This window comes from Atractosteus spatula, chromosome 4, assembly GCF_055471065.1.
Source record: "Atractosteus spatula isolate fAtrSpa1 chromosome 4, fAtrSpa1.hap1, whole genome shotgun sequence".
Lineage (NCBI taxonomy): Eukaryota > Metazoa > Chordata > Actinopteri > Semionotiformes > Lepisosteidae > Atractosteus > Atractosteus spatula.
The window spans coordinates 53,687,594-53,759,682 of NC_142709.1; the positions used below are offsets into that span (position 1 = coordinate 53,687,594).

A 72,089-nucleotide genomic window follows, 5' to 3' on the forward strand; every position below is an offset into this window, starting at 1 on the left:
AGTCTGATCACCAAATAGGGGATTCAATCAATGCCCTTGTCTTGCAAAAATAATGTTGAGGGCCTCCATCTAGTGGCCCAGTTAGAAAGAACTTTATGTGAAGGAACTCCAAGTGAAATTAACTCTGTCTTGACATAGCTCTGATGACCAATGGAATGCCTAGGTCAGGCAGATGATTTGCAATAGATTGTATGTTTTCTTTTCATAATTTAATAACTATTTACCCCTGTATCACCCTGTCTAGTGGGCTTGTTTAACAGTACATGTCTTAATTGTGTTAGTATTTTATAATGAAACTAAACTATTAAGAAGGTTTCTTAGTATAACACACTTGGTACAGTGCATCTTGTAAGCACTCCTGAAGTATTAGAATTTAAACACAGATGAAATTCTCTGATTTTTATACTACAGTAGGAAACAGCCTATTGCTACTTTATGTAAAAATGTAGGTGAGTAGCTGCATCAGCATTTGTAGGTTGCAAAGGAACAAGTAATAGGTTTATTCCATGCAATAAACCTATTACTTGTTCCTTTTATGTAAAATTGCCCTCTCATAAAATAAGTTTATGCCTAACCTTATCGATAGTATCATATCCAGCTCATGTCCTTGAAAGTTTTCTAAAAATCTTAAATGGTGAACTATAAAAGAGATTAAGAGATGCGAAAAGGATACTGAGATAAAAACCAATAAGAAGACAGTAGAGTTCTCTTTTGGATGGCAGGACCTGTCACTCACCTCATTCAGGATCCACTCCTTCACTCCTCTTATCCCAGAGCTGACCAACTTTAGAACCTAGAATCTTGTATAGAGTTTTAGTTTTAAACAGATCTATGACTGAGACATGTCATGTTCAGAAAATGTTCTTGCCTACAGACTCCAAGGACCAGAGATGTGAAGCATTGACTTGCCCTACAGTATATTTTCTGCATTGTGTCACATTGCGAATTATTTGTAAGAGTCAAGACTGTTAAACAAATATATATACAGTATATAAAATCCTTGCTGCAGGATCCACATGTGGCTCAGCTTCAGCTGAAGAATGGGTGACCTCACATTCTGGATGAGGCATGAACAATAGCATTAGCCTCACTGTCTCAGTGGCCATACTGTATACTGCCACAACTGTTAGTACTGTAAGTTAGTTTTTTTCAGGAGCTTTGTGACAAGCTTTCAGAGATAAAAAAAATAATACATAAGATTTCATGAACTGAATTTCACAGAATGAAATAAAATGGGTTTTTTTAAATTTTCATTAGGTGTTTTTAATGCACATGAATGTCAAAGGATGCAGTTTTTCAGTTAAAAAGTGAAACTTATCAGTCTGGTCTTTGTATCAGGCTAACTGTAAAGAGTATGTACAGTAGTTTCTGACCTGCCTCCAGACACTTTCTGCTAGAAGCTCATGTGAGATACATTGTTTGTTTAATCAGTTAATTGTCTGTGGACTAAGAACTGCATTTTCCAGTGGGGTTATTTTAAACTGGTACTGTACATAGAGGGATGCATGGTGATAGTTGGTGTTGAGTTGTTTAGAACAGATTCTTGTTGGTGTGGGAACATATTTTTGGTGAATAAAGTCTCGCACTGTATTTGCCATGCATCATGGGTATTATGTGCTCAGTGCTCACAGTGTTAGTAACTACCAGGGCCTGTGGAAGCAGTTTGTCGAGCTGCACACTTGTAAATGTGTTCACACTCACATAGCGCTGGCTTAAATTCTTCACAATGTGATTCCAGCAATTCCCTCTCTCTCTCCATGTGCTCTTTCTTTTTCTCCTCTTCTTGAATTTTTCTGTGGATCCCATAGTGGAGGCTTTGCAACTCACAAAGGAACATTTTTAAAGTCATACTTTTAACAAGCTAATTAACCACATTCCATGATGGGAACAAACTTTCACCAAAGAAAGAGAAATCGTGGCTTTGGAAGATGGGTGAATGTTAATCGCTTCCCCTCTTTCAAAACACACATCTCAGAGGAAGATTTTTTCTTGTAATTGTATGAGGTCTGTGCTGCATACACTAGAACAAGAACAATGATATAAAGAGAAAAAAATAGGAAATAGATAATTAAGCGTAATAGATACCATATTGAAAAAAAAATCTGTGTGTTTTTTTTAAATGAAAAACCTGAGTTTCAGCCCAAGAACAAATGTAAGGCAAAATGTTATCTTCAGAGCCCCTTGATGTCTTTTACCTTAGCTGATGTAAATTATATCCATTCAAAGTGTTAGTAGATTGCTAATAAGAAAGACAACTGGTCTAGTTCTATTTTTCATGTCAATAGTCTTGGCTACTGCTGTAACTAAGGCATATGTCATTAACACAACCACATTTTCCAAGTGTATACCAGGTACTGTAGGTCCAGCATCTCTGGCTGCAAGAGAAATGGACAATTTGTGGCAGCCAACCAACCCATACTGCCTGTTTTCTGAGAAAACCCACATGGAAAGTACCACATGAAAGAGCTCATGTCTGGAATCTCATCTGGGACTGGAAAACTGCTATACCACTGTGCCACTGCAGTAGGCTGGGTTACTCACCAATGCAAAGGGTTCTTTTGATTACAAAGATAGATGAATGAGAATCCAACTGATGAATAAGCAATTCTCCATTTTCTAAGTCCATCGCTTAGACTTCATTAATTTAGTATTTTATCATCGTGCTACCTTCATATGAGTATAGTCATTACATCTGCTATGCTGTACAGTATATATACACAGTATGTAAAGGAAGGAAGACACTGGTCTTGTGAACCTAGAACCACCATTGTTTTCTTATTCTTCAGATTCAAATAGAAATTAAGTTTCTTCTTAAGGACGTCTGGATGCAAGTACCAAAATTTACAAAAAAAATCTTGTAGAATAGCAAGCTGACTGATAATTCTTCAGCTCTTCTTTGTCCTCTGTGCAGAAGCATTGTTCCAAAGTTATGCTTTTCTTAATAGACTCTATAAAATACTTTTCTCAGTTCTGCTCCTCCCTCTGTCCCTTTTCCATGTGGTTATGACCCCATTTCATTTTCCTCAATGGAGTGACTTTTTCTGTGCTCTAAAACGTTTAGTGATATTTACTGACATCTAGTGTTCAAATGTGTAAAGTGCTCTAAAATATCCCAACATTTTCCTAAATTGATGTTTCTAAATTATTTCATTTAACTGATGAAAATTGATGCTTTTATCCAAAGTACTTTCACTGCTACAGTGAAATGCCCAGATGAATAAACTGGAACAAATAAAGTTGCTTTGGATAAAAGCATCAGCCAAATAAAATCATAATTATAATGTTTTACCAACATCAATTCAGACAATTTCACTGAGATGCTAAAATATACACAGCCAGCTGCTGCCTCTTAGGTCCTGGAATAGATTCTAATCCTGGAGTGCTATCTCGGAGGAGTCTACTCTCCTGATGTGTGCGAGAGGCAACAGTTTTCTTCAGACACCCCCATTTTCTCCCAAAGATTGGTTTAATAAAGACCAGTGTGTTACTGGTGTGTGCCCAATGAATGAACTAGAATACCATGCCGGAAGCAATGCCATATTCATTAGCTGGAAATAAACACACTTTGAATACATCCCTGCAAAAAACTGAACAAGTTTGTAATTCATAGTAAAAACATGGAAGAGAAAATCTCTTAAAGAAAAAAAAATAAGTAAAAGAAGTGCTCTACACTATACAGTATGTGTATTAAAGAAAAACCTTTTTTTCAGCATGATAAAATGTGGTTATACTGTATAGTACAGTATGTAATGTCCATTGATTTTAAATATTTCAGCAATTTGCTATTTTTATGAAAATGTAAATACGCATCAAAACATGTGTTGAACTGGTATTAAGTCAATAATCAAAAAAACGTTTTGAAAAAAATACGGTCCACGGGCAGATGCTTGAGGGGTTATCTGAGAGTTGAATAGTCATTTAAAACTATAAACATATCCCCTGTTTTTCAAGAAAGTAAATTCACCAAAGTCATACAGTATGTAGATGTTTAAAACATAGAAATACTTTCCATTATGACTCATTTTCTTCAGTAAATTAATTGGAAGGCATTTTTATCCTGGTAAATGCCTTCTGCCTCTTGTATTTCAGTATGCTTACAAAAGGGAAAAGCACATCTGTATTGCTAATCAGATCCCAACCTTGAATTTGACAAATTGAATTTACCAAATAGCCTGCCTGCTCAGAACAGCACATCTGAAGGACCAGTGTTGTTCATAATTTATATCCATAATACCTAGTGTATTCTGCTATAGTCAGTCAACAAGTCAAAATATACAAAATATACCAAAATCCAGGTGGTGCAATCACTACCGATACCACCCATTTTCCCAGCTCATCCCACAGAGATGTTCAATGGGGTCCAACTCTAGTAATCAGGGCATTCACACTATCAACATACTGTAACTGTCACTCTCTCCTCTGGTATGAAAGTTCTTTTTACATGAGGACATGCACTGTCCTACTGTGCTGTTTTCTAGAACCCTGTATTCATAAACATACAGTAGTTACAAGTTTTATTAGATCCTCGGTATATAATCCATGAAAAGGTTATTTTTTAGAATTAACACAAACACCTCTCTGTACTGCCTGTCTTAAGTTAATTTAAGTATAATAATTAATAATTAATAAGAATTAATATATTTTGGTCAGTATTCGTATACTTCTACTGCTGTCTACTTACATCATGACTCATAATATAAAATAATGTGAATGTTTCTTAGATACGTTTTAACATTTAAAGCTCTTCTTGTCAGTCACACAAAACATTCACTCTATATTTACATCTAATGTAAATCTAAACTTCCCTAGTTTTCTTTTAAAAGTGATATTTATTTAAGGTCTTAAGTGATATTTGCAAACTAAAACCAAATTAAGAGTGAGATTTGTTTAATTTACAAGTTCTGCTGTTTATCACATTTACTCTTTTACAGTATTCTTTTTTCTAAGCAGATATGTATCATATCAGTGGTAATAAAGTATATTGCACTAAAACCCAGGCAAAGTTTTTTTTTTATTAATCTCACTCTTTAAAAAAATATACTGTAATTATTCCGGTGTCACCTTATTAAAATCATTTGCATACCTGAATTAAAATTCAGGTAACTTCAGTTATTAAGTTAAGATATTACATTCTTGTTAGAATTCTGTTTGACTTTCAAATTAAAGTTCAAGAATTGCTGTTGGTCTTAATAAAGAAATGCTGTGGAAATGCAGACAGACATCTTTATATACCTGCCAGTTTGTTCAGCTTAGCTGTAACTAAATGTGGATAGTTTGAGGAAGGAGTAGCACTGCTTTGTGGTCTGTCTTGCTGTCCATGTCCATTTTCAAAGCACTGATTTCCCAGAAGTACATCCTGTGTTTCTAAGGAAATTCCCAGTATAGATGAATCACCATAGATCGATATTTGAATTTACCATTTCTCTTGGAAATTAGTTGAATCACAAACAATTACAGGTTTGTATGTTGCATTAATTATGTCTCATCATCCTTGGTATTTTGCTTTGTAATCAAATCTTGTGAGTCCAAAATTTAACTTGGGCATTATTTTTGGGCATGGCATTTGTCAAGATTTTGAAATTAATCTGGACGTTGACAGTCTGTGTTCACTTACAGTCTCCCAGTGTTTGTTATTTGATGTACTGGTTTGGCATAATTATGGCATTAATTCATTTTGCATAATGCTTTCACCCATACAGTACATAAACTTCAACTCTCGGTTTAAAAGTAACATTTACCCAGCACGGTCACTAGAGGTCGATACATTTCCGTTTGTTTGCTACCACACAGTTTCTTGAAAGCTGTAATTACAGTAGCGGTTCCGTTTGCTTTTATAGAAAGCAAACCACGTTATGTTTATGTTATTGTTTCCGTGTTAATGCATCTGTACGTGTTAGAGTCATTGATATCTCAAATCAGTGATCGTAGAAGCCCGGTCCTCACCTGCTCGTTCTAACAACACAATGGTTTAACGAACAGATTTCTTAACGGCAAAGCGATAACACTATGAATCAGAGCTGGGGTTTCTTACTTTAAAAAAAACCGCATATACGTATTTTCACATACAGTATAAAGAACGGCAGGTACAGTACAACATAGGAAAAGTCTGCTTTCTATGATCTGTTCTGGAACTTGCTTTTTGAAAATCTTCGTACAGTGTACTTTATTTAACTGATTAAATTGAATCCACACCAGAATAAAATATTATTGTATTGTACCTCTTGTTTCATTTCTCTAGGTTGCAATATCAGTGTATAGAAAGTCTCTGTACCACTTGTCGAACTATTACCTCATATACTGTATGGTTGACTATGAAATTGTGTTAATATATTGTACATGTACAATATAATCAATATTATATTACACTGTGACTGTTTTACTGTGACATAAATGTCTGCTAAATAAAGGATAATAAAACAGATTTTGATGATGATTATGATTATTATGGAGAAAGCACTGTAAAATAGGATAGCAAGTGAAGAGATAACCTCTAAATCTATTGTCAGAACAATTTGAAATAAAGCAGCAGACCTCTACAAAGCGTGACATCGTTCTGAGAAGCGTGACGGCGGTAGCCCGAGGATGCTGAGATTGCCACAGGGTGACCGCAGAGGGTACCACACCAGTGTTGTTGAATGTAGTACCAGCAATATAGTAACAATTAAAAACCATGTCCCCTACATGTTTTAGAAGATTAAGTTATACATAAAACGGGATTACTGTACATGAACTGCATTACATTACAAACCTATTGCCTATGCAAAACCGAAAGGTTAATGTACGGTGTGAAGTTTTTTTAAAAATATACTATCCCTAGCAACCTCGATTGCAAACGAAAAATTACGCTAAATCAGCGGGAAATTGCAAATGAAATAATTTGATTTGCAGTGTATTTTAATCAGCGGCAGTCGCTAACTACTGACGATGTTGTTCAAAGACGAATACTGACTAGAAAGTGCGATCTTTTTCCGCGCAGCAGAAAGTGTTTTGTTTTGTTCCCTTTGTTCGTGTCCTGCAGTAAATTGCCGAAGGGTAAACACTGCTAGTATGACGTGAATTAGGAATGCTAGACCATGCTGGGGTCCTGGAGCACAAACACTCTCACACGCCGTTTTACAGTAGGAGACAAGAGTCGCTGGAGCAACAACTGCAGCAATAATGAGGTTAGTATTTTCAGCAGTAAAAAAAAAAGGCAGCGACGTGTTTGCATAAAGAAAGCAACAGGTTTCGAGGGGAAAAAAAGTTTTGGAATTTTGATTACGAGGCGTGCAGTGCGTGCCGTTATTGTTACTGACAAAAGGCAACTGCCTTGGTTTATGTAATGCATTCATGTTTGAAGGTTATTATTGATAGCAGTAGTATACGTCTTTATAAATTGAAATATTTGTGAAAATCATATATTTAGTATCTTAAAACCTGTATAATGTTTTCTTACCAATTAATCAATTAAGAATTGATTTCTTTTTTAACGTGTGCAATTTGCCATCCCCCTACTTCTTTATACCTCGAATCTTACAGTCCCGTTTTTGGAGTTTTTGAGGCAGATGGAATTTGATGAAAGAAAGGATAAAATAGAGTATTTAGTTGTTAGTGATAATTAAAAAAATATATCATGCCGTTTTAATGCATTGCAGGACTTAATTTGTGATCTTATTCCTTTGATTTTGTCTCGACGTCAAATAATACATTCCAAATTATAACGGTTGAAGTAACTGTGAAAATAAAACCTTGTTATGGGACGGACAGCTTTTTCATCTCCAAACCCAAAATTCTTGAATAATGCTTTTAAAGAGTTGTGTTAAAAAGGTTTAGAAAAAGTTTATTTTAATAGACTAATAGGAACTACTAATAGTAAATCAAATTTGGTATCATGCTTAACCAGAATATATTCATAGAAAATTCTGTAAGCCATTATTCACAGGGGCCTACAAAAGAGTTCTTGCTACAGTAACAGGTGTGAATTTGTACTGTAGCTACAACTTCTGTTCTGATTGAAATGTTCCTTCTTTCTTGCACATCTTCACAGAATCCTGATAAGATTTTTCATCCTGTGTCTTCTTGTGAATGGGGGAAGAGGTATTGAATTAACTGGGATGTATGGTATCATCCAGTCTCCCAATTTCCCGGAGTCCTATCCCAAAGATTCTGAGGTTGCATGGAATATATCTGTCCCAGACGGATTTAAAATAAAACTTTATTTTATGCACTTTGACCTGGAACCATCCTACCTCTGTGAATATGACTATGTTAAGGTAAGAAAACAATTAATCTATCTCTGGATGTTTACATCTCTGTCTGTTTTCACCACAATCTATTTTATAATACATTTTCCTCTATTGCAAAATCTTATTGTGAGAGAGCCACATTTATATTAATTAAACAAGCACATACTGTATAAAAATATATTGTACAGAAAACATAATGAATCCAAGCTGTGATAGGTAAATGCCAACTATGTGGCAGTTGAAGAACTATTAGTGTTATTATTTTTCATTCTGAATTTAACTTATCTTCTTAAAAACATGTTGCATACCTCAAGTGAATTATTATTTCATCTTTCATTTACCACCTGTCAGTAAGCAAAGGAAACAATGTTCAGTTGTGTTCTCAATTAAAGTCGGTGAAATCCAAAATGCTGTAAAATGCGATATCTGTCTAGTCATCCATTTTTGATTGAAGTCTCTTCAAGTCTCTGTATTACCTTATGTAATACAGGAAAAATAAAGTCCATCAGCCAGATGATGAAAAATGCTTGTTGGAATTGCTGGAAGTTTGTCTTTAATGGCTCAAAATTAACAACAGACCTCCATCAATGCTACAGATTGATTATATAACATTGCTAATTGTTTAACCATTTTACAAAATTATCTGAATTAAAAAAAAGCAGAGAAATTAGTACATAGCCATAATGGAAAATGTTAAATTTGTAAATCAGAAAGGTAAGCTGAGGTAAAACAAATGGTAATTGGATTGTATTGTGAATCATGACTATTTTAGTGCAGTTAAGTGTTACAAATTCATGAGTGTAATGATTTCAAGAACACCAATGATTCCTCATCTGTAACTTGTCAAGAAAGCCTTCAGCTGGTAGCTAGAGCACTCTGCATTCCTTCAGTTTCCAGATACATAAACACTGAGGTCAAAATCCCTAAATGGGGTTAACAGGGAGCCTCAGTTTGTGTACTTTCTGTAGATCATTTACTGAGGGAAGAGCAGGGACCGTAAATAGATAATGAAATTTGTTTTGATGTATCCCCTCCTGCTGTGCTCGCTTCCCACACCCTCCCAAGGTCAATGTGGTCAATCTTCTCACAAGCAAATACAGCACAGGGTGCAAGCTGTGTTGATTGGTGAACAACTGGTTTTCAACAGACTGCAGAAGTATCGCCCACACCAACCCTTATCAGAGTTGTTTAATGGTTGTTTAAAGGCAAAGGCTTTTGTAAATCCTGGACCTTCCAAATAATGATATGAAGACTGTGACCACCTCAAGATGGCCGGTCAAGGAAGAGTACTATAAATTCAGAGTTTTGGCTCACAGAAGTGGTGATTGTGCTGCACTCTTGAAGAGGTTTAAAAATATTATCCTATTCTGGCAGTTGCCTTCTGTTTACACCAGGATAGGGGAAATAAATACTACATTACCAATACTATAATACTATAAATACTAACCATGAGTTGTGCAGAATCAACAAGACAATGTCAAGAGGGTGGTTACTGGGGAATTATGTTACAGAAGAATAGGAAAAGGCCATGGCTTCTTGATTTCTTCTCTGTTTCAGTTTTGATTGTAAAATGAGGTGGGTACAGAGGGTAATAATCTGAAGTCTTCAATCTATTTAGAGCTCTTCCTTTATAAGTGTGATGCTGTAGTGAAAGCATAATAAAGTCTAAATGCATTAAATCAATATAAAACAATTACATATTTACTACTAGGAGCCTTGTATAAGGATTCATTTTGAAAAAGTAATTAAACCTACAAGGATTTGCATATTTCTTATCTTTGCGTTTGCGTATAGTGGCCATAAGCTGCTTGACCTTATGAATGTTTTGTTTTTAATTGTTTGAGACTTACTGCCCTCTGCTAATTTGCTACTTCAAGTGACAGGAAACATCCAGGAGGTTTAGTTCTCATCTGGTGCTTGCGTTTCAGATGGATACTTTTTTTTTCTTCAACTTAATTTTTAGTGTGGGTGAGACTCATTAAAAAAATCCAACCAAATTGATTTTGCTTACATTCCAAAAGGAAGGCAGATTTTCTCCATGACGTAATCGTTCCTCCGTGACTTTGCAGAGGAACTCTAGCCTCCTTCAGCCTTTGTCTTTGCCATCATCCCACTCTGCCACTCGCCATCTGTACTGTACATCTTTCAAAGCTGTTGATAATGCATGCTAACAAACAGGCTTGTAGAAATAATTTCAAGAAGTCAAGACATTCTGCTCCGGGTTTTCCTGCTACTAGTCTGGAATACAACCAAAGGCAATTTTTTGCCACCTCCTGGGAACATCTGACCGTGTTTGGCTTCTGGGACAGCCTGGACTTAGCCCAAACCACACAGTCCATCCTACGCTTCAAACAAAGGCTTCTACCAGATGGACCACTCAAGAGCACCTATGATTGTGTTTATTTTGCAAATCCGTGGCTGTGAATTTAAATGCATTTAAACCAAGGTCTATAGTGGACTGCAATCATAATTAACTCTGATCATATCCTAGCATCTGCAAAGGAATGGCATACACAGACACGTTACAAAAACAAGGAAAAAAATGTGTACCCAAAGATTACACATGTCCTGTCTAGTGAAAAACAAAATAACAGAATAAATTGGGTGCACACTCTCTCTACTCCAAAGTAATGTATTTATTCATTATTTATTCATTCACTTGTGAGTATCAGCAAACACATGCCTTCACACCTTTAGCTAGACAGAGATCTCATACTGTTAGGCAAGAGATCTTAATTGTTGGTATCCTTGCCAGAGGAAAATCCCTTTTTTTTAAAAGAAAAAAGACAACCATGGAATAAATACATCCATCAGGCCAGGAATACAATTAACAGTTATTTTAGGATGCATACATCATAAGCCACATACTGTATATGCATTGAAAGAACTTAATCTCTTCGGTCTCAAGCAGAGGAGATAAAGCCTTGAAAGACAATATTAGATTACTCCACCAGAGAACATCATGATCAACACTTAAACATAAAGACACAAATGGAAACAAAATCACATTTAGAGCTTAGCACAGGAGGCACTTTTACAAAGTAGGGTTGGCATCTGGAACAGCTACATTGTAGAATCCGATTCCTTGGATAAAATCCTCTCATTTGCAATCTTTCTTATACTTCTTATACTCTCATGAGTTTCTTTTTTCTCATTTGACTCTTGGGGTTATTGACACAACTAAATGTTGACTAAATGCTATTTCTGTAAAAATTTTCTTGACTGGTCTCATTTTACAAATCTGCTGACGGGGATGCCATTGTGTGTAATAATTATCCCTCACGACACTTTGATTAGAAATAAATTAGAATGCCTTGAAGTCTCTAGCATAATTCAATCCAGATCCAATCCCAGCATGAAATGCATATCTTTGAGTAACTGGTTGCAGGGTATGGTGTCAGAGCGAGAAAGGGAAGACTAGAGATTTAAAAATATACCTACTACTTTTAGAAGGCAGATATAGCCAAGGCCTTGGTCCAAGTTATTCATGTTCCTCTTGGGCTTGAGAAATATAGGAAATTTGTCTGAGAAGTGGCTGCAAACACCCTCATGCAGTAGTCCTAGGCCGCAAATGTTTTGTTTTATGAAACTAAAGCCAGTCAATCAAGATCATAATTCTTGTGAAAACAAATGCTGTGCATAGACTACAAGTATAGAAGGAAGTATACAATATACCTATGAAATACAAGCACAGAAAGTATACTGTACATGCAAATACCATACTGTATATATATCCATTATTAGAGAGCTGCTTACAGTTTGTCTGGTGAGGGTTGTAGCCACCCAGAGCCAATTGCAGAAACAAAGGTCAAAAGGAGGAAACCCTAGACAGGAGGCCAGTCCATCATAGGACACAGACACTGAAGAGGACAATTTAGAGATGCCAGTGCGCACAGTCAGTGTGCCTTTGTAAGGTGAGAGGAAACCAACACACAAAGATGGCTGTTTTGGAGGTAAAAGGGGTCCTACCCGGTACTAGATAGGTGTACCTAATAAAGTGGCCACTGGGTGTATATTTAAAAGCCTTAGAATTAAAAGCAAAGGTGGTGGTTATGTTAAAATTGTATAATACACTACTAAGGCCTCATTTAGAATATTGTACATGTTTGGGTCGCCACATTATAAAAAATATTGTGCTGCTCTGAAATCCGTCCAGTGAGGAGCAACCAGAACTTGCACAGCTGCACAAAATCAAACCCAGAATCAAACCCAGGGCACTAAAGGGCTGTGAGGCTACAAAGCTAACAGCCAGGCCACCCTACACCCCCTTTTTTATCTACAATATCAATGTTATCTTTAAAATGTATAAATTGTAGGATGTACAGGCTTGTAATACTTTTATTTCACTTGAGCAGGTACAGTAGCTGCCAAACTGAACTAATTATTACATGACTTTGACAAAGTAAAGACAAGTTTAACCAACAGTTGATGCTTTAAAGTGACTAATTGAAACTTGCTTGAACTTGTGTTCACAGGCACATCTTTCATTCACAGGGTCTTATTCTAACAGAGGCCTGGGTGATGCCTACTGTACGTCTACCCGAATAAGGGCTGTAAAAGAAGTATTTAGCCATAAAAAAGACTTAAATGAGGCAGTTCATAGTTTAGCAGTATCTTGTTAATTCCAGATTTTGGTAAGTGCTGTGACATTTACATGGGTTACATTTAGCCAACATTTCGAATGTGTATAGTCAATACAAACTTTTAAGACATAACTTATTAAATAGGACTAATTACACAATCACAATAACAATGATTTGAAGTCCTAGATTCTTGGCTATTCTGTACATGGACTTTGTCACAGGGACTTCACTTGAAACTATTCTAGATAAGATTAAAAGAGGTCAATAGTTTGAGAATTGCAAGAAACTCTTTTAGAGATTATGTAGAGGGGTATTAATTTTGTAGAGCTGAAATATTCATTTTTGTTTTCTCAAAATAAATCTGTTCTGGTTTAGTCCGAAGATATCTGTGGGTCAGGAGTGTAATTTCACAACAGTGTAAAACTGAATTTTAAATTAGGTTTGGCATGAAAAGATGGTTTGCGACAGGATTCCACAGTCTCATGCATCGTTAGTAATGCTGGTGAAAGAATAATTTGATTGCACTTGTTCAAAGTGTAGAGTTTTTCTGTGAATTCTTTTAAATGTGAGCTCCAATAGCCCTCTTTTAAACTGTAGTGTAACACTGAAAAGCAAAGAGATATATAGAGAACAAAGTTCTAGCTTGCTTAAAAAAACTAAAGTTTACATTTGTAGAAAAAGCTGCAACCTTTAATTTAAAGTTAAGTGGCTAACTGAAACATATGCTCTTTTACTGTATTTTCAGCAGTAAAGTTATTTTTAATTATTTGAGTTATGTACTATTTGTATACTGTATATGTTTTTATAGTTTCTGATTTTTGTGGCTGCAGCTCAACTCTAGTGTTAGTGGTACACTGCCCTGTAGTTTTTCTTTTTTCAACCGAGAAATGTAGGATACGTTTTTTAAATGCTTGAACAAATTGCTAATTCTACGTATTGTAGGAGATTTGCAATGTCATAGGTAATGTAATATCTCAATTCTGACAGGTTTCCTTTTGATTCATGCATACTTTTTCATGTAAATATAAAAAGAAGAAAAGTGATTTCTGAGGAGGCATCCTTTTACTTGTACAAAAGTAGGGCAAGCTTTCTTCTTTCATCAACTAACTAATGTCTTGTTGCTCTCAGAGGCATGGGGTCTATACAAGTGCTCCTACGGTAAAGTTAATAGCATTCATTCCACATGACGAACTGGAGCAGTGGCATATTAATACAAAGCATTCCATCTTATGTGGAGCATATTCATATTCTAATGCCCTTCTAGAGGAGTTGTGTGCACTAATCTAAAACTGCAGCTGTGAAAGACAAAAGAGCACTGACTCAGGCAGGCTGCCAATGTAAAGCTGGTTTGAGGGAGACATAGAAAGTGTCCAGACCCAGGATGCAAAAGGAGATTAGTTGATTTCAAAATGTGCCAGTTTAGCACCTTCACCTGCCCAAAGTGTATGCTGCTATTAATAGAGAAATTACAGACAAATGCAGCCCTCTTTCTTGTGTTATAGTGTGAGAATTTGCAATATTATGTGGAACTTGCAGCACATTAAAAGAACTGAGAATTGCAGTACTGTTGAGTCATTACTGTATCAACTGGCCCATAAAGCAAAAGTTTTTTACACGTATCCCAAAATGCTCCTGATGTTCATGCCTGAAAAAGTAAAATTGTGATACAAAAGATCATTTCAAAGTACCCTTAACAGTAAATGTTCAGCTCTGTTATGTGTTGTAGAGCAGTTACTACCATCCTTGCTCATTTTACAAGTCAGAATGGCTCATTCCCATGAGCAACAATGAAATAATACACAGTGACATAATAATTAAGTGATGAAGGCTGTGATTTAGGTCTTTAATTTTGTGAGAGTCCTAATACATGTACATGCATCTTTGGTTGATGTTGTTAATGTCAGGTACAAAGAGATCATTCTGGCTTTTGTGAAGTATTTTGCCTGCCCTTCATTATGACACATCTAATAATTTCATAGATTTATATGGAGATGTCATCTAAAAATGAATACCTGTTTTTTAATATTTTATTTTTTTCTTTTTAAACATTAAGTCAGTCCATTTAAGCAGTGATGTTAGAAAATGATATGCAGAATCAGTAAGTAATTAACAAAGCTGGAGTCTGTTCAATCTCCTTGACACCCAGGCTGAGGAATTGAATTGAACCATCTGACATTCAGGCACCAAATGGCAGGCAGAGTATTCAGATACAGCACACAATAGTCTGCTCTTTTCACAACAGACAACACTGTCTGAGACAGATAACCATTGTTCTAAGTAGCTCTTGCAAGCACCTCAATGAACCTGAATTAAACAAAAACATTTTGCATTGCTTTTCATGTAATTTCACAGAACCACCAGATGTTATTCAATAAGATTATATAGGAATGTATGCTAGATCACTTTCACATGTTGCCTTGCATTTGTTTTTGTTCAAATCAGTTTTATAACACCATTAACAATGTTTATTTTTCTTTTTAACTTACAATTAAATCCTACTCAATGCCCATAATCTTTTCATTTATTTTATAGTAATTGTCTAAGTTTCCTCTTAGATTAATCAAGCGGTTTGTTCTATTACTGTTGTTCTCATGGGCAAACACTATGAGATGACATTTCAATGTGTAAAAACTATAAGCAGGAGATTCACATTTAGTCACAGGCTCATGCAGAGTATAGGTGGATTAATATATATACAGTATAATATTGTAAGTGGAAGGATGAAGTCAGTTCCTAATCATCCTTTTAAACCATGTTTAGCAGTGATTGAGCTGTTTAACTTATCCTGCACATGCATACTGTATGCACTGGACCTGGTTCACATTACAGACATTTAAATCTCAGTCTTTTCATTTTATGAATTCCTTGGCCATGAAGAATTGATTTAGAATGCTTTCACATATCCTTACTGGATTATGTAAATAATTAAATGTAATAATACAATTAAAAGCATGTGCTACTCTTCATTGGATGCTCTGGCACTTCTCTTTTTATCTTTTTGCTTTGTGTTTGCTTGGAATGAGTGGTTTTTTTGCAAAAACATTAAAAATATATTGCATCAGAGCTTCTTAGCAATTGCATATCGCCATCAGACTGTGCTAAACATACCCAGGGGGTTAGTGACATTTACTGTGTAAACACGCAGCTTGGGAACAAGATAAAATAGTCATCTGCAGTGCATGTGTGAAATCAAACAGCACTTCAGTCAGTTTTTTTAGAGTTCAGCTGTATTAAAAGTGAATTAATCCTCTTTGAGAGCCTTACTACTGGGGAAAGCCAAAGCATATTGCTTGAAACACAGCACATTTAATGGCCACAGATCAGTCTCAGAATGTTTTGTAAGTTACCAATGAAACAGTGGTTTCCCTGTAATTTTTTTTCTGCAGTTTGTCAGTGGTGGAGCAGGAGAATTGCTTAACTGTTAAGCCCACCCAGGCGCATGATTAAAAAATGAATGGGAGCGTACATTTTAAAGCCATCAGCCTGCCAGCAGGCTAGTCAAACTGACTTTATGTTGTTGTTTAAACTTTTCTGTAGCTAATTCGAAATTGAGAAGCCGTATAAAAGATGCCATCCCTCAGGGTATTTGGAGTCCTGCAGCAGCTGAGAATGGCTCTCGTTTCAGGAATGTCTGTACTTATCACTTCAAGGATTTGTTTGTATGCTGAAGGCCTTCAGTTCTACTGGATATGATAAAAAAGTGACCTTAGCATGAGAAGCTCAAAGGTTTTCAAAAGTATTCACTTGCTGCCAATGATATCCCATTTTGCTGAATTTAAAATGACATTAAAGTTAATATTTTTAATCAACTAGCTCAGACTGAATGTTTTTATGGGTAAAAAAACATTAAATGTCAGCTAAAATTACAAGGAAGATCTAAAAGTTATCTAAAACTAAAATATTCTAGTTGCATAAGGGGGTATTCACCCCCTTTGATATACAGTAAGAAATCTAAATTCTGTCCAGTGTGCAAAACTTCTTTGACAAGTCATACTAGTAGTTGAGTGGCCCTCTGTATGCAAGAATGCTGGTTCACATGGTTTAAGAATAAATACATCTGTCTCTATAAGGTTACATTATTTTCTGAAGACCAAGGTGCTCACCAAATGCCTCAGGGATATGGTTGTAGAAAGCACTTTCCTGGAGAAGGTTACATAAAAATGTTAAAAGACATCGGATAGTCGGATAGGATAGTCCTTTGACCCTGGTGACATCAACTATAAAGAAGAGGAACAGATATTGCGTAGATCAGGCTGTTCCTCCTAATTGTACAGCCAGACAAGAAGAAAACTGGCCACCATGAGATAAAAAGTAGGACTGAAGGAGCCACAGCATTCAATGTTTGAAGTAGTAGAAAATGTCCACGAGTCAAAACTGGTCTATATGGGAGACTGGAACACCCATCTCTAGTTTATGGAGTTGGAGTTTACAAGAAAACATTTAAGTGAAACTCTAAAAATGTGGCAAAAAGTTCTGTGGTCAGACAAGACAAAATTCTATCTTTATAAACTAAATGCCAAGTGTTCATCTGTCATAAACCCAACAACACACCTCCTCACTGTGTCAGTACCATCCCTGCTGTCGGGCACAGTGGTGGCAGCATTGCATTATAGTTCTACTTCTCATCAGCAGAGACTAGATTATCAATATGAAGGCAAAAATAGCAAAGCAAAGTAGATGCAAATCTTTGAAGAAAGCATGCTTCAGACTGCTAAAGATCTAAAACTGATGAATTTACACAAGAATGCTGTACTAATGTACTAAAAGAAACCTGATATTCTTATGTGGTCAAGTTGAAGTCCTGACTTGAAACCGATCTGTTTCAGGACTTGAAAATTACTATCAATGATCTCCAACCTATTTAACTTTGCTGGAGCAGGTTTGCGACGATGAATGGGCATAATTTGTATCATTATAGGGAGCAAAGTTGGTAGAGACTTATCCAAAAAGTATCTAGACTGTAATCGTTGTCAAAAGTGCTTCCACCATTTACTGAATTACAGAGGTGAGTATTTATACATTCAACATATTTTTCTTGGCAGTTTTGCCAGACCATTTAACTTCTTTCCCAGAAAAGTGTTCATTTTGATGATTCAAGTTTTAATTAAAAATATTCACTTAGAAAAATTTGTATAATGTTCATAATTTGTAATTGACCAAAATGGGCCAGCAATGTTTGCTATTTAAATTGCATTGTATGTAGGATTAGATTGAAGTATGGGTGTGTCACTTCTGTGGATCGCCTTGATGTCAAAAGTACTGTAAATATAATTTCCTATATTTAAATTCCTCATCTGTCTGCAGTTTCTTTGCTCTCATTTGCTTTTTGACAATCTGGGACTAGAATGGCAACTTTAAAAGCATTTTTTCAATGTGCAACATTTTCTTCACTTTTTATGTCTCAGAATAAAATGCATCAAAAAGAAAAAAAACAGTGTTTATCTGAAATATAAATGTGTATTCTACATTCCCCACCTATTGCTTTGTTGTCATTTCCATAAATTTATATTATCTTCAAGCAAATCAGGAGCAAAGTCTGTTCTAGACCACAGACCTTTGAAAATGTCTTCTGTCAGGGTGGAACGATTTAGAAATAAGCAAATGTCCCTGTCTTTTGCAACACTTTCCAATATCATGGTGGGAGCAGGCACACCATATTACCACATGTGTAAATCATTAACAATTATACTCTAAGCTCACCCAAGAGCTTAACAGGTACAGATATTACTGTGGGGAGCAAGCTGGTCCCCATTCTCCAAACAACACTGATTCAAACCTTGGCTACACCATTAACTGGATATCTCTGATTGACTAATTCAGTTCACAGCTGAGAACTACCAGGTTTGGGTGGGCTTGGGTTAGATAGTGTATCTTCATTTTACTGTGCAACAGCAACCTCTGTGGCTTATCAGGCACAAAAAAAATAAACTTAAATTTTAGTTAAGTATATAAAATCACTAAAGTATAAGTATAAGAGAAATTTCAGCAGTGAAACAAGGACATGAAGCCACTCTTGGTGACTTAAGGGGAATTTATTTAGGACAGAGGAAACAGTTCTGTCTCCAAGGGGTAGAACATCTCTGGAACAGACTTCCCAGTCAGGTGGTTGAAACCCAAACTCTGAGCTTTTTCAAGATCTGGTGTTCAAAATTTAGATTTGTGTATTTACTTAAGTAACACAAAAGCAAGACGTTTGTTTTAAACCTGTTATGTTCTTACTGTATATTATTTAAAGTGCTCACTCAAAGCATGTGTTGACCTCTGTCAATAACTCTCTAGTTAGAGCCTGGGTCAGCTTGTCCAGGAACACCCAAGCATCAGCACACAAACTAGCCAACACCAGGGCAGGGGTTTGAGTAGTTAGCCAAAGTCCTCTTAGCATTCAGCAGCGAGAGATGGGCAAGTCTCCTGTAATGCATTCTGGAGCCTGCAGGGCATCAAATACCTGTAAGTGCAAGTGGGCATGTCAGAGGAGCATGTTTGTGTGCCTCATTCTCTCCTGCGTGCATGTAGAATCACTGTGTGATACCCTAGTCTCCATGTACTCCAGTTCTGTAATAAGATAAAAATGGTCAATTCCAGGTGTATATTAGAAACATGCACGACAGAAATGAAAATAGGTACATGATTAACAAAAATAGAATGTAAGTAATAATTTTAATTATCATGTGTGATAATTGGCCATCTGACCTTTCTTGTCTTCCGTCTCTTTCAGATTGAGGCAGACCAGGGGTTACAGGCTACATTCTGTGGCCGGGAGGACACAGATACAGAACAGACGCCCAGGGAGCAGATTATCATGTCTCACAGAAACAAGCTTAGTGTCACCTTCAGGTCTGACTTCTCCAACGAAGAGCGGTTCACTGGATTCGAGGCCCATTACACTGCAGTTGGTAAGATCTTTGCACCACTACTACAACTGAAACAAGCACTGCAAATTCATATTAGCCCCTCAAAAACACAGCATCCATTTCTACATGTTTTCATTTTCTACTTCTGAGTTTTCTGAATTAAAAACACAAGAAGAAGAAGGGTCAGTACAAATGACAGGAGGTCATTCGGTCCAAATTGCTCATTTGCTTTTAATAACTAATTGTTTGAGAATGTATAGTACGGTTATTTAATTTTAAATAGCAAGCCGTACAATTGTTCTGTGGAGATAGCAAAATAGTGAGTTCAAGCCATTTAATCAATTCCTCATTGCTTGGTATTTGACTTGAATTAAAATTGACAAGTAAAAGTGGAATAAGAGTCTGTGTGAAAATCCATTTAAAACAGGTTTTGAACTAACTCAAGAAACGGAAAGGATATGCCAGGCCCTGGTTGCGTGAGTGAAGGCTTGTCTCTGACAATCAGAAGAATTTTCAAAGGGTTTCCACTGTAGCCCAGTACTGTCTCATCTGTCTTATCATCTCATAAATCATAATCCACTGCAATGCTGTGGCTACAGCACAGAAGGAAATAACCTGAGCATCAGCAGAATCACTGTAGGTTCAAGTCGGCAGGAACATGATCATTTGGGGCCATTCAGGATTAACATTGACTGATGAGAGAAAGTATTGCCTTCCTCTGTGGACCGGGCAAGAATGTCTGAGAGAAAGGTGAATGTTTTATTTAGTATTTAATGCAGTTTTGCCCTTGACAGAGCTGAAAGAAGACACAATACTGTATGTGTGAAGACATCATAGTACGCAATGTAATAGTATCCTGTTCGAGCCAGCAGGATAGGGTGGAACCTTCTTCAACACTAAAACATCTTTGGTGCAGTTTGAGGGCAACCTCAAAGTTTTTCCATTCCTGTCTTCCCATCTGGAAGTATGTTTTCCATGAGGTCAACACAAGACCAGTGCAGGCATTACAAGATGGGGAAAACATTGCTGAGGTCTTGGCACGGCCAGGTTTGGTCCTGATCTGAGTCTCAACCAAACATCTGCAGGACCAAGTCATCAGTCCCATCAACAGGAGACAGCTGTGACCAGTCAGCCTTCTTCAGCTGCCTGCAGCTGTACCGGAAGAGTGGCAGAACATCCCACAGCTGAGCAGGCAATGTCAATACTGCCAAAATTGTCTTAGTGCTCAGGAAGTGTATACCCAGCACTGACTTTTCAGTGTTTTCATTTTGAAATGTGCATCCTGTTACTGAAAATGTATCATGATTGTTTGATTTAAAATATGTATATCTATGTTTAAAAAGTTTGATTAAAACCAGCAGACCTAAGAGTACATTTCTTGTACATCTGCATAGTTTGCATTGAGAACTTTCACTAAATTAGAGTCTATTTTTTCTGAAGATAGATAGTTTTTTTGTTCTACGTTTCCTCTTTTGAAAGTGTCTTACAGTATGACACTTTAATTTCAAAGTGGGGATCACTATGAAGAGGCATCACGCTAAGTAAAAGCTGATAAGCTTGATACACTTTTGTACATTGCCAGTGTGAATAATCCTTTGAGTTTCATAGTATGTGAACACTCAGCTGTCCTTCTTTCACATCTGTGATTTCTTTCTTGTAGATGTGGATGAATGTAAAGACAGAAATGATGAAGAACTGGTTTGTGACCACTACTGCCATAACTACATTGGTGGATACTATTGCTCTTGTAGGTTTGGTTACATTCTGCATTCAGACAACAGGACCTGTAGAGGTAATGCAATAAAATTATTAAATATTTCCAGTTTGATGACCATTTCTCTTATCCCTTCAACTCTAATTCAGGAGACATCTACATTTTGTGTGATATAATATTCCATGGTGCCCTAAGCCGGTGTGTTATAGTAATTCTCTTATCCCTGAACAACAGCATGATTCACAGTTTCAGAGGTAAAAGTCCAAGCACAAATTACCTAATTATATGTCCAGCTTTCTCCCTAGCAGTTGTATTTGCCAGCCTTCTTTCCTAATCATTGCATGCATTTAAACATCTATTTATTGCATAGGCCATGTGTAGGAAAATCCTCTAAGAAGGAAAGCTTTGAAAAGTGTTGATTATGTATGGTCAAACTATAAACCATTTACAATCACATTACGATTTTTAGGTTCTGTGTTATTTTCTAGTTTCCAGTAATGCCAACAGTTCCATTCAAAATTTCTATAGGGCCACTTGCCAGCAACTTGTTTTTTGTATGTTTTTCATAATGTGAGGCATTTTAGACCCCACGTAATTTCCAGTATGAGCTCCATTGTGCCAGTGTTGATTAAATAAAGACATGTAGTCTATTCAGAGGCACTTTCTAAAGAAAAATTGCTTTTGACTTTGGGCTGTACTGAAGGCAGCTTATGATTCAACACCCACAGAGAAATGGAATAATTCCCTCAACAGGAAGCCTGGAAAATGTGGAATTTACCATCTTGGAGGGAACTTGGAAACCCACTGAAAGTATAGTTTTGAATCAGTCTCCTTGAAATTTAAAACTTTTCCAAGCCTTGCTGTGGAGGGAATTATCCCAGGGTCTGATCAGAACTCGAGAAATGGCAGTCCACTCCGAAACTGCAAAACAGTGTCACATACTGTAGATCTTACAGCTGGCAATAATTCAATACTTTAAGAATGAAGAACATGCACACTATCACTGCAGCCTATATTATGAATAATATAATGTAGTAAAAGAGAGGAAGAGATTTGGACTGTCTTGCTTTTTTGGTAGTTTAGTAGCTAAGCAAATCTAAAATTGTTTCCAGCCCAGAGTTTAGGACTCATTACACCTGACTGGGAAACCTGATTCCAGATACTTGTAACCTTCTGTGTAAAGTAGGTTAATACCACAAATGAAAGGTGGATAAAGAGTATTCTGAGCTATCAATCCTGTTGAAATTGATTCCCCCAGAATCCCTTCAAGTAATGAATGACTGGATGGGATCCTAGGATCAATGAGCTACTAGTAAGCAAATAGTCATGATGGGTCAAAGAACCTTCTTTGATTTAACTTCTTAGATACAGTACATGTGTACTTATGATGTGGTCCCACATGCGCAGCAGATTTAAAATAGTTATCTGATATACAAACAGTATAAAATAAATAGCGTGGTGTTTTCACAAGCACAAAACCTCACCATATGACATAAGTGGGAACCCCCTATTTACCCCACTAACTGTAGACAATATGTTGAAATGAAAAGCAGTTAAGTAGCAGATGGATGAAGAAAAATTAAAACTGACTTTTTTTCCTGAGTTCAGGAGGCAAGACTGAAAAATAAATGGCAGAGCACTTTATTCTGCTCAAACAAAAAAAAACTCACAATCTTTACTGTATTTTACTCAAAATAAATTTGATATTTGCTACTAATATTTGATCTGAGAAGAATAAGACATCTACATTAAACAATAATAATGATTTATTCATTTGGCTGATGTTTTCTTCCAAAGTAACTTCCAGTCACATCTGATTGGGATAATAATGATTAATATTATTATTTAACATTTTTAAAATACTTCAAATTTATGTTTTCATTCCTTAGAAAATAAAGCAAAAAATATTAGGCATCTATATTCTCATTTGGTCGCTACAAACTACAAAAAATGATCCAGTAACTTACTGGAGTCCCTTCATTAAAATTTAGTTTAGTTGGCTGACTGCTCCAGGAGCAAAGATTGGATTAGTCATTTGTCTTCCCTGCTAAAGCACCTCCGGAGACTTGCTGGGCTCCTGCAGGTTTGCAGTAATGCCTAAAAGAAGCACTACACTTCCAGTCAGTGCTGCCTCTCCTGTAAGGTTCTGGCGATCTTGCAATCTTTCAAACAGGGTCTCTGGAGGTGGGTACATTGCAGGAACATGCCCATTTGTCTCAGTCTCTCTTGAAAGGGTACTGAAGGGGTTTTTCAAAATTATTTCAGAATGGGGGGTGGATTAATGATAAACATATTGATGCTCATAAGAAAAAAACAAACTTACTGTTGTGTTAATATCACAGCTGCCCAATAGATGGGATACTGCTGCCTGCTCCTTCTCTTCAACTCTTCTGAATGAGCAGGTTTTGATGAGACATGCATAACCCAATCCAGCAGGTTTTATAGGTCACCTCTAAGTCACAATTTCCATACAAATCAATCGGTTTATATGGAACAATTCCAAATCAGCTAAGCTGTCTTTGTTAAATTAAGTCATTGAGAAATCATGTATGACTAAAATCAGAGCCATGGATGTCATCCTTAAATCTGGAGGGCAATGGTATCTTCTGGCATTTGTGCCACCCAAACTCTCAGTTGCACAGCTGGTTTCATTAATTAACCTTAATTGTTAATACTTCTTATCAAGCTTGTAGGTGTTTTATAGGTAACTGTACCTTTTCTGACATTGGTTATCTTTCAATATTGAGCACGAAAAGGCATTTATATGTCAGTTTAATTAATTCATTATTTTAATTGTTTAATTGACTACTCAGTTTGGACCAAAATCCAAAAGACACAAGACCCTCCAAAAAGGAAATCCGACAACCCTGATGTAGGGTTGTCTTCAGCCCTCAAGAACTAGGGTTCTGTTAACTGAAGAGATTTCTTACTTGATTCATTAATAGTTTACAGGTGTTGTAAGTAAAAACAGACTAAGTGAGTTGGGGCTCTCAAGGACCAGGGCTGGAGACAGCTGTTATAACTAGTTGGGACTGACACTGCCCAGACACCATCTGGTCTCACTGATCATAAACTCAAAACAGAATTTGCTGTGACAAAGCACAGAAGTACATTTTCTTTTTTTCCAAGGATATAAAGGACAGTTGTGTTTGATCTTTGTTCATAATTGGAATTACTGTTTCCCTAAATTCTTTATATGAATCTGGTGCTGAAGGCCAGGTTATTTGGTGATGAACAAAGTTTTATTAAAAAAATGGTCTGGTCTTTGTTAGTATGGTTTGGGATTGCTCCATCTTAGTATAGTTTATTTTACTTTTAAAGGGGATTAATGTTTTTTTATTATTAATTCATCATCATTCTCTGTCCTTTCATTGCCACTCTGTCCCTCTTTATGTCATTTTATTCAAATTGTCAAGTAAAAATATAACAAATCCCAGCTATCACCTGGTTTTGATTTTTTAAGTTCATTGTTTGTCCTTTCATAACTTTTAATTGCTGTCTTTTGATGCAATTTAGGTTAATTAATTCCAGTATAGCAAATAACATTGGAGGTTGCTTCATAAGATATACTGTAGGAAAAAAACACCAGTGACACTGTCTGTTCTGCATTATTGAACAAAGACCCCAACTAGTTACTAGTTGGTTTTACTGATAATGAAAAGAAGAACTCATAAAGATTTTTGTTACCATGACTTAAATTGGAATATGCACACAACCACACAAGCTTGTTTTGTTTAGCAGATTGTGCAGCATCTGCAGGGTTTTCTGCCAGCTCAAGGGTTTGCATGTGTTTTCTTGACCAAATACTGGGTGGTACTCCAACAACAAAAATAAAACAAGGAACTAAACAGAATCACGTGGTAACAAGAGCAGCAATTGCAGAAATACAAAATGTAAAACAATGTAATCTCCAGCACTAGTCGGTTTAGAACCCTCAATCCAGAATCTCCAGTGCTGGTCAATCCAGACTCTCCAGTCTTTGTCAACCCCAAATCTTGAAATCCTCAATCCACACTCTCTATTGGTATTCAATCCAGAATTGCCAATCCTCAATCCAGAATCTCCAATCCTCCATCCAGAATTTCTAGTGTTAGTTAATGTAGCATCCCCAATCCCCAATTTTCAATCCAGAAACTCCAGTGCTAATCAGTCCATCTTCACATCTTCCCTTGTCGTCTGAGCCATCGGTCATTCTGGACACCTCTGGGCATTTTATTAAATCAGTGGGGTCTGATTACATTGTAAGCAAATTCCCTCCCACAGTAGGCTTTGACTACTGTGTCTTGGTTGCACTGGCACATTGGCAAGAAATCAAAACTGCAAGGTCCTGGGTTCAGTTCTAGCTTTGAGCACATGTCTTTGTGGAGTCTGCATGCTCCCTTCATGTTTGTGTGGGGTTTCACAGAGTACCCAAATTTTCTCCCTTCTCCCAACCGACCATTTACTGGTGGTATTTGTTCCCAGTTTAACCAGTATTGGTTATGTCAGGCCTGTCCTTACCCTGGAGACACTCGGACCTGCTGTTTTTTTTCATCTTTTAAAAATGTTGGAAGGTGCTCTTTAATTATTGTTACTATTAACTATTCCATATGAGTAGCATAAAATACACATAAAATACCATATAGCATACAGTACATGCAATATTCCAACATTTTGAAGTCAACAATAACTTGCAAATGTTCCAATCTTGCAACTTCATAATCCAATTAAGGCTTCAATTAAGTAATTAGGATCAGCTGGAAAGAAAACCAGAAAGTGTATGGGATTCTAAAACCTTTGATTTATGTTTATGTGACTGAAACAAAACTAAACCAAATGATTGTTGATATCACCCATATCCGATATCTGTTCTAAAACATTGTTAAATAAAATTTATTTTGGAGTACTGAGTGCATGTCCAGCTGATCTCATATTTTCATATTGCTTTTTTGTGTGCACAGTGAGTCGAAAAGCAGTCATTTCGTTTCATTGTGTGGTTTTCTTTTTTATAGCCCAAATCTAAATCAGCAATGCAGATTTGCAATTTCATAGAGTTTACATAATCTTTGTATCATGACTTCTTCGCTATACCTCAACAAACATTTATAAGGGTTGTAACCATACTAACATACACAGTGTATTATGTTATCCTCTGTTTTTCAAGACAAGGCTATGCTGTCTCACTGAAAGTTTTTATTTCTCTAGTGGAATGCAGTGACAATGTGTTCAATGAGAGGACAGGGATTGTTACCAGCTCCGATTTCCCTAACCCATACCCTAAAAGCTCTGACTGCTTGTACCGGATTGAGCTGGAGGAGGGATTTTTTATAAACCTAGAATTTGATGACAACTTTGATATTGAAGACCACCCCGAGGTCACGTGTCCATATGACTACTTAAAGGTAAGACAGAAAATAAATGCTTATGTTATAATACAGATCAGAAATGTGGATGTATGGTACTGAGATCTTGAACCACCACTTTCACAAGCCTTTTGGACAGTACATGTATTTAAGAAAGAATAAGTTTAAACCTGTATGCCTATTCTATGGAGGAAAGATTCCCTAAAAGGATTTTGGCTAAGGAAATGACTCTCAATCCTGGTCCTGGAGTACTCTTGTGCCTGCTGGTGTTTTATTCAAGTGAGCCATTAATCCCAAGTGCTCATTGCCTCCAGTAATTGATCTACTTGCTTGTTTAGGCTTTGTTTTCTTTACTGAGACCTTGGTTTAAAAAATAATGACTTCACTTAGTTCTGTTTGCTGAAGTTGTTGGAAGTAATGCACATTAACTAGGGAATTTTTTAAATGAAGGACTAAGTGCGGAGAAAAGACTGATCAGTCTACTGGCGCGAAATGGCATTGGTGATTAAGGGCACTGCACTAGCATTGTGAATCACTTGACTAAAGCTATTGATTAAATTTGTGATGTGTGCTGTATAGTAACCATTTGTTTGTAAGGGAGCGGTTTAGAGCACTGAAACCTCCTTATGCAATAGCCTAATTATAAATCAATTAAGAATGAAAATTCTGCTTTTCTCAGGCATTTGAGCTGTGAAAATTGAGCTGAAGTTGTACATTTAGTCAGCTGAGACTGAAAGGAACAATTCTAAACTGAAAAAAGAAAGACTGACTTCCTAAGAAGTAATATGTGTTTGTACTTGTGCTTATATGTTTCTGCTCAGCAATGCCTTAATTCATGTATGAAAATGAATGCCAATTAGAGTCAGTGTACATTCAGAAATGTTAAAAGAGAACTTTCCCTAAGGAAGAAGAGTACACGATCAAAAGGAAAATACAGGTGACATTTTCACAACTTCATGACTCTGCTGCTTGGATTGTTTTAAGAATAGCCCCTTCTATGCCTGTATCTAGAAGTGTTTGATGTGGTGTGAGAAGAACCCTAGGAACTGTTGGGGGGAATAAAACCTAAGCTAGCGTAATTAGCGTTATACAAGAGATTTCATTTAGAAAACATGGTATTCTAAAAACTGTGGAACTTGGACCAGTTCAAAGGAAACCAAAATAAAGTCTCTCGTGTGTCACATCAATAGAAACACCAGAGTACTCTCCTTATTATAAATAGCCCTTTTTCCTTTTACACTAGAGATTAAAACAAATAATTACTTTTTCACTCTGATTAAAGTAAAATAAAATAGCTAGCAAACTTATTCAACATTGGAGCAGTCGGGAGCATTCTTAATCCATTGTTTCAGTGTTGATTCTGTGTTAAATCTTGCTCACAAAATTGTGATTTGTGCCATCAATCAATGAAGAAATTTGGAAAAAGCTCAATAATCCATATTGAATTAGTGAAGACTTGAGTGTTTTCTTTCTGAGTGCAAAATTTTGTCCCACTCAGTATAATGGGCAACATTAAAAATGCCATTTTCTGAGGGTTTTTGAATGTCTCGACCAGCAATAGCTCTTGCTGAGAGCACGTTGGTGTCACGGATGTCAGAGGGGACGAACCGTGGAGCAGGAGAGCAGAAAAAGACCCATATGCGTAACGGCGGAATGGGAAAAAGGCCCGGGCTCAGCAGTTCAGGAGTCAGGTAGAAACCAAAGCCCTCAGGCAGCGGACGTGGGGGGACCTGGATGGTTAGGCAGGTTTCAGGACATCCGAACGTCAATGCTTAGCGAAGGCAGACTGAAAGACCCGGAAATATATAGCCCCAGAGAGAGAGAAACACCGGAAGGACAGCAAAGAACCGGAAAAGAGAGACAGGACAGAGAAGGAGCGCCCTCTGGCTGCAGAGGGCGTGACAGTTGGGCTCATAGGACTGGCTGTCAACATTTCAAGCCTGGGTCATGTCACTAAGTGGGTGTTGTCCTAAGGCAACGGCAGACAATTGTCAATTAAGGCTGACAGTCAGATAGTGGATTACCAGGGTCTTAGCGGTTTTCAGCAAAACTGCAACTCCTGTGACTTGCGGGGCACCTGCAAGATTGCAGGGATATCACAGACAATCTGCTCCCCCAATCAGCACTAACTCTGCTATATGACACCAAGATGAAAAGGTATCCTTGCTTCTGGAGCTGTTGTGAGGCTTTAGAATTGGATGTCTAACATTCAGTGAACCTGGAACTTTAGATGAAGAAGGGGCTTACATTCAGCACTGTAGAGTGAATTACAGGTAGCAGCTGTGTACTCAATTTACTGGCTTATCTAGATATACATGTGCATACTTTTCAAATGATGTTTGCATGTGTGTTGCATTTTGAGAACGGAAGGCTGCTATTAGCACAATAAAAAAAGGCATGTCTAAGTCCCGGAAGGGAAAAAGTCAGTCTTTAGTTGTTTTTTTTAGTAAAAGATGGAATTGCATGTTTTGCAGATCAAGGCTGGAAAACGCGAGTTTGGGCCACTGTGTGGTGATCGCTCTCCTGGACGTATTGAGACAGGAAGCAACAGCGTTCAGATTCTCTTCCACAGTGACAACTCAGGAGAGAATATTGGCTGGAGGCTGTCTTACGCTGCTGTTGGTAAGAGTTTGATGCCTGTGCAGAAAGCAGCTACTGTGCATGCACCCAACTTGCATGTGCAATTACACAGCACCCTGAGGATGCCTGCACAATCCAGAAAGGAGTACGGTGTTGGTTTAGATGTACTGTAGTCCATAAAAGGAAATAATAAACCCAAATGCATGCTATAAATATTAGGTGATAAGCATAAATATAAATAGAAAATATTTCACAAAGGATAATCCCTTAACAGCATTTAAAGGAAAACCTTCATTAGCACATGCCATTTCTGATAGGCTGAATATAAGGTTGTTGTCCTCAATACTTTAGTGTCACAGTCCTGCAAGTCACTTCAAGAAAAAAACGAATTACCAATTATTTTCTCTTAAACAGGGAACGTGCAAACTGCATGTTACAAGAAAACTGATTATTAACATGCGTCTTCTGTTTCTTTCAATAGGGAATCTGTGTCCTAACCCACAGCCCCCAGCTAATGGGAAGATTGAACCAGTTCTTGTCCAGTATTCCTTTAAAGATCAGATCCTGGTTACATGTGATACTGGATATAATGTGGTAAAGGTAAGACATTCAGTAAAAGTAGCTAAGACATTCTGCAGAACAAATTATAGCATTCTCTCTTAACTACAGTATGTGCAAGAGCAACTCAAAAACCTGTTTAAGTGTGGTTTTGAAGAACTACATCTTTTTTTTTTTTGCATTTCTTCAGGATGATATAGAAATTGAGCACTATCAAATGGAGTGTCTAAAAGTTGGTTCCTGGAGCAGCAGTGTTCCCTCTTGCAAAAGTAAGATGTTAATGGTTGTTTTCTCAGAGAAATATGTTTTTTTCCCCTTTTTTGGAATGTTACATGTTTTCAAGGCAGAAAACAAAGTGTCACATTTTTAAGTAATAGTGCTTCTGACAGTATACGACACTTGAAGTAAATATCGAATTCATCCAGATGCACACTGAAATCACAGCAAAGAAAAACAAAAAGCAAATTCTGCATTATTCAAATTAAAAAAAAACTTTCAATCCACAGTATTAATGTACTGTATCACTTAGATGTATTTATAAAATTCATGCAATTGACTCTGATGCACACTCCCTCCGGATTTACTGTATGATTAATCTCCACTTTTTTGCAGTTGCAGATTATAATCTTTCAGTTTATGTTGTCTTCCCCTCTCCCCCTCTCTTTGCTGCCTTCCAGAAAAGGAATTAAAGAAGAGTCGAAGATCACTACTCAATGCATCTTAACAAAGCAATTACTGGTCTAGACAGGGGAAAGGGATGAGAAGGAAGTAATAGAATTTATAGGTTTGCTTTGAGAACTAATCAGCTAAGCAAGTATGGGAGCTCTTAATCTTCACTACATAAAAGAGGAATCCAATTAAATCTTATGAAGTCTTCTTGACTGATTTCATTTGATGGATTCTAAATTATTTTTTTAGATGACAGAATGTAGTTGTTTGTTTCTAGCTTAGTTTATTCATTCTGAGCTCTGACCTATAGTGTTCCCCAGTCAGTGGGTCTTAACCTTTATTGCAGCCTGCACCCCTTTTGGTTCTCAAAACATGTTCTTTTCAACAGTAATTGAAGTAGGCCAGTTCTTTAAATCTGAGATACAGTATATCATTATATCATTTATTTGAATTTCACAGTAAATTTAAAAATACATGAAAAAATACACTCTTTTTATGTTTACCTTAAAATTAGGTGAAACAAAGAAGCTGTACTTACTGTATGTGCCTGTGGTAAATTTCTATTTTCAATGATATACTTTCTAAAAAAACCTGGCATGTCTCACACGCCCAGAAAGAGCATGTCACACCCCACTTTAAGTAATGACCTACCCTAAGTAATATGAAAATCTATTGTGAATTCAATGAATTCAGATTCAGACTTGAAAACAAATAAAATAACTAGATCCCCATGCAGTATTACTGTGTGTTGTATTGCACTTTGTCAGACATGCATATGTTTGAAATTGCAGTATTAGTCTTTACTCAAAAAGTACTGGGTGTCTGGAACTGCCTTCTCAGCCAGGTTGTTGAGGACCAAACTCTGGGCTGCTTTAAAAATCAGCTGGACAAAATTATAGATTCACACAGCTACTAAACTGAGTGAAATGAGTATTAAATGAGTACAATAGGCTAAATTGCCCCCTCTCACCTGCAGACCTTTCTCAGGTTTGGTCTGTGTTTTCTGCAGGATGTGAGCTGGAATTAGTATTTGCTTTTCTCCACCTCATGCTTTTCTTCTATACTGTAATTTTGGATTTTATTTTTCCCTTCTAAACCTTAAGATTACTATTTGATTATAAAAGGGGTGTGTCAAATCTAACTCCTCTAGAAGTCCACGTTAGTAATTTCATCAAATGAGCGACACTGTTAATAAGCTGACAGATGTTGCATAGCTGCAGCACTTGAGGTTCTTAGTGATCCGTCAGTAGCATGCATGCCGCGGAGAGGAAGGTGAAGTGTAAATCTTCTGTCTAACCCAGCGTGGTGTGTACACTGGGAGGGACAGGTATGCATAACCCTGTTCTGATTCACTCACTGTCACTTCACCCCGCTGGCATTGTCTGTTGTTGATTTATCTTCCTTCACTTAACTTCTATTTTCATAAACAACATATGACATTAGAACTATTCAGTCACTGTCCAAGGATATTATCATTATTAATTAGTATATTTAATATAGAGAAGTATATTGTGGGAATGTAAATATTTATCAAATATCATTCTTTTGCAACATGGAATGCAGAGACATAAATAGATTTCTAATTCTGCTTATTGTGTACCTAAAAATTAAAGATAATTCATCATCACGTTCCCATAATTCATAACAGCTTCCTGCGCTTAAAAAACACAACTTAAGGCTGAATATGTACTGTATATTGTGAAAGAAAAAAGAAGAGAAGGCTGTGTTTGATGTGTACGAGGCTTAAATTACTCAAAAATAATTTTTCAGGATGTTGATAGAGAGATACCTAGCATCCCTCTTTAGATCACTCCAATTAATGTAAACCTCTGCTTTTTGTAATAGAATATCAAACTGAAATGTCTCGGACAGAATAAAAACATCAATTAAACTCCTGATATCACATCAGTTGTTGTTTTGCGTTCGTTCATATCTGTCACATACAGTAAAATTGAATTCCGCAATGTTACTGCGATCAAGTCAAATTCTTTTAATGTTGCCAATACTTGCACAGTTCCTTTAAAATGATATTTAGTGGGTTTGACTGTATGATTTATATACTGTATCTACTCAGCAAAAAAAACAACAACATAACCCTTGCCTGGATAAGACAATAGAGTCCCATTTTCTGTACTGAGTAAATAATGCCCACCCCTTACAGAAGACAAGTCAGTATTTAGGGAACGGTCAGCTAGCATTCAGTCTTGGTTTTGGCTAGCCTTTGAAGAGCATAAAGCCTTTTTTTGCAATGATGTACTAAATATGTTCAGTGATACCTGATTCACCAGGGGAAAGCCAATTCTGATTCTAGAGGTTGTTGTTTAGGCTGTGAGAGCCAATTTTGGATTTATAGGGAGCAAGACATTATTATTGAAGAGATAGACCAGCACGGATTCCACACCCCAGAACAACACTTGCATTAATCCTACAGTGTCCAAGGTGATTCCAAGGTACAAAGAGCACTTTGGAAGCAATTAGAAAAATGTATTGTTCTGAAATCAAATCACCCGTGTTCTGAGCAGCGTGTTCTGAGATCATAGATAGCTACTCTACGAAAATCTTTGCAAAATGCAGAATTCAGGAGTCTGGCTGTGGTTGTTGTATGATTAGATTCCTCTTGGTGCCATTCTTTAATGTTTTTTTCAAGCCATCGCAACATATTTTTGCATTTAATTAAATCTGGTTTTTAACAATAGTAATGTTAACCCTGCATAACCTTTTCATTCTGACTGTTCATTTGTAGCTTATTGGATTTCTGCGTTTCATTCTTCAACCAGTCACTTAACCTTTAATGATGTACATAAGATTTGTGCCCACGTATGGGAATGTGGGAGAGGACATATATTTTGAGACGGACTCTTTCTCTGATATTGTTTCTTATCACATTTCAGTTGTGGATTGCAAGGCTCCAGTAGAAATTGAATATGGATATGTGATCTATGACAGCAGCAAAAACCTTACCACCTTTGGCTCCACCATTCAGTATTCCTGCAAAGAGCCACGCTATCAGATGTACCCCAAAATCAATGGTAAGATTCTTTCTGTTATTAAGAGTATAAAGTAAAATTTCCCGAATTGTGTAAAGTATGATTTGTGTTAGGGTGACACGGTGGCACAGTAGTTAACATTGCTGCTTTACAGTTCTGGGGCCCTGGGTTCAAATCTGGTCCTGGGATGCTACTGTATCTGTGCAGACTTTAGATGTTCTCCCTGTGTTCTCATGTATTTCCTCTGGGTGCTCAAGTTTCCACCCTCAGTCCAAAGACATGCGGGGAGGTTAATTAGCTTCTGGGAAAATTAGCCCGGGTGCGAGTGTGTGTTTGTGTCTGTGTGCTCTGTGATGGACCAGTGGTCCGTCGAAGGTGTATCCTTCTGTTGCTTGCCAGGATAGGCTCTGGTTTCCTTGTGACCCTGAATCAGATTAAGGTTAGAAAATGGATTGATGACTTGTTTTAATACACTGAAAAATATTTGTGTTAGTATTTCTAAGGTCACAATTTATCAGAGAAAAGAGAAAATGGTGAGTCAAGTACAGACCAATACTATCTCACCTTTTCTCCAATTATAGAATATTGGTAAAATCCAAACTTTACTATGGTGTTCTTATAGTATAGTTTTGCAGTTAAAGCGCTGTAAACTGAAAAAGAAACATAATGCAGGATATGGACAGCATGGTGGCGCAGTGGTTAGCGTTGCTGGCTCGCAGTGCTGGGGCCCCAGGATCACTTTCAGACCTGTAGTGGTTTCTGTGTGGGGTTTGTGTGTTCTCCTGTGTGTTTGTGTGAGTTTCCTCCAGGTGCTCAGGTTTCCTCCCACAGTCCAAAAACACACTGGTAGGTTAATTGGCTTTTGGGGAAAAGTGGCCCTGTAGTGAGTGTGTGTGTGTCTGTGTTTGCATCAGTCTGGCCTACAATGGACTGGCATCCAGGGTGTGTCCCGCCTTGTGCCCATTGCTAGCTGGGATTGGCTTTTGCTTCCCGATTTAAGCAGTTAGAAAATGGTCAACAGGGGTCTGGCTGGCTAAGCTAAATCTGACCTTCCTCAGTCCGGCACTCAGGGGCTTATTCGTTACACTCTCCCCCGTTAAATTCACCGTCCTCAGCGAAGGGCAATCCCATCCCACTCTGACACCAATGTAACGGATTCAGGTTCTCGGGCGTGTGCCCTCGCCGCCCCCCGCCCCAGTTTGTTCCTCCACCGCATGGGCGCGAACCCAGGTTTGCGGTGTAGCTCAAAAGGGTTTTTTGCTGGCTGAGCTAAAGAAGACCTTCCTCAGCCCGAGCGGTCAAGATCCCTGTTATGTGCAGGGGCGTCTTCGTTAGAGGTGGAAACCAATGGAAAGTGAGTAAAAAAATGTCAAATCTCTGATGATCATGAAAGATCCCAGTACATTTACTATTGTACACATACTGTAGCAAAGGACAGTATAATCAGTCAGTTCAGGATCAGATATCCCTTCCATTGAATATGTTTTAGTACTTCTAATACACTTTTTTTTCTTTCAGGTACATATACATGTGGGGAGAAAGGAGCATGGATAAATAAGGAATTAGGCACTAAACTGCCTTCCTGCATGCCAGGTAAGATTGTGGTTTAACTAATGTCACTTATCATTTCAGAAACAAACAACATACCTGCTATTATTTGCTAAACTGCTTATTTAATGGAATTTTTATTTTTGTGTGGTATGTCAAAAGAAATTTAAATTGTTAATTCTCAAATGCAAGTGTGTTAACTGTGACAGGTGACCAAATTAAAAAAAATAAAAATTGCTGCTGAAATGGAGAGCCATTACTCATAACAAGACTCACAGCTATGAGGTGCAGAATTCCCTCGTATTCCTCTCTGCTTCCTCAGGGCTGTGTCCTGGTTCCAGTACATTCCTGATTATAGTCTCGCATGTATTTAGGGTACTGTTCATCTTCACTTGATCATTTCATTTATTTTGTTGTAAAATTGCTGCACCTGAAACCTTGATTCTAAACATTAAAGCTGCATTCATTCAGCAGCTCTTATATACAGTACTAATGTAGTTAATTTCTTTTGTCCCATTTAAAGACACAGCAGCATAAAGCATAAAGTTATTCCAGAGTGTTTAACTTTCCTATTTAATGATTCTACAATGCCCACTTTCTTAACAAGCTCTTAAGTTCCTTTCAACAGCAATTGGAAGACAGTGAAGGCATGAAACCTAAAGGCTAAAATACCTCTCAAGATTGCACAAAAGGGGTAATAGGCTAAATGTTAAAAGAAGAATGAGGAACATTTTTGAACTTCTTAGAAGGTATTTCTATTTTTTATTGCAATGATGAAATGAGGGATATTCCTAAGCACTCATCCCATCATTGCTGGTAGATTAAGCCACAATGTAAAGGGTAATAGGGGAAGATTGTGTGATCTTAAATCCTTTAAAATCCTTTAAAATCTGGGAATATGTTGGTGATTTGTCTGAAATGTAAACTGCTTTTCTGTGAAACTCACATCATAAATCATTTCAATTTGAAATATACATACAGTAGAAGACCATTTCAAGCAGTTTGATGCCAAAACAAACCAGAAGCTTTAATTGCCAGGGGAATCATTTACCTCCATACAATGTAGAAATCCTTACATGGCATAATCTACCAATATAATGTCAGAAGACAAACATTCCCTTGTTTTTTAGAGCTCTCTTTTTACCTGAAATTTTTCCAACGTATTTTTTTTCAGTGTGTGGAGAGCCATTGCAGCCGTTACCCAGCTTGATGAAGAGGATTGTTGGCGGGCGAAGCGCGGATCCTGGCTTCTTCCCCTGGCAGGCCCTCATCATGGTGGAAGACATGTCACGGGTGCCCGAGGACAAGTGGTTTGGCAGCGGCGCTCTCCTCTCGGAGTACTGGGTCCTGACGGCCGCGCACGTCCTGCGATCCCAGCGGCGGGACAGCACCGTGACCCCCGTGTCCGAGGGCCACGTGGTTGTCTACCTCGGCCTCCATGACATCCGCAACAAGATGGACGCCGTGAACCGCAGCGTGGAGAAAATCGTCCTCCATGAGGACTTCGACCCCCAGAACTACAACAACGACATCGCCCTGGTCAAACTCAAAGAGAAGGTGACCATGAATCCTTTAGTGATGCCAATCTGTCTCCCGCCTGCGAATCAGGATTCCTCGAGCCCCCATCCCAACACCCTGGGCCTAGTGGCAGGATGGGGCATCTCCAAGCCCAATGTGTCCATGGACAACGCGGTGAGCTCCGACGTGGGGATGGTGTCCAATGTTCTGCAGTATGTCAAACTTCCAGTGGTCCCGGAAACGGAGTGCAAATCGAGCTACGCATCCAGGTCTGGGAAATATAACATCACCAAGAACATGTTCTGTGCAGGCTACTACGAGGGTGGGAAGGATACGTGCCTGGGAGATAGCGGAGGAGCCTTTGTGATGGAGGACGCCGAGACCAAGAGATGGGTTGTCCAAGGGTTAGTCTCCTGGGGAGGCCCTGAGGAATGTGGCAGCCGGCGCGTTTATGGAGTTTACACCAAGGTGTCTAATTATGGAGAGTGGCTCGAAAATCAGCTTGATACCAGAATGAGATGGTAGGAAGACAGACAGTTCAACATTTTTTCACGTCAAGCACAATCATACTTTACGCATCGGTGCTCTGGGCAAAACATTATTGGAGGAATTCGGTCTCATACCATACCACATGCTTGTTTTTCTCCCAAAATTGCTCCAGATTAACAGAAAAACACTCCAATTTCATTGCAGAGCTCTTTACTGCTGCCTTAAAGGACGTCAAGATCTCAGTCGGTATGCACTCTACTTTGGCAGTAAGACATTGTAGTAAAGTTATCTTCCAACTTTTTGTGTATTTCTTTTAAAAAACAAATTGTTATTTATAAGCTAAATTGATGATGTAGATGTGGGAACTTAAGGCAGGCTGTAGTAGCTTTTACCATAGCCTTAGCTAGGCTGAAACAGAATCTAAGTCTGCTTTTTCTAAATGTTACTTGTTTTTCTGTCTTGTTTCACCATCTGGTATTATTTTTTTTCTTGTCACAATGTTCCATAAATGATAAAGCACAGATTCTGTAATAGACAAATATCAGGAGGAAACAGAAATTCTGCTCAGGATTTTTGTGTGTGTTTTGATTGGCAGTTCAGGAGTTTATTAGATTATTACATTTGCTTCCAAGCTGCAAGTCAGTTGTCTTGGTTTTGTGTGCTTAGAAATGCAGATCTTCAAATGTAGTATTTTATATCATGATCAGTATTATGTTAACACACTGTATATATGTGTTTAACTTTGCTTTTTCAATTTTTGTTGGAAAAAAGTGTTTAGAAATGACTTAATGTTATACTTCTTTAATATCTCCAGTAATATTTTTTCATAGAATAGAACATGTTACAGTAGAAAGCTTAAGGCTTGTATTTATCTTTTTGTATTTGATGTTTTATACTATAAATGCACTTCCCTGACAGAAGTAGTTGTGAGTTGTAGTTGCAAGTTAACTATTTCATAACTTAATAAAATTAACAATTTATCTCAATTGTATTTTTTCTATGTGGATGTGCTATCTACAGTATATCTTTTTTAGTTTTAATTAAATGGCTTAAGATCTAGAAGCTTTTCAGTATTTTTTTACATACAAGTATTTTTGTATAATACATAGCAGGTATTTTTTAAATTTGCTTTTACTGTAAGTGTAAAGAATTTAAGGCTTAAACTGTTAGGCTATTGTTGCGGTTAACTTTTCTACTTAATTACAATGCATAGTAGTGTATGGCATCATAGACCAGTTTTCATGAAAAATAATACATTTGCTATAATGTTATGTTCTAACTTCTGTTGGTCATGTTATTTTTGGAGTTAGCCATGTGTTCCAAATATTGTCTTCTGTATAATGTAGTGTTGCCCTTTTTAATAGATCAGTAACACAGATCAGCCATTCCCATTGTCTAATCAGGGGAAATGTAGTAATGATCAGTGTTATGGATTGGCAAGAGGCTGTCAAATAGGCTGTTACTTTATATACTGCACTGTTGTCAAAGTTCATAAGTAGAGCAATTAAGGTTGCTAACTGGTTGGTTTCATACAGTCCTGGATATTTGTTTGACTGTTGCCTGTTGAACAGTTTAAGAAAGCAGCAGAATTGAGTAGTAGTTTGGGCTCCAGAAGTGACGGTCATGGATTCAAAGTCTGGCTAGATTTCTGCTGTAATAATATAGAATGCCTTGAGATATGATATGGCACTCAAAGTGTTGCCTTACTGTATGAAAATGGTTCCAGATCATGATTATTAATGCTAGTTTATTAGACTTTCCATGTGAAATAAAGTTAAAAAGAAGACTTTTTATCTGTGTTGGAGGAAACATACAGATAATTATGATGGTGTCTGGACTTTCGTAGTGACATGAAAAGCCATTGTCTGAAGTACCCAAATAGCTGTTTTTTTATGCTGTGGGTTTATTTTATATGAAGAAAGTATGTTTAATGTCTTAGAATCTGGCCCAATATTGAACTCCTTTGTCTGAGTCACATCATGATTTTCTCATCATATGTGTAGTTCTTCCCGTTTTTGTTGTGGTTTAGCCACGAAGGCCGCAGATCAGATGGCAGTCTTTGATGATGTTTCTCTGTTTATTATTATTATTGCTGCCACAGAAACGTTTTCTTATTTGGACACAGAAATGCCCATTCTGCTTTAGCCAAGTTGAGTGCATCATTTTACTCATTTTGTAATTATTGGGTACAAAAGAATATTGGGACTATGCGTAATTATATTGTATTGCACTATCAAAACAAATTATCTGATCTCTAGTCTTCAACTAAATTTCTATATGAAATAACTATGACTATTATTAAATTATGAGTTATGTAAAAGCTTGCTATACCTGCTGAAGATAAACAAAGCCATCATTAAGGTCTTCATTCTTAAAGCTCACTCAAAGAGAAGAAACCACATTTAAACATTTAATTTTTATATTAAATATTATAACATTTTTATATTTCATAATATTCAGTTCCATAATTGCCTTTGTACTGAATTCCAGATACTAGGTTTCATCAGTTTAGGCATTATTTTGGTATATAATATAATCTTAATATATAAAATTACTAACTTTGCATTTTAAAATTGGATTTCCATCGAAATGCACAATTTTTCTTGATCTGAAGACAGTGGACAGTGGAAAATAATATGCAAGAAGCAGCTGCAGAAGGCGTGCCAACAGACATGAAAATCGTTCACCAAGAAACTCTTTACTACATTACAGTCATGGACCAGTACATTCTTGGCAATACCATCAACTCTGTATGATCCGCACCACTATTCAATGTAAATCTTCACTGAGCTGGATTGGTTCAATGGTCCTGGATCTACTCTACAATGCCAGTGTCTCAACGCGAGAAACGGTTTTACACCTGTAATATCTGATGGAGAAACTTCAGACCTATAATAGGTTATATTATAGCGGCTCAAGATTATGCACAGAGGCTTCTGAAAAATACAAGAATTCAATGCCTTTTTGGTCATGATGCACTTGACACAGACCGCTGCAATCGCTGTTCGGCATTCTAGAGAGAACGATTGTCTAAAACTCAATGTCTTCAAAATGACTCTTGTGTGGGTCTCCTGAGTAGCACAACTGGAAAAGATGCTCATCTGAAAGCTATATGATTGCATGTTCAAGCCTCAATAAAGTTACTATCAAGTTATGACATAAGAGGCTGAGTGCTACGGAGGATAAGATGGGATTAGTGGGCCAGGGCTCTGTGAGCCACTGTGACTGTGGCCTCCCAGGCTCTTGCTGGCTTGTGGTGCTGTCAGTGAGGGTCGCACCTCTCTGCAATAAACCTTTGGTGTAATGGTGATGAATGAAGGTGAAGGTAGGACAGACATATTCATGTATGACAAACACTTGATGGGGAAGACCAAGTGTGATGGTGTTGGAAGCTGGACTGATTCCATGCACTGTAACTTGTCTGGAATGTTCATGGATGGCAGTTTCAAGACATTACAGCCAAACACAGTACACCAATAACAAGCCATCATCTGGGAGCTCAGTAGTCACATTATCCCGAATGTAAATGGCGAGGTCCACACATGATGGTATTGGCAGGAGTGTCTCGTCACTACAGGACTCCATTTGTAGTGATTGATGGCAGCCTGGCTGCACTGTGCTACACTCATCAAGTCCTGGGACCTCGTTTGCTGTCCTTACTGCAGGATCATCCTGACACAACACCATTCCAGCAGGACAGCACCCACATCCTCCTGCTGCCCATGTAGCAATGGCTTTCTTGCAAGAAGAAAATGCGACCGTCATGCTCTGGTTGCCCAGATCACCAGACTTAAGCCCTACTGAATATCTGTGAAACCTACTGAACCTCTGCTGAGGTGAAAAATCCTTTCAACATTTTCTAATCCAAGAGATTTTCAAATTTGTTGTGAAATTAACTTGTACCTTTCTAACCAGAGCACTTTGTTTTCTATCTTGTATTTTGAATCTGAAAGTTGCATGTAAAAGGGTTTGGAACTATGTGCCATAAGATGTGTTTAGCACTTGATAATTAAAAAACCTTATTTGAATTGCAGTCATGTGGGTGTGCTCTTTTTTTGTTATCATTTATTAATCAACATTACAGACAGTTTCCTTTCTGGTGGATTGCCCATCTTTTTCAAAATGTCTCCTCTAAATTTAACAAAATAAGCTCTATCCTGTTTACTTAGGATTGCTGAGCTACATTACTGAGGATTGCCGAGCTGTACTGTGTTCCCTGCATACCAAATAGCCTGTTACCAAAGTAAAGAAATCCTGGCTCTTCCTTATTGTTAAACCTCACTCAGTGTTAATTAGGCCATGAGGTCTCCCACACTGAATCAAATTTCGACTTTCAGTGTCCTGCATGTTTGTTTGAAGCCACTGCACATCTCTGATTTCCAAGCCTTTCTTTGGAAGTTTATCCTTTAATTTTCCTGTGTTATTCCTATACTTGCATGGCCCAACACAGCTGCCTTTTAGTACTTTGCCTTAACAAGATGCAATTCTGAGCTCTACAAATTATACAAAAATGAACTGTAATATAGTAACCTTGTCAGTTTATCTTGAGTATATAATTTTCTATTCTGCCTGATATTATCATAAACATATGACATTTGTGCTTATGAGTATAAGCTATTTCAATATAAGTAAACCCCAGATTCATCCATTAAAGGACCAAAAGGCTCATTATCAAAATGAGTGCTTAGAAGAAGAAATGGTTAAAGAGTCTGCGATGTTTGTATTGGCATCAGTGCTAGAGAAATGCATATTGTGTCATGTTGTCCCTCTGTGCATGGCATGCTTTGATGGCAATAACATATATTAGCTGAGCACTCTCAATGCACACCAGCACCGAGCAATTGAATATGTGTTTTGCCTGCAGATACCTGAAGTTGATCCCTCTCATTGCAGTGTGTGGGACACCCCAATTCAGCAGGACCAAACTGCAAAGAATCTCAAATGGAAACTATGCAACCAGAGGTGTTTCTCCATGGATTGCTATGCTATCAAGAAATGGGTTGCCCTTTTGTGGAGGCTCACTAATTGGTAAGTCACTACATTGGCTACTACAATGATCTTAGAGTCTTCCTGAGTACTCTTATATCGTTGAATGTTGATAATGGCTATATGAATATGGATTGTGAATTAGTCACTTTATAGTCATATAACAAGTAATATTTATCTAGAATTAGAGGTTGGAAAACACACAGATGGCTTGTTAAGGCTTTGTAATGTCTGTGGAGCTACAGTATGCAGCAGGAACATCCCAGGTCAAGTTGGAGATGCCTTATGGTATCTTCTTCAATTATCCACCAGTACTAGGTCTCTTGCTAGTACTCTGGGGCAGAGTGGCGGCTCTGTGGCTAAGGATCTGCACCTGTGGCTGGAAGGTTGCCAGTTCAAATCCCGCAGCCGGCAGAGGAATCCTACTCCGTTGGGCTCCTGAGCAAGGCCCTTAACCCCAACTGCTCCAGGGGCGCCGTACAATGGCAGACTCTGCGCTCTGACCCCAGGCTCTCTCCCTGTCTGTGTGTCTCATGGAGAGCAAGCTGGGGTATGCGAAAAGATAATTCCTAATGCAAGAAATTGTAAAGGTTTAATAAAGTGATGTTATTATTATTATTGCTATGGCAGATCTGGGCTTTGTCTGGCTTAGTAGCTGATTGATGTTATTATATAAGAAGTGGAATGAGACTGTTTGCTCTCTTAAACTCTCACCAACCCTCCTGAGTGAAAAATATCAGGGCACTGTGAGGGAGTGTCATCTTTCTACTGACCCAAAGTACCCGCAGTTTGGCCTACTCTTGGGAGACTGCAAGAGAGAAGGTAACTCTGATCACAGAAGAGTCTTGAAATAAATTGAGGGCAAAGGGCTGTGTTTTCTATATTTTAAGGTACTGTAGATTTATTGCCTTTTAATAGCAGTAAAACATAACTCGTATCTGTGAGATCCATTATCTGGTATGAGAAATGGTTCTCATTATTGTGTATCAGTTTAAGAAAGTAGACTGTTCAGTGAACGGTATTTAAAGGTGTCATGTTTCTTTCAGTCAGCAACGAGGTTGGTACGTAATTGAGGGGAGAAATGAGAAATGTGAGAGTGCTTTGCACTGCAACAAGCCTTGGTTTATGGACTCAATGTCCTTGTAAATTATATTTAGATAGTTGTTACAGTTAGTTTGAAGGTTGTAAGTAAATATTTGTTCATCGTTTAAGTTTGTGTCTCTTCATTGGGCCACCGTCTTACTGTGCCAGGGAACGGTGAAACCCCATGTTCTGTTTGCTAGGATTTTTCTCCTTATGACAGGCGACAACTTATCTGCTATTTTAAACTGGTCTCACAGGTTTATCATTCCATTTTTTACATTTAATAACACACTGCCTCCTTCTTGTAGCAACAAATATAACAAATTCCAGAGTACAACTCATCTAAAACATTTCCACATGGATTGTACTGGAAGTAACATGCATTTCATGTGAAATACTCATTTTCAAGTTAGACGTAAGAATCATAAGAAACGGAGAGAAGATTGCTGACCAAGCTCACAGCCATCATGAACAACGCCTCTCATCCGCTACATGGGGCTGTTAGTAGGCAGCGGAGGACTTTTAGTAACAGACTGCTTCATCAACAGTGTTCAAGGGAATGTTTACGCAGATCCTTCTTCCTGGCGGCTATCAGGGTGTATAACACTGCCCTAGATAAGGACTGTTAGCCCTTCATCTGCTCATCTAAGGACAGCATGTTGTACTATTGTACGTCTTGGACACTGCATTATACTGTGTATACTGTGGTACTTTCAATCTGTATATACCTATGAGCATTTTGCACATATTTTATTGTTTTACAGTGACTATTAGCATATTTTGCATATTTTAGTCTATTCTGATGTCTGTTTTTGCTTGTCTTGGGCTGGGCTGCTGTCACACCTCAATTTCCCTTCGGATCAATAAAGTTTTATCTATCTAATATCAAATGGTCTCAAAAATTGTTTCTTATTGCCAATACATGACATTGTTAGTTTCATTCACTGTAATCTGTTTTATCAACAGACAGCAATATGAGGTTTGCTTTGTTTTCACTATTGTTTCCTGTAACTACACCGTTCAGAATATTTATGAGGAATGCTTCTGGCTTCACGTTTTCATTGCAGAACTTTAATGTATGTGTTATATTAGGATATAGAGACATGCTTTATGCACATAGCAGTGAATTATACTGTAACGCTTACGGCCGTCAGGTACTGTGTAAGAGCCGGCGTACCAGAGCAGGTGACGTCACCGCCCTTCCCTATGATAGCAGGACTACAGCTACTGGGCTGGAAAGAGATCTCTCTTTAGCTCACGGGGCTAGGTCGCTGCAGAGAGACGCGGAAGTCCCGGGTTCGAGCCTCAGTCAGGATGGGGCCGACCAGATGCGGCAAGGGCGCCCGCCGGAGCCCCCGTTGCGTTACATTGGTGTCAGAAGCGGGGTGGGATAGCCCTTCGCCGGGGACGGCGATTTAAGCGGGGGAGAGTGTAACGCTTACGGCCGTCAGGTACTGTGTAAGAGCCGGCGTACCAGAGCAGGTGACGTCACCGCCCTTCCCTATGATAGCAGGACTACAGCTACTGGGCTGGAAGGAGATCTCTCTTTAGCTCACGGGGCTAGGTCGCTGCAGAGAGACGCGGAAGTCCCGGGTTCGAGCCCCGGACAGTGTGGGGCCGACCTGATGCGGCAAGGGCGCCCGCCTGAGCCCCCGTTGCGTTACAATACCATTAAAATACAAGCAAAAGACCAGAATTACTATGTATCAGATACATTGGGATATTTAATGAGACAAAGAGGCTTGACAAGACATCGAAATAAAACATTTTAGGAGTATTTCATGAGAAGTGAATGATCATGTGTTGAGTAATACAAGTCTATTAAATTATTTAATTGTTATTTATTAGGATTACGAATAGTGCCGAGTATGTAATTCTGCAGTGTGTTGAGTGATATTAATTTCTTTCTGCAGGTGACAGGTGGATAGTGACTGCTGCCCACTGCCTTCATGAGCCACTGGACTCTGAAGACCCAGTCTTGCGCAGCTCACACATTGTCGGTCACACTTCTTTCCATATTGTCCTGGGTAAGTGAACTATCCCATCATTTGAGAAGCAGTGTCAAAATTTTGAAATAACAATTTCCAGAAAAGTCATTTAACTTGTTCCTCACCCCTGCACCCCTTTACATACAGTACAGTATATCTTTGTTTACTTGTTTTTGTTTGCGTATCCCATTTTCCATCTGATCTTTCCTTCTTTGTGAAGTACAAATGCAGAGGTGTTTCTTTTGTAAAATATCCCTTGGAACATGCCTTGTGAAGAAGAGAACGTGAAGGCTTTCAAAATGTGCTCAAATCACAACATCGTATCTATTTGTATTGTGATTCTGGAAACATGGTTAATTGGGTTCCAAGAAAATTGGCACTGGTGTGAGTGGGCGTGGTTGTGTCTGTCTGTGCCTTGCAATGGACTAGTGTCCCATCCTGCATCCATCCTACCTTGTGCCTGGTACTTACCAGGACAGGTCCTGGGTAGGTTCTGTTACCTTGTATTGAATAAAGCGGTTAGAAAAGGGATGGATGGAGATGAATGCAAGAATTTTCAAGTATCATCTTTTGAGGGCAGAAGTGTGGAGGGCTGTTTAGGGCTGTGGTCCTATAAGTTTAAGTCTGTGGGGTCATATCCATGGGCAAAGTCAAGCAAAAGCTCATCTTAGTCCACTCAAATGGTATAAATAGATACAAAAGTAAGCTGCTTTGGATAGAAGTGTCAGACAAATAAATGAATAGTTAATAGTATTTAATAGTGTACTGTATATGACTAATATAGTTGTGTATATTTTAAATCAGTTGCAAAAATAATTAAATTGAACTAACAATCAATGTAGTCACTTAAGTGAGCAAATAATGTAATATTTTTTTCTGTTTTAATTTTGATTGCGTATTAGTAGTCTGAAATTGTTTTTTGTAACTGTGAGAATTGTAAAAGATTGTAGTATTATGCGATTGCAAAACCCTCAAAATATTTTTTCACAAGATTACATTCACTGCATAACATTGTATTACATTTGTCTAGTGATTCTGATAGTGTTACTTAAATCTTTACTCTTTATTTAATTAGAAATTGTCTGAATTGAAGTAAAAGTCTACTATAAATATAGCCCAAACGAAAGAATGTACACTACTTTTGCTGAATTTGATTTGGGTTATGCACTACGTCTAGTCTTTATCTTTGATTTTTTTAATGTTCTACACTTTGACATTTTGTAGACCCACTGAAACCTTGTGTTTACTGCTTTAAAGCACATGTGCTGGTTTTAGACCTCTGTCACATCACTTTTTGACAACGTCAGCTTCATTCTAAAACTGCCTTAGTGATCAGAACGATCACTGGTACTTACTGTATCGTTGTTGAGATTTTGTTTGAGAAACCTTGAAAATAATCCTACTTTGTTATTTGATGAACAAAAACAAAATCAGACAGCGTTTTTATTCTGCTACTGCAGTGTAATATTTGATATGCTTTTTTTACTAAAATAGCTTGTTCTTTAATTTTTAGGAAAACACAGCACAAGAAGAAAGGACAACACTGAGCAGCTGTTTGAGGCCAAGAGTATTATTCTGCATCCAGCTTATCAAGCAGCTACATTTGAATTTGATGTTGCTCTATTAGAGCTGAAGAAACCCGCTGCTCTGAATAACTATGTCATTCCAGTTTGTCTGCCGGATGCCAGTGAGCACTCTGCCCTGACAGAAGGTAAAACACAGTGATCTTCCAACAGTGCAGCTCTGAGCTTTCTCCTGTCTCCTGTCTGAGACGATCCAGCTCAGTGCTGTTTGTTTCACTGATAGAGGGGACATACTCAGCTTTCAAAGGCATTTTAGCTCTTGTAGTTCACTTAGTTTGCATTCATAGTACATGAGCGTAATGCAAAAACAATCACCACGAATGCAGAATGAAAACACCGAGACCTTCGTTCCTGTTAGACCTGCGCATGTAAAGCATTTCAAGTTTGTTTTTAAGCTTAGACGTTAATCATGTTTGGGCTTGCACAGGAAGAACCATATCAGAAGCTGTGATGAACTGCTGGAGCAGCAAAGCAAGCCAGACGTGTAGTGAAAGTCCATGATGATGAAATGGTGGTACAGCGCCTACCTAAGCTCTGCTTCTGTTTTGCCTAGGGGACATGGTGATTGTGAGTGGATGGGGAAAGCAGTTCTTGCGCAGACTTCCAGATTCACTTATGGAGGTTAGTGTGCTAGGTATGCTCTGGATAATTTACCTTTAAAAGTATGTAGGACATTTACAAGCCATTAAACCATTAGCCACTATTACAACCATTAGATTTGCTTCTTTTTGTTACTTAACACAGGCTGCCACCTGGTGGATTGAAATGGAATATATAGTGATGCTGACGTGTTTCCCTGTTTGTGATGGTTTCCTGCGTATACCTGTATTTTAAGAGCACTATGCTGGCAATTGCCTGATTAGGTTATCTTTTCTTTGCAGATTGAGATCCCTATTGTTGACCATACAATCTGTGAAAGTGGTTACGGACCCCTGGGTCGGAAGGTGACTGATGAAATGATCTGTGCTGGAGAAAAAGAAGGTAAGAGGGGAGCTGTTACAGTATGTCACCTTACTGAATATTTCCATAAATATAAGCCATATGTTGACTGATTACAGAATCCTATTGCATGTAAATTTGACCCGAGGGTCATCAAAATAATGAGTTTTGGATAATGAAATATGATAACAAACATATTTTTAGTGCTGGAAGCATGTCAGTGAATATAATATATACTTTATATACAGTATATACAGTGCCTTACAGAAGTATTCAGACATTACAAAATATTACATGCATGTATTTTACACTTTATTTCTTCTAACCTAAAAGCTTTAAGTGTAAAATAAGCTCAAATGCACGTCAGTAAAATCTGCAGAAAAAAATTAAATGTGTTGATTGCATAAGTATTCAGTCCCATGAACTCAATATAGTATGTGGTAGAAGCACAGTTGGGGGAGGTATGGGGCCGTGTGAGAGAGGCACCCAAAGGAAAGATCTGGGTGTGAGACTGGGTGTAAGTTGGCGAGTGGAAGTGTGTGAGATAAGGATCTAACCTGCATCTCGAACTTCTAGAATGAAGTTTATGATCCATAAATGGATTGTGTACTTACTGTATGATATGTTCTATTATGCTTATTTATTTTGTATGCATACAATTATCCAAAAATTACATATATAGTATACTTTAATTTTATCTCATCATCACAAATACAAATTCTTTGACTTTAAAGGAAAAGTAAGAGATTTTACAGCCCCAGTACTTTTGGAGGGAGCTGTATTTTGTGGGTAAAACTCCCCATTATCATTTTTTAATACACATTCTACTTTTCTGTCCAAGAACGTAAATTGGACAGAAAATGGAGACCAGTTTTATTTGCTTTCATTCCATTCAATGTTTTTCATTGTCTGAAGTACATTTTGCATTTTAAATAGTAGGTCTGTGAATAGATAGAATAGTCATTTACAGTAAGTGCACCTAGTTCTTGCCTCACTACATGACCTCATGGATATCCCTAAAAATGTACATTTTTTTTCCTGGAAGGCTTGTTTGGCAGGAAAAAAGGCAGTCACTGTAATCACAAGATGCAATTCAGCTTGCTGGCATTGATGGTATGCAATAAACATCTATAAGTGGGTGAACATTGTCATAGAACACAGTTCTATAAGCTCTGCCAACATTGTGTCATGTGTTGTATTTTGTTTTTAATTCAGGAGGAAAGGATGCCTGTCAAGGAGACTCGGGCGGGCCAATGGTGACTTTGAACCCACACAATCATCGCTGGTTTTTAGTAGGAGTTGTTTCTTGGGGAGATGGGTGTGGTACAAATGACCGATATGGTGTGTACTCCAGTGTCCTTAAAAGCCTAGCTTGGATTAGAAATATTACAGGAGTAGAGAACATTTGAGCTTTTTCAGTACCTCACAAACAATAAATCATTTTTTGTAACCTCAGTCGCTTTTATCTTAATTATTTTGACTGCTAAAGGAACACAATACTTGGACCTGGAAAAAATAATGTTATGGAGGCATATTCCTGTGTTTCCATAACATTAATATAATATTTCTAAATATTTTGTCTTGCACCTAATGGTAAGAAACAAAAGCTAGAATAATGCTTTCTGAATTAAATTAAATATTGTTACATTAAAATATATGTATAGTACTGTAATTATTTAAGGGAAAACTAAATTACTTGCTGGATATATACTAAAATGCAGCACATTCCAAATACAGTATCTCAGATATTCAACAAATATTTCATTGTATCCCCCAATGTGACGTGCAAGCCAGCAAGCGGCAGGTGTGAACTCCACACTGTACTGTATGTGTCCTTCCAAGTGCACACTTTCTGACCCCTGTGAAAGTGGCAGAGTGTGAACAGCAGAATTTAGGATTGGATGAAGGAATCATGCACCTCTCTCCCCTAACATCTCAATCCACATTGTTATATAGCAAACTAAGGAAATTGTAGCTGAATTGAGACCCACCCCACACTTTACCAGATGTGCAGTGCTGTTAGTGCAATTCTAGTTGTAGTCCACTAACAACCCAATTTTGAACCAGACTTCTCTGCGCTCCAGGGTGCTCTGAGTGGAAGGATGCCACTATCTTTGAGCCCTTCTGTATAGTTGAATGTTTGTAGTCTCTCTGATAAACACAATATCCCGCCACGCTGATTCATGGAAAACACTGCTCTAATAAAATAACTATCCACAAAAGCGATATGTGACATAGCGTCAGCTATTTCTCACCTGGGAGACCCACAGCTGCTGCCAGCTGTTGCCATGACGACAGTGACAGCTGTGATTCTCCCTATAGAAGCACAGCTGTTCTCTTGAGTAGGGGTGGAAGCTGAGCGAGAGGCACCACCAGTGCTCTGTCGGTGAGCCAGTAAAGAAGCCTGGAATAGCAGCTGGGGTGCTGATGGCTGCAACCCCTTATGGCCTATGGAGAAACCTGCCGAACACGAAAGAGTTTTTCTTTCTCTTTAGGATTCTTTGTTAAAATCCAAATGAAAGAGCTCCTGCACTGGTTTCATTTTAAAAAAAAAAAGACTTGCTCTTTTTTTAGTCCTGCCTTTCACTGTACATTAACTTTGTGAAACTGATAAAGACACCTGCGGCCCTGGTTTGTTGTTATGGAAGAGCTATAAGAATGCCCCATCATCACATGCTCTTAGCTACAGCAGTGTGTCCAGTTGGATGTCATGTGAGAGACTTATTAAGATTACTGACCTATTTAAACAAAATCATCAGGAACACTGAGCACAAGGAAGCTATGAAATGTGGTACATTTACAAAATGGACTACAGGGAAAATGTTCTTATTAACAGCAACAGTGCAGTACTGCCATAAAGACACCCCAGATGTTTCGCTGCAGAACTCCCTGACATGACTCAAAGACTTTGTACGCCACTCACTGAGTACAGGTTGATGTAATGCAGTCACTGATCTATAGTTTGTATTTTTGTTATGCTGCTTAAACATTGTTGTCACAAAGGGGGGGGGTTACAAAACTGGTGAACATCAGGAATTGACCAAGCGGTTTAGTCAGTCAGTGAAATAATTATTCATAACCCCAGACTTGTAAGTGATTTCTAGCAATATACCCGAGAGGCTGGTATAATTAAAGGCACATGAATTCTTTATTCTCTGATACAGCTTTGGTGAGAGGAGACACACTTAATCCAGAATCCAGGCACACTTGGTTAAAACAAATGTTTATTGCAATGACAAAACACACAAACTACACTACACACAACAAAACATGCAAAACACAAGTTACTCTATGTACAGTATTTACAAACAAGGCGTTTCAGGGGCCTAACGTTCAGTTCACCCCAGACGTCTACTAAGCATTAAACTCTTAAAATGCCTACAGAGGCCACACAAGAGATGAGCTGCCTTCTAACTAAATACAATGCAACCAGCAGTTAAATCTCTCTGTCTGCACCCTGGATGCCACAAAATAAATGGGAGCCTATATCCCTATCCGTAAAAATGCACTCTAAGCAGGAAAAACTGCTAACTTTCTAACTGAGGTAAACTGTACAATTGTTTCTGCTTAAGGGACCCCCCCCGAGACCTCAGCAAACATCCTCTCTCCTTTCACTCTTCCCATTGTCACAAACTGTATCTAAAATCTAAGAGACTGTCACGGACGTCCAAAGGGACTAACCATGGGGAGCAGGAGAGCGGAAAAGACCCATATGCGTAGCGGCGAGACGGGAAAAAGGCCCGGGCTCAATAGTGCAAAGAGTTCAGGAATGCCGTATAGAAACCTATGCCCTCAGGGAGCGGACGTGGGGCGCCCTGGTGCTAGGCGGGTCTCAGGACATCCGAACGTCAATGCTGAGCCAGGACAGAGTGCAAGACCCGGAAATATATAGCCCAAGGGAAAGAGAGGGACCGGAAGGACAGCAGACCGGAAACCAGGGACAGGACAGAGAAGGAGCGCCCTCTGGCGGCAGAGGGGGTGACGGAGACACTTCTAAGTCACCTAAAGCTGTAACAATTGTAAAGCCACATTTTAAGGAAAAATGCTCTTTGACAGTTCTCACCATGTGTCTTGGCTCTTGCACTTATTCACTGCATGTTCTCATCCTTTCTCACTTACTTACCTGTAAGCTGCTATATTCACAACATCTCTAATATGTCTGTACTGCTGTGTTAATCTGGGTACCAACCACACAGCGGAACTACAGGAAGTGGCACCTGCTCCTGGAGCAATAAAATGGCATCACTTTCTATAATGGTCACCTTCTGCTTCCTAAAGTCCTCCAACTTTTCACCACTGTCTCACCATCATTTAGGCTTAGTGTCTTTACAGAGGAATATATTTCATGAGCCCCCTGGCCCCACAGAATGTCTTGGTTCCCTTTGAAACATTTTGTGAACTGTATCCCATTTTTCATAGAGGTTCCACTTGGAGCCAAAATCTGCCTTCATCCAGGCATATTTCTTTAGTGTATTTTATAAATTTGAGTGCTTTTAATCTCAGTACAGTATATCATGAACCTTCCCAGATGTCTCACTTGGCTTTCTACCTGTACTGTATCTCATTATTTTTTAATAAATGCTGCTTGTTTTTCCTATTAGGCAATCCAGTTTGCTGTCTCCCTTTTAGAAATTCAGCACTTCCAGAGCCAGTTCTCTGCCTTTTCGAATTTTCTATTCCAGTATCTCTTCCTCTGTTTGCTTATTCAACATCTTTGATCACTCTTCTGCATGGATTCTCACCCCAAACTGTCCATTCTTTCGTTACCTCAAATCTGTTTCAAACCTCCCTATCCCCACTAGACCATACTCATCTCACACAGCTAGTCCATCTGACACCCTACTCATCGAAAATATCAGCAATGAATTGCTACTGGTTCTATTTCTGTCAAGAAATTCTGCTGCATTTTGAGGACTGAAGTTGCAGTGGTTTTAGCTTTGCATCAAAGTGATAATTTGCTGTCCATAAGTCAGCTGCATAAGTCAGCTGCACTCCAGCTGGGAACTTGTTTATTATCAAATTGGACCATGACACTCAGAAATACTGAAAATAGAGTTTGGTCGATGACACACTCTTGTTTTACCCCTGTCCAGACTTCATAGGAATTTGTAATAGGTTCATTAGAGAGAATTACTGCATGCATATCATCTTGAAGCAGGAAACAGATATTGACGTGTTTTGGAGAACATGCGTACTTCTAGAGATGAACACATTTGTCAAGTCAAAGAAAGCTTTGTAGAGACGTTGGCACCAGATATGTTTCCTGTAATATGATGAACTGTAATAATCATGTCAGCCATGCCTCTTGAAGGTCTTAACCTTGGAATTCTGGGAGATGGTCTTCAGCAAGAGGCATGAGACAATTCAGGAGAATTTTTGTAATTACTTTGTCCATGATGAACACCAGAGAGATCCAGCTCTAATTTCCACTTCTGGATTTGTCCTGAGTTTTGAAGAATGTCATAGTCGTAGTCCTTCACTCCAGATTGTATAATGAGAGTCAAAGCTATGTTTTCCTTCTGTTTTGTTGCGCTTCATTTGTGTGATGGCTTTTATCGCCTCCTGAGGTTCGATTGAGTTCTAAGCTCATGGGTGTTGTGAGATGGAATTGAATATATTGTTGGATTCTGTGTACTAGAGGTCAAAGTCACTCATTTCGAGTACAGCATGATCCTTATAGTTCAAACGTGGCTGGTTTGAATCTGCACTTTCATTAACTGTGGCCAGCATTCCCCATGAAGCTATGTGCAATTGGGTAAGTGCTGCCAGGACTGGGGGACTTGAGTCATAACAATAGCAGTTCCAGTGTCTTGCTGGAAGCATGGTCTGTCACCAAGAGCTGCACCACTCCTCTAATTTTTGCCAGCTGTAGATACTTTAGGCTCTCAGGCTGTAAAATGCGAAATACAGTAACTCTGAAAAGTGTACATTCCCTGGTAGTACAACCATTGTACTAAGAAATTCCATACATGGAGCATAGAACATACATTGTTTTCCAAACATGAATTTCAGATATTTTATATCTTTCATAATATACCATTATAATTTCAGATAAAAGTATATTTGTATCAAATATACTTTCATCTAAACATTATATTGCATTTCAAACTCTTGAGTTTATGGACACTTTAGGTAAGAACTTTTTAAAAAGTGAAAACTGTATTTTCATGATTGGCTAAACTTATTTCTAAACATTTTTAATATGTGATACTGTATGTAAATAAGCTTGTCAATTCTCTAGCAACATTATTCTCTAGCAACTGTGGCAGATTTCTTAATAAAATGTGTCAATAGAGGGAAGTCTAGCAATCCATATGTATCTCCTGACAAAATAAAGATTTTTTTATTTTTAAGAACAAATCCATCATGTTGCAGTTAGCTGAGAGACATTTTTCCTTATGTCTCTAAACAAGAAACCTTTGTCAGAAAAAAAAACAAGTCAGTGCACTAACTTATTGCATATGGAAATTTACCTAGGCAAATAAACAGCAATTGTGCAGAAATAAGATAGGGAAGGCTCTGGTGTCAAAAGGAGCGGATGACTGCTTCTTCATGCTATTTTAAGTTGCGCCTTAAGTCATAAATACTTTGGCTTTGTACAGGTTGTTGACAAGAGTAGTGTTATTGTGCATTCTGGTGCCAGTTACTAAAAGAATTCAGTATGAGGTGTAACGAAAAAAAGAGGGACAAATTGAACTAGAAATGTCTTTGGTAGCTTGCACGGAAGAGGGACTACCTTAGGACACCCTTGCAATGTTGTAGATTTTATCTCTGTTGCAGGGACATATTCCACTGAAGCCCACTGTAGCTTTCCGCTGTGATGAAATGAAATGCGTACAGTACATTGCAACAGTTTATAAAGAAAATACATTTAAAAGGTTACTGCTGAGGTTCGTCACATAGGCTTACGTACACTGGGAGCCCGGAATAATGTGTTTGGGTGTGTGAAGCCCTGCTTTTACTGCATACCTTTGCTTCGCAAAGTTCTCAATTCAAAATTAATTGCTTCCATCTGCTGTGAGCTGTCTGCCTTTAATTACATCTCCACACGTAAAGTAGCAACTTATGTATAGCAAAGATCACATATGTTGAGAGACTCATCCCTCCAACCCAAACTTTAGCTTCTTTTTCGAATCATGGGCATGTACTATTGTGGTACTCTTGCTCAATAAAAGATTGAAACTGATGATAAAAAAATGAAGAGTAATTAGAAAAGTGTAATATAGCATCACAGTTTGGGACCTACAGATAAAATTCTAAAGTTGTTCTTTTCTCAAGCATTCGAATATAAATAAATATGTCATTTTTGTAAAAAGTGTATAGCATTGCTTTAATTAATTCCCCAAGGCGAAGTCAGGAGATCTGTCTTACACTATCGTGACTCTGAACATATTAACATGTACAGATCAAAACAGGATGTTTTGTTATTTTTCGGCTGTGTGTTTCAGAACCATTAAAACATTCAAGACAAGCTGAAAGAAATTGGCATCCCCTTTTATTTACCAGGGCACTTGGAAATACCTCAGTAATCTGTGTATTTCCTTGGCATCACACAGTCTGTTTTCACAACAAGCGGCACTGAAAATCTAAACACCGCACCCAATTTCCAATATCAAGACAGTGGTAACCATGGGATCATGTGTTTGTGCTATCAAACAATGGCTAGGGCTTAGTTTCCACAGATTAATTATGTTTTAAATCATTGTATTTATTTATTTTTTTAAACACATATAAGGTATGCCGTGTGGATTTTAACAAAAAAAGATTGCAGAAGAAAGCTCTTTCATTCAATTTTTTTTTTACTTCTTATTTACTGCAGGATATAACCTGTGCTGCTCAAATAATAACTCACACTACCTCAGCTGAGCACAACACTGAGAGGACCCATCATCTTTGCTGAATGCACCATGCGTTCTCAGTTTGCAATTCTAAAAGATGTCTCACTTGTGCATCGTATAACAATTATTTATAAGACTAATTGCCTTCATTCAGAGATTGTGCTTTTTCACTAAATAACCCAATAGTTTCTGCATCCTTTTTTTCTTGTGAAAGTTACGATGTACTTTACAGAGCAATTCATAAGTTCTTATCCAAACTGGTTAGCCTCAGTTTACTTTGTTGAGCCATGTACTGTATAAGCTCTCCCAGTCAACCCTTTCATGTTCTTGTGTTGTTGAAATCATGTTTGAGGACAATTTCTGCTGTTAACTCAGGATGGTAACTTTGTATATACTCCCTCTTGATTTGGAGGGAGATATATTTGCAGACTGGGTGAACACAGAACTATGCAGCTACTTTCCAATTTCTCTTCAGTTTGTTTGGTAGTTCGGTCCCTGTGCTTTTAGCTGCAGTGTTCTGTGTTCAGTGCTTACACTGCATTACCTTACCCAGATTGGTCCAATCCACTCAACAATATAGTATAAATGGTAACCATTGTTCCTGAAGGTAACAAGCCTCCTGTTCCCCATTCAGGGAGCTGTCATGAACACTCAGTCTGTTTTCTGCTATAGAAACCAAAATTAGCTCTACTCTGAAGAGACACTAGGTTCAACTATGGATTTAATGTTTTCTAATAAGTACAAAGCACTATCCAGGATCTTCTTCCTGGATTCATAACACAAATACATAACGTCATCACATCACTTTCAACTGCTTATTTAGTTCATGGTCACGGTGGCCTGGAGCCTATCCCAGGAAGCATTAGGCGCAAGGCAGGATACACCCTGAACAGGATGACAGTCCACCGCAGGGCACATACATACATACAGACACTCACACCAGGGCAAGTTTTACAGAAGTCAATGATCCTACCAGGATGTCTTTAGTCTGAGGGGGGAAACTCATATGAACATGATGAGAGCATACAACCTCCAAGCAGATAGCACTCCAGGTCGGGAATTAAACCCAGGGCCCCAATGTTGCAAGGGAGAAATGCTAACCACTGTGCCACCATGTCACCCACAAATACATATTTTTAATAATCTTAAAATTGTCTTCATTAGAAATGTCCATACAATATGATTATAATCTTAACCAAATCTTTAAAGCTTTTCTCCCCTATATTGTTTTCCAGTAGGAAAATGACAAGCACACAATTTTTACACCTCAGGGTGTTGCTGTACAGAGAATTAGAACTGTTCATATGAAAAGAAAACAAAAAAACTTGCCAACAGTTACACACTTTATTTATATTAATGGATAATTTCACTGCTCATTCCATCCCCCAAATTAAATCACCCTCTGTACATCTAATACAGTTAGCAAAGAAAAACAAATGCCTTCACTTTGCAGAAAAGCCATGGTCAATGTGGTACGAGTTGAAAGACTTTGTGTTACAGTTCATCTTTAAAAAGGCAATGGGAAAACATTTAACAACTACAGATCACCTGCAACAGTGTACTACAAAAAGAAATTAAAAGTAATGCTGCTCAGTGTTATAAACATACTGCAAAATAATCCTTTATATAAACAGCATTTCAGTTCTCAGTACAAACTGGGTGGCCAGTAACAATAAAATTAGCCATTTAAGGATCCTACATACAGTAGTATTGTAGGAGTTCAATATAGGGTTTTTGAGAGCAAGGGCAGCAGTGATTTACAAGAACTCTACCATTCTGCTGTTGTACTTTGAGCAAGGAACTTCAGCCTGATCACTTCAGTCTGGGGAAGGCTCACTGTCTCATTCCCATCCAACCACTGGCCTGATGAGCCTCTAGGTTTGAGTATGGACTACTGCTACCTTTCATTCAGCCTTTTATTTCTGTTTAAAAGAATGCCTGTCTATTTATGGAGAATTAGTTTTTTTTAAAGTTACTTATTTAGAAAAAAGTGTTTACTTTTTCTACTGTTAGGGTATGACTTTTGGACTTTTTAAGCACAGCCTTTTGTTCATAGAGAGCTTGCTTTCCATGTTTTTTTCCCCGCATTTACAAATGATTAATATACAGTACATATTTTCAAATACACCAGGCCACAGTGATCTGTAGAATAAGTGCTTTGAAATGAAGTACAAATTCAATGTATACAGAATGTCTTATTGAAACCCTTGAATTTGAGGCTCCAAATATAAATTTTAGAATCTTAAAAGATTTTTATTTAGAACAAAGTGTACTTGTGTGTTTAAAATTAAGCATGCTGTCCATTATAGCAACTGTTGATACAATTTAGGAAGGCATATCAGCTAATATTAAACATCCAGATAGTTTTCTTAGAAAAACTAAATGAAATCAGTTTATTCTTTGTATTTTCTAGCTTACATCTCTAGACTTGTGCCTTGCCCAGTTTCACGATGCAATTCTAGTGGCTTGGTGCAACATTAAGTTGCAGAGCCAATAATAAAATGGCCGATTCTTTTGCCAGTCATTACCAGCAACTGTATCACTTAAATGGGTTGAAAATACTATAATATTTTAGAATAAAATACATGCATCTCTCTCTAGTCTTTAAATTTTGTCAGAACCAGATATTGTACTTTAAAAGGGGGATTTCGTACAAGTACATGCAAATGGTGTTAGCTTAAATACATAATACAGTGTGATAATGATATGTACATATGTGCAGACTTAGCTCAATAGTTTCCCTACTTTTACTAAATTCTTTGCTGTCTATACACCATACTGTATACTGCGGGTCCAGACTCCACCTGGTAAACTATAATATAAGACAGTGGCAAATGCTATGTCACATTGATAACTACAGTGGATTCAGGGTGAAAAACGTTGTCCATGCATCTTCAAATCATGTTTGAGTATTATCATCCTGTAAGCAAATATAAAAAGGAAGAATCAATGAGATACAGTGACATTGTTTTCTCATTGCTAGCCATTCACACACTTCAGTATCTGGCTGCTCTAGAGTAATACACCCTGCAACTAAAAATTCCCTTATAGTGATTGTGCTTATTCTGTGTGCAGTACAAAGACGTCAGCAGGCAAACTGTGTATTACTTAATTGTAACAAGATGGTTGAATGGTGTCCAGCTAAGGGAAAATTTAGTTACCCATCTTTAGCCTTCACAGGACCTTGTGTCTTCTGATTTTCATTTCATTTAAGATTTATTGGACAGCTTTAATTACTATGCTAATCCTTTTTGCTTCTATCTCCTGGGGGTGACGTGGGGACATTTTTCCTTAGCCTTTGGTGCTAGTCTGTGTGGAGCCCGCATGTTAGGGCTTCCTCCAGATACTTCAGTTTCCCCACATTTCCCAACAACATGTTGGATAGGTGCACTGGCTAATCCTGAGGAGTAGAAATAAGACTCCTTCCTCAGGTCAAAGAATGGAACAAAAAGAATAAATCGGCACATTTCTAGTTCCTTTCAGGTTTTTTTTTTGTAGTTTGAAATCTCCAACCATTTCAGAGCTCCAAATATGTCTAATTAAGTAGATTCTTATTTCAAATTTTCATTTGGTTTAAATGAAAACCAGAATTCCCTAAAAAAACAGATTTGGAGGACCAGAGTATGTGTCAAACACTGTTCTGTATGTCAGATCATACCAGGTTAGCCCCTGCTGTTGGGAATGCGATTCATCGCAATCCGGTCTATTGGCACATTAAGTCTTCTCCTGGGAAGGTCAACCACTTTCCTGTAATCAAAAGAACACCCACATTTGTGTTTCCTTTCTTCTCTTTTCAGCATTGAAGAAACCTATAATTGCACTTACACATCACTTTTCATTCCAAAGGATCCCCAAGCACTTTATGTACAGGAAATGACCCTATTTATGAAGGACACAACAGCAAAATAATGAGTAAATCTATTGAGAAATAATGAGTTACTGTATATTTAGCCCTTCCATAATTGTAGCAGAAAGAGTAATAATGACTTCTTTCAAAGTATGTTCTGATTTACAGTTCAGGGGAGTGGGTGAAGGCAGCAAGGTGGCGCAGTGGTTAGCAGTGCTACTTTGCAGTGCTGGGGCCTTGGGTTCAGTTCTGGAGCTGGGATGATTTCTGTGTGGAGTTTGTATATTTACCCTGTACTCGTGTGGGTTTCCTCCAGGTGCTCTGGTATCCTCCCACAGTCCAAAGACATACTGGTAGGTAAATTGGCCCTGGTGTGAGTATGTATGTGTGTTTGTGGCTGTCTGCCCTGTGATGGACTAGAGTCTCATCCTGGGTGTATTCTGCCCCTAGGCTGTTTCTTGCTGGGATAGGCTCTGACTACCTTGCAAATGGGAACTGGATGAAAAAGTTAGAAAATGGATGGATGTAGTGGGGGATGTGTTCCCATTTTACAGATAGATAGATAACATATATTGTTTTTTTTACTAATCTTTAGAATAATTGGATCTATAGAATATAGAAATAGAATAATAAACAGGCTCATTCTTGTTCTTGATAATGTCTATTAGGAGGATGAAGTTATATGCTTTTGTCTATGTATTTTAAAACAAATTGGATGTTCTTGACATTTATGTTAGCTTCTGTAAAATGTTCTGCTTGGTTAAAATAACAAAGATAAGATTTCGCCTAAACCTGGGAAGCCCAAATATTTCTATCCTAATATTAAGAGGATTAGACATGCTTCTGTATTTTTAAGCTAAAAACTGAAATATCATGTTGCTTCTCAGAGGTTACTTCACATACAAAAATGACTGCCTTTGCTTCTTTTGGCTACAAATGAGTGGAGATGGTGGATTATACTCCAACAAAGTTACCGAAATTATGTTTTAAAAATAATTTTTCTATTTATGCAGCTTAGAAATACATTTCACTGTCAATGGCAATGTGTTTCCAATGATTTAATGTAATTAACTGTTTTCATTTAAGGGATGTCTGTAATGATATATTGTATGGCTTAACACTTAAAATAGCATTCAAGTGTCATGCTCTTATAGTGTAATGAATTTAAATATGAAATGATATTGTATTACTTTAATTTAATGAAACTTGAATTTTGTTTTTCATCATATTTTTAAGCATCATTAATTAGAATGCGATCCCACTATTGATATGGAAATATAATTTGTTGAGGAGCAAAAAACTTCAGATACTGTATAGCACAGTTTTTATTTTTTATTTATTTTATTACAGTTCTGCTTTGGATGCTAAGTAATCTCATGGCTATTCTGTCATTTTTGCATTATTGCCCCTAATGTTATGGAGAATGATTGCCTTGAGGTGTAAGCTGTAAGGGTTTAGTTCTCCTGGAAGACAGCTCCCATTTAACTGAAGTAAGTTTCTGATCTTGTGCCAGATGCCAGATCTCTAGTAAGGAGGTTTGAGGGAGGAGTTCAACAACAGAGGGAGAATTGTACCTGTACTCTCCTGCACTGTCTCAATTCTTTGGAAGTTTCTTTTTGTCACTTCACAATTCCTGTTCATTACAATAGTTTAATCATTTCCTCTTTTTAATAACATTTTTTTTTGCTTTTTTTCAAGTGCTTGAACAGAATCAACTCAGTAACATTTATATACGCATTAACCAGATCAAAGCAAAATTAATAAGTACACAAGAATTGGTTGCAAAATTTACAATGGTTTTCATCTGTCAACACGTGTTTGTATATATCCTGCAATAGGAAATATCATGTTAGACTGAAACCTTTGCTTCTCAGTTTTTTTTTTACTTAATTGTTTGATATTTTATCTTCTTTTAATACCTGTTGTTCATAGTGCAGATTATGGAAGCTGTATTTCGCCTCCATAAATTGGATTTGGATGTAAAGGTTTTGCACTGACTAACTACAATCTCTAAGTAAAAAATAGAAATATAGATCTGAGTTAGAAAGAGACAAGACAGAGAAGGGGCTAGAGAGATTAATTAAACTCTCTACAGTAGGAACACACAGTCCAACATGGTGTGGTGCTTACCTTTGCTTGCCTTTCAGTTCCATGTTGTTCACAGACAGTCTGTCGAGAGGAGATCCAAACCCAGGGAAGCTCCTCTTCTTCTTGGTTTCGATGACATCATTTTCTAGGTTGACCAGCTCATCCAGAAGCAGGAGTTTGGCTGCTAGGTCATTGGAAGACTTCTCATCACTGGAGAGAGACCTTGAGTCTGCCGCTTCAACCAAAGAAGAGTCCAGAAACTGGGAGACACAAGGATGATGGGTTTTATAGAGTGCTTTTGTGCTTTTGTTTTTATTATTCTTAGGAAATAATTAATTATTCTCTTATTTGTCTGTTGCTGTGTATGCAAGTTATTCCAGTTAATAACAGAATCATACATACTGTATGATTCCCATTGCACTGTGGAACAATGGACTTGACTGAAGCTACAAATGAAACCATAACGAAAAGGTTCCCCTTGATAATGACAGATTTGTCATTGTCAATTGATAAAGAACCGCTTGTTCTGAGCTCAATAGCTTAAAATAGAATTATAGAGATGAAAGTCCTCTTAATTACAGTAATTAGAGACAATTAAGGGCATTTATCATCTATGTGGTCTTATAATAATAATTATATTTCATTCAAAATATCCCAAAGTTCTCTTATATCAAGAACGGGCCCACTTCATCTCCCAATGAAATGCAGTGACACACAGTAGACATTCTGTAGCAACAGCCCCATTGCACAGCAGATCAGGTGGAGAGGTGATCATATTTTACAAGTCCAGCATAGAATTTAGCTGAGACATCCCTGCTCTTATGAACAGTGCCCTGGAATCTTGAATGACCAAGTAGTCAGGACTTGGGTTAAACATCTCATTTGAAGATTGGCATCTTCTACAGCCGTGGACACTCTAATGGGGATTAAGAAATGTTGGAGCTTCAATTTCTGATCCACCAACACCTCTCACTGTAGCAGTTCCTTAAAGGTGTCTCATCCCAGTACTGACCAGGCCCAGCCCATGACCTAAGTTAAATGAGATCTGACAAGATCATGTTAGAACATAAGAACTTAAGAAAGGTTACAAACAAGAGACCTTTCAGACCATCTAGTCCGTTTGATAGTAGTGACTTGATCATAGGATTTCATCTAGCTGTTTCTTGAAAGAAAACAGGGTGATGGCTTCAACAACATGGCTGAGTAGCAAGGTAGAAGTAACGATCTGTATTGCAATACAAATACTTAATCCTAACATCAATCGGTTTTCTAGCAATCTTATTCAATACTGGGTTGTAGGGCAGCTGGAGCCTGTCTCGATAAGCAACTGGCTCAAACCAGGGTACACCCTTGAGAGGATGCCAGCCCATTACAATGCAGGCCAAAGCACCTTAAGGAAACCCACGTCAATATGGGGACAACATGCAAACTCCACGCATATAGCACTCCAGGAATTTAACCCAGGGCCCAAAGGCTGTGAGGTGTCACTGACGTCCAAAGGGACTAACAGAGAAGGAGCGTCCTCTGGCTGCAGAGGGCGTGACAGTACCCCCCCCCTTCATGGGCGGCTCCTGACGCCCATACAAATAAATAAGCTGCACAGCACTGGGGGGAGGAAAAACCTCATTTAACTGAAAGGAAACCTCCGGGAGTCCACGGCTGAGAGCTACCCCCTCCTCCGGGGTAAAAACCTTTATTGGGTAGAGGAAGGGGGGGTCGAGTAGAGCTCCGGAGACTTAAAACAAAAAAGTACACAAGCTCAAACACAACAGACAAAAACCTGGGAAAGACCAGGAAGACAAACCAGGAAGAAAAAATCAAAACAAAAGGCAAAAAACAAGAAAAAACCCGGGGGAAAAATACTGCAGACTGGGCAATAGGCACGTTCACATTCTAACGCTGATATCGGAGTGGACAACCTGAGGAAAGCCAGACCGAAGTCCGCTCACAGACACAGATGCCCGGAGTGATATCCAACGAAAAGAATGGAGGAACAGCAGAATTCACCGAGCTGACACTGATATCGGAGTGGACAACCCGAGGAAAGCGAGACCGTAGTCCGCTCACAGACACGGATGCCCGGAGTGATATCCAGCGAAAAGAATGGAGGAACGGCAGAACTCACCAAGCTGATGCTGATATCGGAGTGGACAACCCGAGGAAAGCCAGACCGCAGTCCGCTCACAGACACGGATGCCCGGAGTGATATCCAGCAATCAGAATGGAAGAGCCAGCTCAACATTCAATCACTGATATCGGAGTGATCTACCCGAGGAAAGCCAGGTGCAGGACTCGCTCACAGGCACGGAAGATCGGAGTGATATCCAGTGATTAGAATAGAGGAACTGACTAATAATTAAAAAAAATAGCCCAGAGCAAGAGAAAAAAAAAACTGCGGCAAGACAAAAAGCGCCGCTCGCAGGGTCAGTAAGTGGCTCAGCAATCTGTCACGGACGTCCAAAGGGACTAACCGTGGAGAGCAGGAGAGCGGAAAAAGACTCATACAGTATGTGTAGCAGCAGAACGGGAAAAAGGCCCGGGTTCGTGCAAAGAGTTCAGGAGTGCCGTATAGAGACCTATGCCCTCAGGCAGCGGACGTGGGGCAACCTGGTGCTAGGCGGGTCTCAGGACATCCGAATGTCAATGCTGAGCAAGGGCAGAGTGCAAGACCCGGAAATATATAGCCCAAGGGAAAGAGAGGGACCGGAAGGACACCAGGCAGGAAACTAGGGACAGGACAGAGGAGGAGCGCCCTCTGGCTGCAGAGGGCGTGACAGAGGTAGTGATGCTAATCAGTGCGCCACCATGCCAAACGCAAATACTTTGAGTCATAGAAATAGATGTTACTCTTTATGAGCTCAATTTTCATCCAGACCACAGTGACATACAAAGGTCTCTTGTTTGTGTTTCAGATTTCACATGTTTAATTTGATGCTTTATTTTTAATCTCTTCATTAGCTAACTCGAATCACATGAAAGATGTCTTACTAAGCAGGAGGCACTGTTCTATTTCTGGTCATTTATTTTTCTTTAGAAATTAATGCTGCATTTTCTAACCTCCTACAAGGAAAGTGACAATGTTTATTTTTAACTCAGTCACATAAGCTGATGACAGCATGCAATTACACGCTTGTACTGAATAATAGCATTATGGAAGTCAAAGTTTTCCTACTGGTTTAAATGTCTGAGGAAACATAGCCAAGAATAACAGTGCCCCCCCTTCCCCCGAATAAAGACATATATTAACGAAGGAATAATGGTGAATTTGAACTGGCTTACAGCCAGTTTCATTATGGAGGTCTTTAGTCCCACAGACTCACACGAAGGTCAGAATTATACTGTATGAAAGCTACACCAAATAAGAATGACTAGCAATGACTCCAAGTGCTTAAAAAAACAGAACAACAAAACTTGGTAGCACCTGTTCTCTTTCCCCTTTTATCCCCCTTAATTTGAAATAGCAAGTCATTAGACGATATAATTCTCTGTTGAAGCCTCTGTACCAGACTAAGGAAAGCAGATACTGCATACATACATCCTCCAAAGCAAGCACTGTCAAGCTGTGATTGTTTTTTGTACAGCTGCCAATAGAACTCAATATAATAAGTCAAGCCTACTATCTGACCACAGGTTTTAGTGTGCTCTAGGGCCACCCAAGAAACTACTGTATTTCTCACAGTTCTTAATTGCTATAATTGCCATATGTATTGCAAAAGTCAATTAAAAAGCACTCAGTAGTAAACTCATAGTGGAAACAAAAAGAAAGCTGTTTTCTGTTATATTCAGCAATATCTCTAATATCTATGTGTGCTTCCCGTGTGACCTAGATGTTAAGGCAGAAAGAAATATTTAAATAACACAGCATCAATAAATTGGCCATCCCTTTATGCACAAATATATTTTCCTGCAACACAACATGTCTGGTTTACTGCAATGATGGTTTGAGAGCAGTTTTCAAGGAATATCAAATGCTGAGTGGAACTTGCAGGCGCTAAAAATGATTTCTGGCATAATGGAAATATATATAGAATATCTGTTGTTAACTCCATTTTATTAGTCATGCTAGATCTAAATATAACTCTCTTATAATAAATCCTGTGGGAGGTGTTCTGTTTGAATTTAGCACTCTCCACCCTTTTGCTGCCATTGAGTGTCAGAGGAAAGTAAACTGGGTTATTCTCACAGAAATTAGACATAATTGCACCATATTATATTATAAATTATCATACCTTCTATGTAATACTTGCCACTCTAAGAAACTCAAACTTCACACTACTGCACTTCCAAGGAAACAGTCAAATAATATAGTAAAATGTATTAATGAGATACAAAACAACACTCAAGAATTAGATGTGTTCAGTAGCTTGTGTAATTTGGTTTTGGGAGATTCAACTTAATCCACCTAGTCAGGGACATCTCCTTGGCCACAAGAAGACAAGGTTGGGACACCCATGCAGAGAATATCAAGTGGTAACTGCAAGGGTGCAGGTGTGGTGAAGGAGGGATACATTAGACTAAATTTGAATAAGAGGAGTTTGCATATTATACATATAGCTAATGAGGAAAGATGTCGGGAATAATTATGATTTTGTACAGCTGAAAAAAAGTTGCTTGGTTGTCACTATTCCTTTTGAATTTCAATTAAGAACTTCCATTTATTATTAAATAATGAAAAAAATAAATTGCTTTATAATAATACAAATACAGATGATCTTGGCGAAAGAAAACTGTATTGAACTCAGCTGAGGACCCATAATGACCAATGATAAACTTCCACCATATCAGTAACATGGTATTATTTGTTTAAGAAAATCATTTTAATTGGCAGATGAATTGTGGGTTAGTTTTCCTTAATTCAAATCATGGGCAGTGAATCTGAAGTGTGAAATTCCATGACCAAATGGCACCAAAGTAATTCTTACCTCTGGTGCCCCCTCTGCTAGCTGTAAAATCCCTTTGCTCCAATGGAGAAGAGTCACTGCGAAGAGGCAGGGTAATAAAATGCACCTGCAGCCCAGCATCTGGAACAGAGCAAACACTCCTTATTATTCATTCATTTAAACAAGAGAGGAGACCATTTACTCATTAAGTGGATGGTTCTTGCAGCAGACCTTCTTAAGACAATCCGCAAAAAAAGCAGAGAGCTAAATCCATTTGGAAATCCATTCACCCATCCATTTTCTAACCTGTTTATCCAGTACAGGGTAGCAATGGATACGAGGCAGGATACAACCTGGACGGGACACCAGTCCATCACTGGGCAGACACAGACAAACATACAGATACTCTCATACCAGGGCCAGTTTTTTCAAAAGCCAATTAACCTACCAGTATGTTTATGGATTGTGGGAGGAAACCGGAGAACCTGGAGGAAACCCACACAAACACGCAGGAGAATACACAAACTCCACACAGACGGCACCCCAAGTCTGGAATTAAACCCAGGATCCCAGCTCTGTGAGGCAATGCTAACCACTGAGTCACCATACTACCTAACCACTTGGAAATCAATACATTAAAAAGCAAAGTAGCTCACATTAACTCTTCACTGTTGATTTCTTTATACTGTAAATGTTCAAAATACAGCTGTCATTTTGGTTTCTGCACTTTTAATATGATTGTTTGAAATCACTTTATGTCAGTTTATGTTTGGCAGAGTTTACGTAATATTTCAGCAGTCCATTGTAAGCTAAAATTTAAAGCTGCTAAAGCATGAGATTGTACAGTATATGAAGCAGAACAGAAATAATTACACAGTGGATGTATATCATTTGAAACTAGAATTGTTAGAATAGCTATGACACAAAAAAGATTTACTGAAAAACCTTTATCAGGCAGGAATATTTATAAGACAGAATGATACAGAAGTCTCACTATGTAACTTTTAAAATGAGTATTTTCGAAAAGCGAGATTTTAAAGAGCATCTTTTCAGCTCTTCTAAGTGAAATGTGGCATCAAACTAAGCTTTTATTTTTGAAAAGGCAGATGTCTTGCAAGTCTGTGCATAGGAGGTTTTGCTTGATTCCAATTCTGACAATGTGGTGTCCTTTTAAGATTCTCATAAGCCAGGGACAGACACATACCAGTCCTTCAGTTTGTTCCTATGCAGGATCCGTACATAACCAGTTCTATTTGTGTAATTACTAATAGTACTAATTAACTCAGTTACATCACTGAACAGCTGAATGTATCAACGGCAAGCTCTGGAACAGGGTGGAAGGTCTAGCAAGAAACCAGCTCTCTGATAAGCTTGTATGAGTTATAAAAAACAGGACAGATAGAAAATGCAGTACAATTTATTATAAAATATAATCAATCATCTCACAAAATTATATCTTTCCCTTCTAATTTAATAAACCCAAACTCATGGAAATGACAAATATATGTATCGTGCAATGTACAGACTCTTTAATTAAGTGAATGATAGAATGCTCCCATCAGTTCTTGCGTTTCTCTGCTTTTGCTCCGTCCCCAGCCAGAATTACTGTGAAACCAAAGTTATGACAACCTGGAAGAATACGATGCATATCTCTATTTGCTTTCAACAAAGCTCTGTTTGTGGAAGTAACAATAAATCACATACCCATCCAATATAAACTATGATTTTTATAATGTGCAAATTGATATACTCCTCTTGGCTCATAAATTTAGTGGTGTGCTTTGCACTTTAGAGTCGGAACATGTACATCAGCATTTTCTGTTCTTTATAAAAACAAACACCCGTTATCACATGTGCTCCAGTAATATGGTGGCACTGTATCTGAAGTTAAACTTTGTTATTGATAGCATATGTGCTATATACACTTTACATTTACCAGATTGCAAAATCCAAAACCTAAGAAACCATTTCAAGAATTCTTATCTGTATTTCAGTTAAAGGATGATGCCATTTTTCTCAAGAAAATGTGACTATAAAAGATTTAGATATTTTAAATGAACTCAAAGTCTGAATCTTACTACTTGGAAATTTTTAAAAATATTGCTCAGTAGTTCCCCTGTCTCACCTCAGATGAACATTTCTGTTTTCATCACTAATTGTCTTCATGATAGTCTCACATGTGTTTTCTTGCATAACTACAATCAGTTCCAATTAATTCTAAAAAGATTTTGCAATCAGTATAAGATTTGCAGCGAGTATAATGAATTATGTAATTTCTTGATAAGATGGGACTTTCCAAATGAGACATTATCGTACATTAAGTACTTGTTGATTTTCAGAAAATTTGATGTTGTACTCCTCACTTATTTGTATTCTCCTTCAGATTCTTGTTTAACCAAATTATTTTTTTTATCTGACACTTAAATAGCCAGGTTTAATTCAGCTGTAGGAAGTGAAATTCATTGTCTAGCAACATGCACTCATTTTAGCATGTACAGGTCCTAAAAATAACCCCCAACAGTTACAGTTTTAAATGTAACAGTATATATAGGCTTTAAAGAGAGGGTGCTGATCACTAATACATTTTAAGTTCCAGCTGCATAAAAATATTCCTGCTGCTGGCATACTTGTATTCAGATAATTCAAGGCAGTGCCCCTGACTATTTATTTTCTTCTTCACAGTACCTTGGAAATATTTGGTATTTACAGTGGCTGTTTCAGTATACATACCTTATGCTACTATAAAGCAGACCTAAGCTTTCGTGAAAAAAAAACAACAGCAGCAAATCACATTAAACACCAGTTTCTGACATGCAATTATCCTCTCCTACCTTTCTTCAGAAGCCTGAAACGAACCACACAAAAGTTCCTTGAATTTTGCAAGTTCAAGTTTTCCCTCTCTTTGCTTGTTCCTGGTGTTGACTATGAGGTTTTTATAGTCTCTCCTCGGGTATCTCCACTCCAATCCCTGGTCCCGGTTCCTCTGACATCATTTCTCAACATTTTCCATTGCTCCTTGCCCTAAACCTCTCTCCTTCAGACATTTTAATATTTATTACACTGATCAGGGTTATTAGCTGCTAATTAAGTGTCTGGAGTTTGAGGAGACCAGCTGGACTGGGTAAAAGGGAAATGTTTTTCACCTTTTGAATTAGATGACTTTTCAGCTCTGAATGTTGCTACCAACAACAGAGCAAAGTTAATGTCCTAGAAAATCCACTAAAGGTCACATCACAGAAATGATGAAGCATGTTACAGACTGACAGCCTTAAAGGCATAGAGATCTGACAATTCCTATGTTAATAAAACTTTGCTCCATGTTTTGCCCCAGATTTAGATTTTCTATGTTCTACTTGGAATAGCGCAAGCAACTATTCAGGGCAAAAGTTGTTAAAATGTACAGTTTGGTAACATGGAGTATTTGGATAGCAAAAAGATTCTGAGGAAGAACAACCCAATGCTTCATTTGCTAAGCCTTTACCCAAAACAGGTCTTAGATTGGACATTATGTATCTTTTACAATCATATAAAGAATTAAAAGTACTATAGTTTTTGAAAACTAAAATACATGAAGTGATTAAAGTAAATTAACTTTGATAAATAATAAGAAACAAAGTATTTATCTTTTTTCACCCTGAAATTCTTTTCATATTTGTTAAACCATAGAAGTAAAAAGTGTTCCCAGGGCTGCTGTATCTAAAGTGGATAATTCTCACACTATATTTAAAAGTAAACAGACAACTATTCTATTGCTGTATAGTTAATTAAAGATCAACTTAGCAACTCTTGGGAATAAAGTAGCACTGTGGAGCTATGTATAGATGTAATGTATGAAAAGGGACATTGAAAATGTTTAACTGCAAGAGCATGGACCAAGAAGTATTGTATGTGTGTTTGGATACAGTATATACTGTATGCAGTGCATAACTTTCAAGAGATTACCACACTTGATGATGGAATTCACATGTTGTTATCTATTTGAGATTATGAATGCATATATAAAATATGCCTGACTTTTCAATACACAAATACAATATATATATATATTGTTGACAGATATGCTCTATTTTATATTACACATTTCACAGCCTCCACTTATTTTGAATTTGTAAACACCCGTCAATACAAATATTGTCAAAAACAAATATTAACTAATCAGGACTCTTGAAAGTATTTGAAAGATTTAAATGTCTGTTTCCTTAAAATGATTATTGTTATTAATACTGTAGGTTTTGAAAACACTATAATAAACTAAACTAATTAATTTACATTGTGTGATATAAAATTCTTGAATATTGTTTTCCCTGTCTGTTTAGGCTCATCATTTTTAAGGAGTGAAATCTAAATTGCTTTCTTCATTACTTTAAACATGATTATTTTGCCTGTTTTAATTATTTTTTGTTCTGATATCCAGAGTTTAAAAGTCCTTCACTTAAGTGTTCAATTCACTTATCCATTTTTTTCTTTTATTAAATTAAAGGTATTTTAAAATGTGAAATAATATAAACAATAGAGTGTCGCTGTTACAAAAAGCCTTGTCTAATCTGATTAAATGAGGGGCTTCTAGTTTTAATTTTGAGTTGTCTACCACACACAGCTTCACAGCAGCACTCTCAGAGCAGGGCTTATGAGTGTATGATATCTGAAGAAAATGACATCACCATGGCCAGGGAAATGGACTGGCATTCCAGAGCTACACAGACAGATGACAGGATTTGGAACAGAACAACTGAAACCAAACTCCACTCTAAATCGTTTTCATCAATCCCAAATCAGTGGTTTGGAACCTCTAGAATACTTTTATTTTTTTGACAATTGACTTTTGACTCCAGCAGTCAGCCTTCTTTTTTTTATTGTATTAAAATATCTTATGTTGCCTCACAGCATGTTGGAATTTTGATGACTGGGCATTTTTCATTGAGAGGTACATTTTCAGAAGAGTAGAGTCTTATAGTAAAGCACATAAATCCCCAAACAAATTATACGAATGATCTACTGTATAAATATATATTTAATATCACAATAGGGCGGCACGGTGGTTAACACTGCTGCCTCACAGCCCTTGGCCCCTGGGTTCAATTCCGGATGTGCTGTGCTATCTGTGTGGAGTTTGCATGTTCCCCATTTGTCACAGTTTGGATTTACTCCCACAGTCTAAAGACATACCGATAGGTTTATTGGCTTCTGGGCTTGTCTGTGTCACTGTGTCTGTGTGCGCCATGTGATGGTTTGGCATCCTGTCCAGGGTATATCTTGCTTTGTGCCCATCGCTTGCTGGGATAGGCTCTGGCTCCCCTACGACCCTGTACGGTTCAAAGGGGTTAGATGGATGGATACAGACAATATGCCACTATAGGGTACACATAAATATCTCGTCATCAGTAAACTCTTCTGCCTTTATTGACTCACTGCTGGGTAAAGACCTCTCCAACATTTTTGCATTTTCTTCTTCAATGATTCTTGGTCACTTTGGATGCAGGTCGGTGTTTCCTTTGCTTCTGATCAACACTATTATTATCAATTAATTTACTGATACTTTGAATATACAGTATCTCTAATTTGAAATATCAGAAGTGAGACCACACAGACTTCATGATGGCGTCCTAATTTCTTTATATTTTGTAAAAAAGGTGCTTTGATCCTTCCCTTCCAGCATTCCACTACCAAGGCTGCCATACAGTAAACCTGCCAACTCAAAGATTGCTGGCCTTTGCCAGATGTTTTCTGTTCATATCTTTCTGTCTGTTTCTGCCAGCATCTTAGCTGACAAAGTGCCATCCCCTGCCACGCGTC

At 37.9% G+C, this 72,089-nt stretch overlaps 2 protein-coding genes across 3 annotated transcripts; one reads left to right on the forward strand and one right to left on the reverse strand.

Annotated features, from left to right (window-relative positions):
- Nucleotides 1-7,097: 7,097 nt before the first annotated feature.
- On the forward strand, nucleotides 7,098-49,095 carry masp1 (MBL associated serine protease 1). Of its 2 annotated transcripts, XM_088913484.1 has the most exons (16): nucleotides 7,098-7,163; nucleotides 8,027-8,252; nucleotides 19,524-19,701; nucleotides 21,320-21,451; nucleotides 26,558-26,754; nucleotides 29,190-29,337; nucleotides 29,777-29,895; nucleotides 30,044-30,122; nucleotides 33,414-33,551; nucleotides 35,028-35,102; nucleotides 41,958-42,092; nucleotides 45,047-45,160; nucleotides 46,635-46,832; nucleotides 47,258-47,325; nucleotides 47,586-47,685; nucleotides 48,859-49,095. In XM_088913484.1, exons 1-16 carry the CDS (start codon nucleotides 7,159-7,161, stop codon nucleotides 49,050-49,052), a joined length of 2,106 nt encoding a protein of 701 aa, XP_088769610.1. In that variant the 5' UTR covers nucleotides 7,098-7,158; the 3' UTR covers nucleotides 49,053-49,095. The 2 variants fall into 2 exon arrangements, with proteins under 2 accessions (XP_088769610.1, XP_088769609.1); XM_088913483.1 differs by lacking the exons at nucleotides 41,958-42,092; nucleotides 45,047-45,160; nucleotides 46,635-46,832; ... (1 more) ...; nucleotides 47,586-47,685; nucleotides 48,859-49,095 and adding an exon at nucleotides 36,232-38,044.
- A 7,718-nt stretch (nucleotides 49,096-56,813) lies between these two features.
- On the reverse strand, nucleotides 56,814-69,487 carry ostn (osteocrin). Its single transcript, XM_088913453.1, has 5 exons — nucleotides 69,128-69,487; nucleotides 66,339-66,437; nucleotides 61,459-61,676; nucleotides 59,140-59,228; nucleotides 56,814-58,401 (listed from the first exon to the last, which is right to left on the reverse strand). The coding sequence occupies exons 2-4, from the start codon at nucleotides 66,435-66,437 to the stop codon at nucleotides 59,144-59,146; spliced, it is 402 nt and encodes a 133-aa protein (XP_088769579.1). The 5' UTR covers nucleotides 69,128-69,487; the 3' UTR covers nucleotides 56,814-58,401; nucleotides 59,140-59,143.
- Nucleotides 69,488-72,089: the final 2,602 nt, after the last annotated feature.

Excerpts from the sequence above, each read along its gene's own strand:
- masp1 (XM_088913483.1), top strand. Across the intron at positions 19,702-21,319 it reads GGCCCATTACACTGCAGTTG|ATGTGGATGAATGTAAAGAC; the intron begins GTAAGATCTTTG and ends TCTTTCTTGTAG. Across the intron at positions 30,123-33,413 it reads CAGTGTTCCCTCTTGCAAAA|TTGTGGATTGCAAGGCTCCA; the intron begins GTAAGATGTTAA and ends ATCACATTTCAG.
- ostn (XM_088913453.1), bottom strand. The coding sequence starts at position 66,437 with ATGCTGGGCTGCAGGTGCATTTTATTACCCTGCCTCTTCGCAGTGACT. Across the intron at positions 61,677-66,338 it reads TAGCAGAGGGGGCACCAGAG|TTTCTGGACTCTTCTTTGGT; the intron begins GTAAGAATTACT and ends TGTGTCTCCCAG. Across the intron at positions 59,229-61,458 it reads GAACTGAAAGGCAAGCAAAG|GAAAGTGGTTGACCTTCCCA; the intron begins GTAAGCACCACA and ends TTTTGATTACAG.